This window comes from Pristiophorus japonicus, chromosome 9 (genome assembly GCF_044704955.1).
Source record: "Pristiophorus japonicus isolate sPriJap1 chromosome 9, sPriJap1.hap1, whole genome shotgun sequence".
Classification (NCBI taxonomy): Eukaryota; Metazoa; Chordata; class Chondrichthyes; family Pristiophoridae; genus Pristiophorus; species Pristiophorus japonicus.
In genome coordinates, this window is record NC_091985.1 from 134974853 (window position 1) to 135046941 (window position 72089).

Genomic DNA, 72089 nt, shown 5'->3' on the forward strand with positions numbered 1-72089 from the left:
CATGGCCCGTTCAACACAAGGCCCGAGCAGTCCCATATATGATGCGAGAGAATGTCAAGATCGAGCTGGACAGACTTCAATGAGAGGGAATCATATCGCCAGTCGAGTTCAATGAGTGGGCCAGTCCAATCGTACCAGTACTTAAGAGCGATGGGACAGTCAGAATCTGCGGGGACTACAAGGTAACGATCAACCGAGTCTCGTTACAGGACCAGTACACACAACCTAAAGCGGAGGACCTGTTTGCAATGCTAGCAGGGGGAAAGTCATTCAGCAAGCTGGATCTAACCACTGCTTACATGACACAGGAGCTGGCTGAACCATCAAAGAAATTGACGTGCATCAACACGCACAAAAGTGTACCACAGATGCCCCTTTTGGGATTCGCTCGGCTGTGGCCATCTTCCAGAGGAATATGAAGTGTCTGCGGAAATCAGTTCCATGCACCGTGGTGTTCAAAGACGACATCTTGATCACTGGTTGCAACACCACCGAACATTTGCACAACCTGGAAGAGGATCTAAAGCGACTGGACAGAGTGAGACTCAGGCTGAAATGCTCCAAGTGTGTTTTCCTGGTGCCAGAGGTCAAATTTCTGGGGAGAAAGATTGCAGCAGACGGCATCAGACCCATGGACTCCAAGACGGAGGCCATCAAGAATGCACCCAGACCACAGAATGTGATGGAGCTGCGTTCGTTCCTGGGACTCCACAGCTATTTTGGTAACTTTCTACCGGGGTTGAGCACTTTGCTGGAACCCTTGCATTTATTGCTACGCAAGGGTGATGACTGAGTTTGGGGTAAATCTCAAGAGACAGCCTTTAAGAAACCTGCTATGCTCAAACAAGTTACTTGAATTGTATGACCCATGTAAACGTTTAGTACTAGATTGTGATGCGTCGTCGTACGGGATCGGTTGTGTGTTACAGCAAGCAAATGTGTCAGGCAAACTGCAACTGGTTGCATATGCGTCCAGAAGTTTATTCAAGGCTGAAAGAGCCTACAGTATGGTTGAGAAAGAAGCATTAGCATGCGTATACTGGGTTAAGAAAATGCACCAATATCTATTTGGTCTCCGGTTCGAGCTCGAAACTGACCACAAACCGCTTACTTCAATCCTCTCAGAATGCAAAGGGACCAACACCAAAGCTTCGTCCCACATCCAGAGATGGGCACTAACATGACTATGTAATCCACCACAGACCAGGCACTGAGAACTGTGCTGATGCCCTCAGTCGGCTACCATTGCCCACCACCGGGGTGGAACTGGCACAACCCGCTGACTTGCTTCTGGTAATGGATGATTTTGAGAGCGAGGGGTCAGGATCGCCAGATCAGGACCTGGACTACCCAAGACCCTATGCTATCACTAGTAAAAAGCTGCATCCTTAATGGGAGCTGATCGGCAGTTCCTGGGGAAATGCAAGATGAACTTAAGCCGTTCCACCGATGTAAGGATGAATTGTCCATCCAATCGGATTGTCTCCTATGGGGTAATCACATCGTTTTCTCAAAAAAAGGTAGGGAAATGTTTATACGCAACCTACACAGTACCCACCCAGGCATAGTCATGATGAAGGCCCGGCATTGACTCTGAAGTGGAGTCATGTGTACACCAATGCAACACTTGCTCACAGATGAGCAATGCACCCAGGGAGGCCCCACTGAGCATGTGGTCATGGCCCTCCAAACCGTGGTCCAGGGTCTACATAGATTTTGCTGGCCCTTTTCTAGGAAAGATGTTTCTAGTAGCAGTGGACGCTTACTCTAAATGCATTGAATGTATAATAATGTCATCATGTACGTCCACTGCCACCATTGAAAGCCTCCGGGCCATGTTCGCCACCCATGGTTTGCCCGACGTCCTTGTTAGTGACAATGGACCGTGTTTCACCAGCTCGGAATTCAATGAGTTCATGACCCACAATGGCATTAAGCATGTCAGGTCTGCCCCATTTAAGCCCGCATCCATTGGTCAAGCGGAACAGGCAGTCCAAACAATCAAGCAGAGCTTGAAACGCGTAACGGACGGCTCCCTGCAGATCCGGTTATCTCGGGTCCTGCTCAGCTACCGGACGGCCCCCACTTGCTCACCGGGCTTCCCCCTGCAGAATTGTTAATGAAGAGAGCTCTCAAAACCAGGCTCTCCTTAGTCCACCTGGATCTCAATGATCACGTAGAAATCTGGCAGCACCGGCATAACGTGTACCACGATCACGCAACGACATTGCGTGACATTGAGGTTAAAGATCCTGTGTTTGTTCTCAACTACGGTCATGGTCCCAAATGGATTGCTGGCACTGTTTTAGTCAAGGAGAGGAATAGAGTGTTTGTCGTTAAACTGTTAAATGGGAAAACATGCAGAAAGCACTTGGATCAGACCAAACTGCGATTCACTAACAACCAAGAACAGTTTGAAGAAGACTTTACCTTCTATGAGCCACCAACACACACCCAGCCAGCAATCGACCTCACTGTCAACCACGAGGATGAACCCACCATGCCCGATAGTCTGATCAGACCAGCAACGCTGCTGTGCAGCAATGATCCGACCAACTCACCCATGCCAGGACTTCAACCTGTAAATAACTTGTACATAAGACTTTGGGGGGGGGAGTGATGTTATGTATGCAAACCTCAGCAATGAGTAAGACTTGCCACCAGGGGGCACGCCTGTGGGAGACCTAAGGGTCACCTGTGCACCCTGGGCAAGCAGGTATAAAAGGCAATCCACCATGCTGCTTCCTCACTTTGGAGTTACATTAAAGAGACCAAGGTCACAATGGTTTGAGCTTACAACACAGTCTCGTGGAGTTATTCTGAACTTAACAGTAACCATTCTATGATTCTATGATTCTAACCTTATTTGTGTGCCCATGTTACAATTCGGATGAGCTGTTTTTGGAATTCTTGCTCTACTCCTTGTAATGAAGAGTCACATTTAAGGGGGGCAATTTAGGGTTAAAATAATGTATTTGGCAAATTGGATACAAATGAGAGTCATGGGCAAAGTTGAATCCTTGTAAACAGAAATATCTGGCTTTACCTGCAGGCACATGTAGTAATTATAAACAAAAAGGCACCAACATTTCAAATGTAAAGTTAATGAGTCACGCAATATTCTAAAAATATCCATAAGCTATATACCTGTAGTTGTGACTAAGCGAAGTGATTACACAAACTGTGCCAAAATCTCCAGGCAAAATACTGTAAGGAGCTTTAACTTTATTTACCAATTTTGTGAACTCAATTGAATGAGATCATCTTCACTATCACTTTGTTATTAATCTAGAATGTGGGTATAAGCAATTAAATACTGCACCCCCATCATACTCAGTGCAGCAAATGAAAGATATTAACTGACTAAATCAGTGATTGTCAAGTGGATGATTAAAAAGTCTCAGAGAAATTAGAAACGGATTAAAGGCGGCCTAAAAGCTTTCAGATAATTCGACAATCTTGCTTCACAAAGTTTTTTTTTCCTTTCGATCTTAAATTTTCTACCTAACTTAAAGGCGCCGGCTCTTGCAAGGGTAAGGTTCCACAGTTGCTAATGGTCCTCTGCAGCCTTGGTCATGTTGCTGTTCTTCAAGTGCGAGCATAGACGGTGAGTTTTAGGCCTGGCTTTTTCACTGTGGGGAGGCATCACAGCTGGATTTGACCTGTCATTACACGCTAGCCACATGCACACATTTACCAGCAGGAGTCACTAGATAGTAATCAGGAGCAGAATCTTTCTCTTTCCCCGCGCCCCCCCCACCCTCCCTAGCCTAGAGGTATTGAGTACAAATGTAGCACTCTAATTGCTACCCTGCCTGAGATCTGATAGCTCATCACAGACCATGAATCAAAGCTACTCTGGGTGGCTTAGCACCACACCATGTGATGCACTTACCCACTGAATCGATTGCAGGGGCCATGAAGGAAGCTTAACTTGTTTTGCAGAAATACAACCAAACAGCAATCACTTCATAAACTATCCGTGCTTCATTTTATGGTAATAACCACCAATTGTGCAACTTGTGAGATCAGTGAAGTTTCACTAAGGGTCCTGTTCTTTTTTTGCAGTGAGGACTGACAAAAATTATTTTTTATCGCCAATAGCAAAAATTAAATAATTGTACCTCGTTGAATTGGCAAGGAGAGGTACTTGTTAGAGGTCTTTTTTGTAAGAGCTGTAATAAGGCCAAACTTTGGGGAATGAATTTATGGGCAATCAAACTCTTCTACTGTGACCAGCATGGAATGCAATTGCTTTAAGGTGATTCCAGAACCCAGTTCTCCCAGCGATTGCTGGTATGTGCCCCCTGTGAGCACTACTTCCTGCTCAGAATGCTAGATTGCAAAAACCACCCCTGTACTTACAGTTTATAGACTATCTCATTACATCCCGCAATTAACAGTAATCTAAAATAAGAGGAGGAATGCATCACAAAGCTCTTCTATGACAATAGTTGGCAACATAGGCAGAGAACTTGGGCAGTTCTTGATTTATATTTATCTTACCAGTTGGATGCTGATTCCATAATTGTTCTCATCTGTACAACGGGTTATGGAACCCCCCTAAACCCATCTGCCAACCACCCACTGGGAATACGGTCTAACCGGAAGGACCAACAACTGGTTTCAATGGCTGTGAATCAATCCATACAGATTACTATGGATGCATGAGCCCATGGGCTGGATCTACGGCACGCAAACTCGGATACGGATTGGCACAAGGAATATTCAGATGCTCTGCCATGCAGGATCAGCGATCCTTCTGCCATGGGAACTGGCAGGTCCCGAAGTCAGGATAGCAGACCGTACTGAGGTTAGATGGACTGGGACTGGGCTAGTCAGAAACAGGCATAATAGACAACATCTCCAAGGTGTAGCTCTTGTCAAGGGCAATCAGAGAACTAAAGTCCTCTGCAGTTGGAAATCGATAAATGAAAGCCTTCTTACAGCTCTTTTGGTTCATAATTATCAGTACTAGTAGCTTATGCACTATGACAAAGATGAGCTCTACAAATGACGTAAAACACCCCCATGGATTTATCATTTGCCATGATTAGAATATCACAGATAGAATTCACCTCATGCCTTGCCAACAACTTATCAATGAATTTCACATTAGTCAACATAACATATCTGAAATACGTTTACCATTTAATTTGTCATTTACTTTAATATGCTTGTTTCTGTTTTTACATTTTTTCCAATGTTGGGTGCTAATGGTATTATTGATGGCTATTATTGAATGTTATAGTAATCTAAACAGTGATATTTCTGTGTAAGTATTTTTTTTAAGAAAGGAACAATATTGACGGTGGGTTCAATAAGGAACTGGTAACATCTTTTCAGTCTTAGTTAAACTGGTGAAAGAGCAGCCCAGTCATTTGCCATCCCATTCAGCTCTGTCTAACTGTGGAAAGCTGCTGGCATCAGGAATGGCACATGCAAACCACTGATGTAATTGTGGACAATAACTTCCTGTTCTAAGTACTTCCTACGGGCAGAAATTTCCCATTCCAAATATTAGCTCCACGGTTTTTGTTGGCTAGGCATATAGTAAAGCAACGGCTTGCAAAAGGAAATTCCTTCTCACATATGTGTGAAGAAACCAAACTGACTGTGCCACAGTCTTCAAAGATAGCTTGAGTGTTAATGGATTCCTGGCACCGACAAAGCAATTCTGGTCTTTGTATCAGATCTGAATGTGAGTTATTCCCCAAAATATCGATCACTTACTAATTAAAATTGATGACTTCAGACTAAGACAATACTCAGAGTTTTGCTGTGCTCTTCTGTACCACAAGATTAGCATGGAATGCTTCGTTGGCTGTGGTGTCAACCGTGGCTCAGTTGGTAGCACTCTTGTCTCTGAGTTCGAAGGCTCGAATGATTCAAGCCCTGTTCCAGAGACTTGAACACACCATTTAGACTGATACTTGAGTGCAATACTGAGGGAACGCTACAGATTTGGGGGGTTGTCTTTCTGATCAGACATTAAACCGAGACCCCATCTGCCCTCTCGGGGGGGGTGTAAAAGATCCCAAAGCACTAGCCGAAGGAGGGCAAGGGAGTTCTCTTGGTGTCCTGGCCAACATTTATCGCTCAACCAATACCTAAAATAGTTGGTCAGGTCATTTAGTTCATTGGTGTTTGCGGGACCTTGCTGTGCGCATAATTGGCTACCGCATTTCCCTCAGTATAACAGTAACTCCACTTCAAAAGTACTTAATTGGCTGTAAAGCACTTTTGGATGTCCTGAGGTCGTGAAAGGTGCTATATAAATGGAAGTTCTTTCTTTCTTCCTTTGATTGATGTGTGTAGAATTAGCTACATACCTACTCTTTACTTTGGCAAACTGTTAATGATTTACTTCCAGTCAGACAGGTAAAGTCCCTGTTGAATTAAAATTGTTAAGACCTCAGGATGGAATGGATATATCAAATATCAATTAAATCAATACCAATTTTTAAGCACTATTTTTGACATGAGCATTTGAACAGGCCAAGTGTCAAGACTTGTAGCATCACATTAGGAAATATTGCAGACAACAAATATTATGACATTTATTTTTTGGGGTCTGCCAAGTCCAACTTGGTAGTGTACTGTGCCATAGCCTGGAAGACCTGGTTTTGAATCTCAGTCTTGCCTGATGGATGTTTGCTCTGGGCTTCCCCCAGATGTTAAATTTGCTGATCTTGGCTGGATCGTCAAGAACAGTGCCAGATGGCTTCCTTTCTGAAGGGAGGGCATGAGGGAGAGAGCATTAATGGAACTCCAGCTTAAAAATGCACTTTGTAGCAAAATATAGAATTGATGAAGGGCATAAAAATGGTTGCGGCCATCCACTCATGCCTGTCAGTCAGAGTCCAGGATGTTTAGCGCAGGAGGCCACAATTGCCGATGAAATAAGGGAAGATAAAAGTAAAGATAAATCGATTGTATTTTGCTGATAGCTTTAATTGTACAAAGAAAGGACAGACAGTTGGCATTGCAGACAATCGCAGTTAGAGAGTTTTGACAGCAAATTCAAATCTGTCCCAAAAAGTTTACAGTAGGAATGTCATTTTGGGACAGATTTGGGTATATTTTTAATCATACAAACATTCAAAAATACACAAACAAACACATTAACTCCAGGTGGATTCCACGCTCAGGCCTATGCTATGCATCAGGTCTTAATGATGTCATCGGGCCGCAACATGCACATGTGTAAAGAAGGACCCTGTTGGCTCCGGCCGAGTGTCCTTGCTGCCTGCTCAGGGGAGCAGGTTAAAATTGCAGATGTTGCGATCATGGCAGCTTTTGGGCAGGTAAGAACTAGGGTGGTTTTAACTGCCCACCCGCCAGGTTTCTGCTGAACGAGTAGGATTAAAATCACCCCCACTGAGATAGATCGTGGCTTTGCGCGGTGGTGTGAAAAGCATGATAGTGAGTCAACTTCCATTTGACTTCAATGGAAATAAAAATCGGGAGAGACGTAAAATGGGCTGCCAACTCACTATGACCAGTTTTATAGTATCATACTAAGTCAAGATCTACCCCATCGAATTACATCTGGTTTGAACAGTATTATACTTACATTAAATAGTTTAACTGCCTCTTATGAGTAGCATTGATGGTACTAACTGAAGAAGTACACAGCTCAGAGCCTCTTAAAGTATCAACTGAAAAGGACGCGTTATGGAAGGAGGCAGCAATGGGGTGATGCCAGAGGGAAGGAGTAAGAATGTGAGAGATTCTAATCAAACAAACTAAACTTTAAAACTGAATGACAGCAACATCTTTTTAGCTGTATCATCGGAAAGCTTATCAACCAATCAAGTACTAGCAATTTCAATAATACATTATGATCATTTATAAATGCATTATCAAGACCACAGATAACATTGGTCACGCAAATGGTTGTATCTCACAAATTGCGGTAACCTGTTTTTTTTGTGAAATCATGATGGCCATTCCCACCCTTGACAAGTAATTACAAGCAATGCTAAAAGTGAGTCATGCTGGTTGGTTTGGCATACATACGCTATCCAATTTCCTTCTGCTTTCTTGCTAACATGGATAAACGAACTAATGAAATAATTTGCACATTGGGTTTAGGGTGCTGATCACGCAATGGGTCTGCTGTATTCTAATTGGATCTTGAACATGCAGGTTGCACACAGGAGTTCAGGTGCGAGCTGATCAGTAACTATGATATTTTTGGGGGAAAGATGAATTATTAAACTTTCATGAGTAACCATGATTTTTAATATGTTGACATTTTCTCTTGTTGAATTGTGTTATTTATAGGCTTATTTATATTAAGTAATTTTAGAAGTTTTCAAATGTGCAATGTTTTATACTGTTGCCATATCTGACATAAGGCAGAATTATGTTCCTTTCACAGTGGACTTACTAGTGCTGTTTTTGGCCCAAGCTCCTGGCAATTCTGGACAGAACATGATGATACTGAATGTGTCAGAACTTCATACAAGTCACAAATTACAACTACACAGGACAGCACTGTTCCTTGCATTGTACAGTTTAATAGACTATATAATGCACTGGTTTGGGATCAGAGTTCCCTGCAAAATCTTCACTCTCAAATCTGAAAAACCACTGACTGATTCACTTAATAGGATTTGGTGTTGCCCATCTTAGCACTTCCCGGAAAATCGTTTCAACGACACTCCTGTGAATGACTCTTCTTGAAAAATGTCCTCCTTCCTAATTGACATTTTGGTTGTTGACCGAGTACAAGGATAGAAATCATGGACCAGCATCAAACAGAAATTCAAACACCAAGAATTTATCCCAGTATGGTCAATTTGGGTTCAATAATGGTGCACGTCCAAAAGGACAGAATGTCCCTTGGAACATGCAGACTGCCATTTACCCTTTCCCAACATTTATTTTCCACAGTTATGGCAGAGGTTGATAGAATTGCTGTTGTTACTGTAGTCACAAGGGAAATGGTGGGTTATTTGTTCTGAACTAATTTATTTCATTTTTAAAAGAAAAATTACAAGGTGAGATGAGTCTTAGTGCACAGATGGTGCACCAAATGGGAGTTACAAGGTTTGCCTCATTTGTACCGCCATAGGAATGAACAGATTTACTCTGTGCGCTTTTTAGAAACTGGAGTGCATCAGGGTGCACTAAAAGTAATGCGCAACTGGGCAGCGAATTGGAAAAGAACTACAGGAATGCAGCTAGATGAAAAGCCACTGGACTGGTAGGAATCACGATTCCAACACTCTCCTGGCCGGCCTCCCATCTTCCACCCTCCATAAACTTGAGCTCATCCAAAACTCATAGATTTAAAGTAATTGGGGGGAGGTTTAGAGGGGAGTTGAGGGGAATTGTTTTCACCCAGAGGGTGATGGGGGTCTGGAACTCACTGCCTGAAAAGGATGGTAGAGGCAGAAACCCTCACCACATTTAAAAAGTACTTGGGTGTGCACTTGAAGTGCCATAACCTACAAGAGCTGGAAAGTGGGATTAGCCTGGATAGCTCTTTGTCGGCCGGTACAGATATAATGGGCTGAAATGGCCTTCTTCTGTGCTGTATATTTCTATGATTCTATGATTCCAACTCTGCTGCCCGTATTCTAACTCATACCAAGTCCCATTCACCCATCACCCCTGTGCTTGCTGATCGCCATTGGCTCACTGTCCACCAATACCTTGATTTTAAAATTCTCATCCTCATCCTTAACTCCCTCCATGGCTTCGCCCCTTCCTATCTTTGTAGCTTCCTCTCGCCCTATAACACTCTGAGAACTCTGCCATCCTCCAAACCTGGCCTCTCATTCTCACGAAGCAGCTTTACATTCAGCTAAGGCCATAACATTGCGATGCTGTATGACACCCACAGTGCAAGATGTTTGTTCATTCAGTGCACGTTTATCTTTTCCTGTTAGGGAAAATGAAAAGAGAAGCCCCTCAAAGCAAGCAACCCCCTGCAGCCAAAAAAAGCACAGGCTATTCCTAGCACACAGGCAGGACTGTCTAGGTCTGGCACATATTGAGGTAAGTGGTCAGCTAAACCCCAAGCACATCTGAAGCAGACCCCTCATGCTATCTCCGTGTTTATCCTTTCCAATAGTACATCACCTAGGAGTAGCAGAGCAGAAATACCATGGTGTACTAAAACGTGTACCACAAGGGGATAAAGCACATCACGTTAAACATACTCCACCCTAACTGTTAGTCTTAATCAAAACACAACACATTGCCTTCAACTTTATAGTCATTGCTTACTTCTGAAATCGAGTGCTTCCATACAATCAGAACCTCAGAAGAATTGTTGTATATATATATATATATATATAAACAAACACAAAGGCAGGCTCGAAGAAAAACCCTCACAGCCCCTCGTGAATCTATGTTACCTCATGCAATGGCTGCTGAATTTCTGTCTGCTTGTCATCATAATCCTCCTCCTGTGCTCCAGCTTCACAAAGATCACAAGGCCATTTGGGCCACCCGTTCATCATTCCATAAAGACCAATAGTTCCTCCTGCTCCCACCCACAACAACCCCCCACCCTCCCCACCATCCCCCTTATCACAACATCCAGCTGAATCTTGAAGGACTCCAGAACATTTACCTTCTTATCCCACCCAGAAGGTTATTCAGGTATTGATCACTCTTTGTGTGTAGAAATGCTTCCTGACATCACCCCTAACTTGCCTTTTATCATTTTATACTCGTGTCCCCTTGTGCAGCAATTTAACTTGAAACAGTGCTCAGGATTACTTATTCTGTTTGTTAGAGTATATTATATACCTCTGTAAGGTCCTCTTGCATTTGTTTCCCCTGAAGGTTGAAGAGATCACATTTCTTAACCTTTTCTCACGGCCCAGTACCCTGACACAAGCATCACCTCACTGTGGTCCTTCTCTGTACTGTTTGCAGGGTGCGGAGTATTCCCTTGTGCCTCCACGCCCAGAATTAGATGCTATGTGCCCAAGTTTCGGATCCCCGGTAGAACGGCGCACCTCGGAGAGGCCCGCCTAATTCTACAACTCAAAAAGCAACAAATACTTGCCTCGCGATTCTCCGATATCTGTAGGCCCGTTTGCAGCTCAGCGCGGTGCAGCAGGAGCTGCTGGGGGCGGAGCAAACGTGTTCTGACCAAACACTGGGGCTAGGGCCCAGAGTCAGTTTGAATGCCGGCAGTGTTGCGCATGCGCGTTGGAGCGTGCGCGCATGCACAATGGCACACAAACATTGCCAATCAGCCATCTATAAAGGGACATGCAGAAAAGTGATTTTTGGGTATGTGGATCTGTGCAAAACCTTCTGACTGATTTTTTGTGCCTGAAGGAGTGCTGTTAGCCGTACTGTTGAAGAAATCAGCTGCTGGAATCAATGAGTGCTGTTTGTTGCTGCTAAACTTCTAGAACAGGTGCTGCATAGGTGCATGCAAAATAATGACTGTGTGTTTTGAAAAATCAGAGTGTCAATTCAATACAGCAATGGAACAACATCCACCAAGAACAAAGAATTTCTTGCATGAGAAAGTGGAGACACTAGTTAATGTCACTGAGCAGAGATGGCAGGAGCTGGATACCAGCAACAGAGGTCGCACAGAAGTGCCACCCAAAGAAATGAAGAAATGCTGGAACCAAGTTGCAGAAGATTACTGCGCAGTGGTACATACCAGAAGATCTGGAAGCCAGTGTAAAAAGAAATGGCATGACCTTGGTCAAGTAGTCAGTGTAACTAATATTTTCATTTTTCAATGGAATCTCAATTGTAAATGTGACCATCTGTATATGTCCCATCCTGCAGAAAGACGCACTCTGTAAAAAGTTATATTTTAATCTTTGCAGAAGAAATTGGCCCACAACAAAAGGGAAAGAACTCGAACAGGAGGAGGTGTGCCAACTCTTCATCCACTGACACCCTTGGAACAGAGGGTCGCTGCTTTGATGAGTTGTACATGGAGAAAAGCAATCAGTACAGCACAAGCTGGGCCCACACGCGAGGGAGAGGGTAAGTCCTGAAAATGCCTTGTGGCCCTTCAAATCAACCTGCTGCCTGGCCTGCTATGTGTGAGAGTACTCATGCCACCCATCCTGCCCCTCCTGTGCTGCTAACCATTTGACTGTTCTGTTATATTTTGCAGAAGATGATGCCAATCCTGAAGATCCTGAAGATACAGAAGAAGAACCAGAAGAACCAGATGTGGACGATCCAGACCAAGGGTGGCTGCATGCGTATAAGGCGGCCAAGGTTAGTGGGAAACTAGAAGATCGGGAAAATTTTAAATGGCAGCAAAGAATGACTAAGAAAGCAATAAAGAAAGGAAAGATAGATTACGAAAGTAAACTTGCGCAAAACATAAAAACAGATAGTAAAAGCTTTTACCGATATATAAAACGGAAGAGAGTGACTAAAGTAAATGTTGGTCCCTTAGAAGATGAGAAGGGGCATTTAATAATGGGAAATGTGGAAATGGCTGAGACCTTCAACAATTATTTTGCTTCAATCTTCACAGTGGAAGACACAAAAACCATGCCAAAAATTGCTGGTCATGGGAATGTGGGAAGGGAGGACCTTGAGACAATCACTATCACTAGGGAGGTAGTGATGGACAGGCTAATGGGACTCAAGGTAGACAAGTCCGCTGGTCTTGATGAAATGCATCCCAGGGTATTAAAATGGATGGCGGAAGTTATAGCAGATGCATTCGTTATAATCTACCAAAATTCTCTGGACTCTGGGGAGGTACCGGTGGATTGGAAAGCAGCTAATGTAACGCCTCTGTTTAAAAAAGGGGGCAGACAAAAGGCAGGTAACTATAGGCCGGTTAGTTTAACATCTGTAGTGGGGAAAATGCTTGAAACTATCATTAAGGAAGAAATAGCGGGACATCTAGATAGGAATAGTGCAATCAAGCTGACGCAACATGGATTCATGAAGGGGAAATCATGATTAACTAATTTACTGAAATTCTTTGAGGATATAACGAGCATAGTGGATAGAGGTGTACCGATGGATGTGGTGTATTTAGATTTCCAAAAGGCAGTCGATAAGGTGCCACACAAAAGGTTACTGCAGAAGATAGAGGTACGCGGAGTCAGAGGAAAAGCAGGAATGGGGTACTGAAGTTGAATGTTCAGCCATGAACTCATTGAATGGCGGTGCAGGCAAGAAGGGCCGAATGGCCTACTCCTGCACCTATTTTCTATGTTTCTATGTTTCTATTAGCATGGATCGAGAATTGGCTGGCTAACAGAAAGCAGAGAGTCGGGATAAATGGGTCCTTTTCGGGTTGGAAATCGGTGGTTAGTGGTGTGCCACAGGGATCGGTGCTGGGACTACAACTGTTTACAATATACATAGATGACCTGGAAGAGGGGACAGAGTGTAGTGCAACAAAATTTGCAGATGACACAAAGATTAGTGGGAAAGCGGGTTGTGTAGAGGACACAGAGAGGCTGCAAAGAGATTTAGATAGGTTAAGCGAATGGGCTAAGGTTTGGCAGATGGAATACAATGTCGGAAAGTGTGAGGTCATCCACCTTGGGAAAAAAACAGTAAAAGGGAATATTATTTGAATGGGGAGAAATTACAACATGCTGCGGTGCAGAGGGACCTGGGGGTCCTTGTACATGAAACTCTTTTTGGAGTTCACCTGCAAAACATAAAACATTAAACGATGCCACCCGACCTGGGTGACACTCCAGACATTTAAAAGGCCCTTTTTTTTTTCCCCCCTTTTTTTTGTTTTTTTTTGTGTTTTTCTTTTTTTGGTTTTTTTTTGGGTCCTTGTACATGAATCCCAAAAAGTTAGTTTGCAGGTGCAGCAGGTAATTAGGAAGGCGGATGCAATGTTGGCCTTCATTGCGAGAGGGATGGAGTACAAAAGCAGGGAGGTCCTGCTGCAACTGTACAGGGTATTGGTGAGGCCGCACCTGGAGTACTGCGTGCAGTTTTGGTAACCTTACTTAAGATAGGATACACTAGCTTTGGAGGGGGTACAGAGACAATTCACTCAGCTGATTCCAGAGATGAGGGGGTTACCTTATGATGATAGATTGAGTAGACTGGGTCTTTACTCGTTGGAGTTCAGAAGGATGAGGGGTGATCTTATAGAAACATTTAAAATAATGAAAGGGATAGACAAGATAGAGGCAGAGAGGTTGTTTCCACTGGTTGGGGAGACTAGAACTAGGGGGCACAGCCTCAAAATACGGGGGGAGCCAATTTAAAACCGAGTTGAGAAGGAATTTCTTCTCCCAGAAGGTTGTGAATCTGTGGAATTCTCTGCCCAAGGAAGCAGTTGAGGCTAACTCATTGAATGTATTCAAATCACAGATAGATAGATTTTTAACCAATAAGGGAATTAAGGGTTATGGGGAGCGGGCGGGTAAGTGGAGTTGAGTCCACGGCCAGATCAGCCATGATCTTTTTGAATGGCGGAGCAGGCTCGAGGGGCTAGATGGCCTACTCCTGTTCCTAATTCTTATGTTCTTTTGTTCTTATGTTGACAAATGTATTCAGGGGAGACTTTTGAACTTAATATGTATCAGTCCACATTAACGAACATCAATCTTTCAAACACTTGCATTGGTTCTGGTCTGACATTCTATGGTTTCACAGATTCTCACGTTGCGGGTCCCAGTGGTGCTAGTGGTGGTGTAATGCAGCATTTTACACCCACTGCCCCACCATCCCCACCTGCGCCTCCCACTGGAGTGGTGTCGCATGCAAGACCCAGGGCCCCACCCTCCCAGCCTGCACCTCCCACTGGAGTGGTGCCGCGAGGCAGACCCAGGCAGAGGAGGAGGAGATTGGAAACACACTCTCCTGAGATGCAGCGTGCAACAGATGCGGCTCAGGTTGTGGCATTGGGTGTGGAGAGCAATGACCTTACCCGATCACTCGTGGGCAGCATCAGTGCAGTGGGTGAAGAGGTAACGGTACTGACGGGAGAAATAGCAGCAATGACATGGGAAATGAGGGAGGGAGTGTCAGAGGGAGTGCAAGCTACAGCACAGGCCATCAGGGAAGGCCTGGGTGAGGTAGCTGATGCAATAAGGGCACACAGCCCGGCCAATCAAATGACACCCCCATGAAGAAGTGAACATTCAGTGAGATGTGGATGAGAGATGGTTGCAGCCTTTCTTTGCTGCTTTTGTTCTTGTTCTTGATTTAACTGTAGTAACTTTGTTCAAATTGAAATTGTTTTGTAAGTTTTGTAACTTTACAACTTATAAGTGATCTAAAGGTTTATAAGTGATCTCAGAGTGTAAATGTTCTCACATTTTGTAAGTTATTTAATTTTGCACCAAAAAGTGATCTTGAAGTTTCAGTGATCTTAAGAGTAAGATTTTTCACATTGAAATTGTTTTTTAACTTTACAAGTTTATAAGTGATCTTAAAGTTTTAAAGTGATCTTAAAGAGTCATATTAAAGTAAAGTTTGATACAACAAATATTTTATTACACCAACGTGCAGTACATTGTGAATTTTTCAATAAAATATTTTTACATTAAAACTGAATCATGTTCCGTTAACACAACACAACATAAGAACAACTTCAAAAAATAAACATGTCCAGGTGGAATAGTTGTCGCTGAGCCCTCAGGCATCAGTAATTGAAGCGTTCACGGATGAGCTGCTGGCGCAGGCTCGAGCAATCATTAAAGGAGCACGATGGACCGCCCTCCTCCAATGTCATGCTCCGGCCTCAGGCACTTGCATGCTTTCCTGATCGTCATCATCATCCTCATCCCGCTCTTTCAAATTACTATTATCAAGCATTCTCCCCTCATGTGGGTCTTCTGGTTCCACTACCAGCTCCTGCTGCCTCATGATGGCTAAGTTATGCAGCATGCAGCATACAACAGTGCCGTGACCGATAATCTCAGGGGAGTACAGCAAGTAGCCTCTGGAATGGTCCAGGCATCGGAAATACTGTTTCAAGATGCCAATAGTCCTCTCTATGATGCTGCGCGTTGCAATGTGCGACATGTTGTATTGATGGTCAGCTTCCATCCGTGTTACGCATAGGGGCGTCATGAGCCAGGTGGCGAGGCCGTACCCTTTGTTTCCCAGTAGCCAGCTCTGCCCTTCTGGCTGCTGAAACATGTCAGATATAAAGCTGTCGCGTAGGATGAACACATCATGGGTGCTGCCAGGGTATCTCGCATCGATTGACATGATGCACTGCTTGTTGTCACACACGAGCTGCACATTAATGGAGTGGAAACCTTTTCTATTCCTGTACTGCTCGGAATCACAGGTGCTCGCAAGGCGATGTGGGTACAATCAATGCAGCCCTATACCTTTGGAAAGCCAGCAATCTTTGAGAATCCCACAGCCCTGTAATGCATTGCTTGGCCGGTCATTGGGAAATTGATGAAGTCATTCCTCCGCGCATACAGTGCAGCCGTGACCTGGTAAATGCAGGCATTTATTGCACATTGAGAGATGATGCACACATCTCCAGTTGTAGCTTGAAACGATCCCGAGGCATAGAAGGAAAGTACAGCTGTAACCTTCACTTCAACAGACAAGGCAGTCGGCGTTCTGCTTCTCGGCTGTAAATCTGCTCTCAGCATATCACAGATCTCAGCGACAATTTCTCTGTGGAAATGCAGCCTTTTGACACAATCAGCCTCACTCATGTCCAGGTACGAGTGCCTGGCTCGATATTGCCGACGTGGGTAAGGTCTCCTGCCCATCAGCCTACGGGCTATGACGTTCCTGGTGCAGTGAGCTCTAAATAATTCTCTCCTATGTAGAAAATTGATGGAGAACCATTGCATAATCCGTGGCATTGATAATGCAGCACCCATACTTGAAGTAAAAATTAAACTTTCAAAGGTGCATGCTGGCTGGCTGGCTGGCTGGCTCTCTCTCCCAGTGTTTTTCAGGCCTCCCCTAACCCCTGGCCGAACGGCCGAAAGATCGCAGCTCGGTGCCTGCTGCCTGTATGTGTGCTCGCCCTCCCGGTGCTTTCAAGGCCGCCCCTATCCTCTGGCCGAATGGCTGAAAGATCGCAGTTCGGTGCCTGCTGCCGCTGCTTCGATGGAGAGGTAGGAACATTTATTTTTTTATTTATTGATTTATTTATCATTTATTATTGATGATGGCTCCTTATAAAAGTGAAGTGTTTAATGCTTTGTAAAATCCCCCAACTTCCCTCTAACTTCCTTTCCCCCCATCTCTCGATCCCTAGGCCTAATTTCTAAATGTAGGCAAGGTTTTTTCTGAGCGTACAAAAATCGACACTTATTCCATTCTAAGTTAGTTTGGAGTAACTTTTCACTGCCTAAACTTGCAAAACAGGCGTAAGTGGCTGGTAAAACCCCTTTTGAAAAAAAACTGTACTAAAACGAAATTATTCTAACTAATTAAAATTGGAGCAAACTAAATGCTGAGAATTGCAATTTCTAAGATACTTCATACAAAACTAGTTGCTCCAAAAAAATAGGAGTAACTCAAGCCGAAACTTGGGCCCATATTCCAGGCCCAGACTGTCCGCAGTGCTGTACTAAGCAGCTTCAGTGTGACAGCCTCAGTTTTTATTATTTTTTTTAAATGTATTCACGGGATGTGAGCATCACTGGCAAGGCCAGCATTTATTGCCCATCCCTAATTGCCCCTTGAGAAGCTTGAACTGCTGCAGTCCATCATAGCAGTTTCTTCTGATATGACAGAGTGGCTTGCTAGTGGTTGCTTCAGAGGGTAGTTCAGAGTCAACCACATTGCTGCGGATCTGGAATCACATACAGGCCAAACCAGGTCTCCTTCCCGAAAGGATTTTAGTGAACCAGATGGATTTTTACAACAATCCAGTAGATTCATGGTCAGCTTTACTGATACTAGCTTTTTATTCCACATTTACTTAATCAGCTGAATTTAAATTCCCCACCTGGCGTGGTGGAATTTGAACTCACATTTCCGGATTACTAGTCCAGTAACATAACCACTAGGCTACTGTCATGTATTCAACCAGCATTGTAACCCATGTATAAACTGACCTAAGTTGTACACCGTGAGAACACTGACCACTAGGTGGGAGACACTCCTAACCTGGACCTTCAGGTATAAAAGGGGAAGCTCCACCCACCTTCATCACTTGAGTGCTAAAGAATAAAGGACAGGTCACAGACTGACCTTCCCTCAAGCATGGGCCTCGTGTGCATTTATACTGTGTAGTAAGGACGTATCAATGGCGACAAGAAACTGGGATTTAAACCACGCGAGCATGGCCACGAGCAGAACAGACGAGAGGTACTGTGTTAAGGAATGGTTGGGACAGAGATTCAACATTGTTAAAGCAGCACACAGTTCTCCAGGCAGACAAGGGCAGTCAGGCATGCCCCAACATGTAGTCGAACCCAGAGGGGGAGTTCGACAGAGACAATGGCAAGCTGAACAGCGATTCACGCCATTGCAAGGGACAATGCGGCCAGTAATGGGGCTATCAACACCTGTTAATGCTGCACTCAAGGACAATAACAGGGGCAGTCAGCGACGATCGACTGGCAAGGGACCTTTTGTTTCAAACCGCAACTCATGCTAGAGGCGTGGAGGCATACATTCAGCCGGAGTTTGCAGAGATGAGCAAAATACCTGCAGAAATTGCAGAAATGGACACTGGGGGAAATCGCTGGAAGCTGAAGTTCAGCGAGTTCATGTGGAGCACGTATACAGTTCATACACCAGGACGCCACCGATAATGATGAAAGTGCTCCTCAATGGCATCCCAGTATCAATGGAGTTAGACACGGGTGCCAGCCAGTCCCTGATGGGTATCAAACAGTTCAAAAAGTTGTGGGCATCCAAGGCCAGGAGGCCAAAATTATCGCCGATTGACGCACAGCTACGGACATACACAAAGCAGATCATTCCGGTGCTAGGCAGCGCCACGGTAGTCGTAACCCACAAAGATTCAGAGAACAGGTTGCCACTCTGGATTGTCCCAGGGGACGGTCCCGCACTATTGGGGAGGAGTTGGCTTGCTGTCATAAACTGGAAATGGGGCGATGTCAATGCAATTTCCTCTGTGGAGCGAGTATCATGCTCACAGGTCCTGGACAAATTTGACTCATTATTTCAACCCGGCATTGGCACTTTCATGGGGGCCAAGGTAGTGATTCACATAAACCCGGATGCCAGACCAGTACACCACAAGGCCAGAGCGGTACCGTACGTGATGCGGGAAAAGATAGAAGGCGAATTGGACCGTCTGTTGAGGGAAGGCATCATCTCGCCAGTCGAATTCAGTGACTGGGTGAGCCCAATTGTGCCGGTGCTCAAGGCGGATGGGTCGGTCAGGATATGTGGCGATTACAAGGCCACCATCAATTGGGTGTCACTCCAAGACCAGTACCCGCTACTGAGAGCGGAGGACCTCTTTGCGGCGCTATCCGGTGGCAAACTTTTTTCAAAATTGGACCTGACCTCAGCTTACATGACCCAGGAATTGGCGAGTGAGTCGAAGAAGCTGACCACCATCACGACACACAAGGGGTTGTTTGAGTACAACAGATGTCCGTTCGGGATTCGCTCGGTTGCCGTGATCTTCCAACGAAATATGGAAAGCCTCCTCAAGTCGATTCCAGGGACGGTGGTTTTTCAGGACGACATCCTCATTACGGGTTACGATACTGAAGAACACCTCCACAACCTGGAGGAGGTGCTACGCAGACTGGACCGGGTAAGTCTGCGACTGAAAAAGGCGAAGTGTGTCTTCCTAGCTCCAGAGGTAGAATTCCTGGGGATGAGGGTAGCAGCAGATGGGATCAGCCCTACTACATCCAAGACGGAAGCGATCCAGAGAGCACCCAGACCCCGTAACACGACGGAGCTGCGTTCGTTCCTGGGGCTCCTGAACTATTTTGGTAACTTTCTTCCCAAATTGAGCATGCTGCTAGAGCCGCTACACGTGCTCCTACGCAAAGGTCGCGATTGGGTCTGGGGGGACAGCCAGGAAAAGGCTTTTAATAGAGCACGCAATTTGTTATGTTCCAACAATCTGTTAATGCTGTATGACCCATGTAAGAAACTTGTGTTAACGTGCAATGCGTCGTCCTATGGTGTCGGGTGTGTGTTGCAGCATGTCAATGCCAAGGGTCAGTTACAGCCGGTAGCTTATGCCTCCAGGAGTCTGTCCCAGGCAGAAAGGGGCTACGGGATGGTAGAAAAGGAGGCGCTCGCATGTGTATATGTGGTAAAGAAAATGCACCAGTACCTGTTTGGCAGGAAATTTGAGCTGGAGACAGATCACAAACCCCTAACGTCCCTTTTGGCCGACAACAAGGCCATAAATGCAAACGCATCGGTCCGCATACAGAGGTGGGCACTCACGTTAGCTGCCTATGACTACACAATTCGGCACAGACCGGGCACCGAAAACTACGCCGATGCACTCAGCAGGCTCCCACTAGCCACCACTGAGGGGGCTACCGAGCATGGTGCTGAGATGGTCATGGCTGTTGAAGCTTTCAGAAGCGAAGGCTCACCCGTAACAACCCGTCAGATTAAGGTCTGGACAAATAGAGAGCCGCTATTGTCTCTAGTCAAGAAATGTGTCCTGAATGGGGACTGGGCAGCCACGTACAGGGCATGCCCTGAGAAATTTAAACCATTTCACAGGCGCAAGGATGAACTCTTGATTCAGGCCGATTGCCTACTGTGGGGAAACCGCGTAGTCATGCCCCAGATGGGCAGAGAGGTGTTCATCAGAGAACTCCACAATGGGCACCCGGGCATTGTCACGATGAAGGCAATTGCCAGGTCACACGTTTGGTGGCCAGGGATAGACGCAGATCTGGAACTTTGTGTTCGCAGGTGCAACACGTGTGCCCAGCTGGGCCATGCGCCCAAGGAAGCCACCCTTAGCCCTTGGCCATGGCCCGCCAAGCCTTGGTCACGCATCCATGTGGACTACGCAGGTCCTTTCATGGGGAAAATGTTTTTGGTTGTAGTAGACGCCTACTCCAAATGGATCGAGTGTGACATTTTAAATTCAAGCACATCCTCTGCCACGGTAGAAAGTCTACGGGCAATGTTCGCCGCCCACGGTCTACTGGACATCTTGGTCAGCGACAATGGCCCGTGCTTCACAAGCACTGAATTCCAGGACTTCATGGCAGGCAATGGAATTAACCATGTTAGAACGGCACCGTTCAAGCCGGCCTCAAACGGCCAGGCAGAACAAGCAGTGCAGATAATCAAACAGGGGATGCTCAGATTCCAAGGGGGTTCCCTACAAACCCGCTTATCACGCCTCCTGTTGGCCTATAGATCCCGACCACACTCGCTCACAGGGGTTCCACCCGCAGAGCTACGAATGAAAAGGACGCTCAAAACCCGATTATCCCTTATACACCCCACCATGAAAGAAATTGTCGAGAGCAGGCGCCAGTCACAATATCACTACCATGACAGGAATGCGAGGGCGCGATGTATTGATGTAAATGATCCTGTTTTTGTCCTCAACTACGCTGCAGGGCCCAAATGGCTCGCAGGCACTGTGGTTGCCAAAGAGGGAAATAGGATTCTGGTAGTTAAACTTACCAATGGACAAATCTGCCGCAAACATGTGGATCAAACAAAAAGGAGGTTCAGCAACCCCATAGAAGAAGCAGAGGAAGAACACGATATAGAGTTCACTCCACCACAGGTGACCGAACACCGGAACCAAAGGGGGAGAGCCCAGTCACTGTGGGCAGTCCGGACAGGCCTGAGGCACTGCAAACAGCAGACACTCAGGCCAACGCCCAACAACCGGAGCCCCAACTCAGGCGCTCTACAAGGGAGCGTAAACCACCAGAGAGGCTCAACCTGTGATCCCAATAAGACTTTGGGGGGGGGGAGGTGATGTCATGTATTCAACCAGCATTGTAACCCATGTATAAACTGACCTAAGTTGTGCACCGTGAGAACACTGACCACTAGGTGGAAGACACTCCTAACCTGGACCTTCAGGTATAAAAGGGGAAGCTCCACCCACCTTCATCACTTGAGTGCTAAGGAATAAAGGACAGGTCACAGACTGACCTCTCAAGCATGGGCCTCGTGTGCATTTATACTGTGTAGTAAGGACGTATCAGCTACCGTTTAAACTCCATTAATTGAGCAAAATGAAATTACTGAAAGGAAAATTCTGGGGATCATGTGCCTGAATTCCTAATATGTGGCCCTGGTGGATGAAGCTCTCACCAGGAGTATGGTTTCATAAAATTATCTCAAATAGCTAAACATTCTGTTTGTGTCGGTAATTGCTGCTCTTCATTGACTGGACTTGTTTAGAGTAAAATGCTGGGATGTGCCTCCTGGGACCTACTGCACTGATTTCACTTGTGTTTGCAGGGTCCTGGGCAGGTCCTTGATTTATAAGGGGGCTGGAATAATCCTACCTGTTTAATAAATCTTCAAGGGCTCCCAGCAGTGTCCCAGACCTTATTCTTCAGGGTGCACTGGCGCTGATCTCCTGATTGACATTTCCCAGGCTAGGGACATGTGGCAGTGAGTCAACCTCCCCCCTGCCACAGACCCCTCTCCCACATGTGTTGCCCCACAACAAGACAAGCAGGAACTTCAAAGTTAAGCTGCGACCCAGCTTATCCAGGTCCCGGCCTACTTTGCAGCCTTTCCAATGTACTCCCACTGGGATTAAGGCTGGACTGTGCCAGAAGAGCTGTGGATTTTTGACACCTGTGCTTTTGGAACCAGATCATTTCGAGAGGTGGGAAATAGTAAGGCTCCAGATGCTGATCCCTGGGGCACTTTACTCAGTACATCTCCCTGCTTCAGCTTCAGCTCTTTATTCTAATGCCTCATCCACTTCCAAGTTTTATCGAGGATGCCCACTACAATAGCTTTATAGTATCCTTTCAAGTGGAACTTTATGAAAGCTTTCTGGAAGTCTAGATACACTTTATGATAAGGTTCTCCAATATCCACTTTGGATATCACTTCCTGGTCAGGTGGAATCTGTCTGTTGTGCAAACCACTTACTACATTATTTTCATGCAGGCAATCCTCAATTTTATTTTGAATGATTGATTCCATTGTTTAGCAAGTTACTGATATAATAATTTAATATGTAAATTATTTTTAGTTCCACCTCAGTTTGTATAATGATCTCACTTTTTTTGATAGCCCTCTTGCTTTATAATTATGGAAGAATGTCTTACTGTTGCGATTGCATTTTACACAGCACCCATTTTTAGTTCCATCTCTTCTACATTTTTTGGAAGTCCTATGGCTAGAAATTCGATATCGCCCGCTTTGAGGCAGTGATGGCGCTGGAGTGCTACTTTAGCGCCAGTCGATGTCTATCACCTCAAAGTGCGACATTCAGTTGTATCGCCCTCAAGAGGAGAGTGGAACGCTAAGAGAAGATTTCCACACTCCTCTTGGGCCGCTAATGGAGTGATATGACAGGAAGACTACTACATTTTTGGGCGCTAGGATGCCAGCATCCTTACGCCAGAATATGGGAAAAAAATCCTTATGACAACTTCAATAAACTTCACCCACACTTCCCCACTACTGCAACAAATAAATAGAAGTTGAAAAATTGAAATTTCAGCACTTACCTTGCACTCCAGATGATATCGCCCCGGGGTCGTCGCTGGACTGACTGCTTTCCCCTGCCAGTGTCAGCGCCAGGCGCTACCGCAGGCAAAAAGGTACATTTTTCAAACGCATGGCATTGCACACTCGGTGATGTCACTGAGTGGGCGGCGCTAGCGACCGCAGCGCAAACTGTCAGCACCCCTGCTAAACCTTCACTGAAGTTCGCAGCAGGAGCTGACATCACGGCGCTCAGGCGGTAGGTGATTAGTGGTCCCTTAGCGACCCTCTCTGGCGCTAAAGGTGGCACTAAACTACCGAATTTCTAGCCCCTGGTGTGTGTTCCAGTACTTTCCCTCATCTTTCTGCCTCAGACTATGTAGTGTTTTTTAATGTTCCTAGTCATTGCTATGTTCTTATTCTGCATGCTCATTAGTATGTCTTTAAGCTATTTCATTTGCCCTCAATTAAGTTTTCCTAAATATTACCCTGCAGTTGATTGGTTTAAGCTTTATTACTTTAAATTTGCCCAATTAAAGTTGTATACCTAAGTTTTGGTTTGTGGTATTGGTTTATCCCAGATCAAAAGCCTTGGGACATTTTACTATGTTAAAGGCGCTATATAAATACATTTTGTTGTTGTTATTGTTCATGTCAAATTTAACCATACTTTGTTTACTGTCACCCATTTTCAATTAGTTATCTGAGTAATTTACTATAACTAGGACAAGATGTAAATTGCCTCTCATGGCATCCCTAATGCACTGAATGAGAAAGCAGTAATGAATTATATTCACTTTCTTAGATTCTCGACGACTTGAGCATTTCCAGTTTCCATTAGCTTGGCTAATGTTCCACTTTAGCATGACCTTTCTGTTTGCAGATGATCTCCATTGCAAATTTGGGGTCTTGCCTTAGATAGGTCATCATTATAGGCAGTCCCTCGGGGTCAAGGATGACTTGTTTCCGCACTAAAAATGAGTACTCAGGTGACTGATTAACTCATTTTAAACAGTGGAAGATGCCTGTGCGTGAATTCTTTTAACGTCGGGTGGCCGTTGTACATCAGCCACCACACCGGCTTGACGGATCAAGATCTTGGTCCAGTAGCAAGGGGATCCAAGACGACTGGAGACCAGGCTCCGCCACATGTGCCGATACATACACACAAACTCAAACATACTCCAACTGTCCTCCTTCCTTCCCACAGGACCTCTCTCTATGTGGAATCTTAGGTAGAGTGGTGGTGGACTCTCCCATAAGCAGTCTGAGTGTCTGAGGGCCCGAAAGTGGTCGAAGCCAAGGCCCGCCCAGGTGCCAACCAAAGTACCGCCAATAGCCGCTGAGAGACTGGGCGATACTTTGCCAAGAAGATCCCTCTAAAAGAGGAGGCAGTACCATCATCACCATCATAGGCAGTCCCTTGAAATCGAGGAAGACTTGCTTCCACTCTTAAAATGAGTCCTTAGGTGGCTGAACAGTCCAATACGAGAACCACAGTCCCTGTCACAGGTGGGACAGATTGTCATTGAGGGAAAATGTGAGTGGGACAGGTTTGCCGCACGCTCTTTCTGCTACCTGCGCTTGATTTCTGTATGCTCTCGGCGATGAGACTCGAGATTCTCAGCGCTCTCCCAGATGCACTTCCCCCACTTAGGGCGATCTTTGGCCAGGGACTCCCAGGTGTCAGAGGGGATGTTGCACTTTTTCACGGAGGCTTTGAGGGTGTCCTTGTAATGTTTCCGCTGCCACCTTTGGCTCATTTGCCATGAAGGAGTTCCGAGTAGAGCGCTTGCTTTGGGAGTCTCGTGTCGGGCATGCGAATGATATGGCCTGCTCAGCGGAGCTGATCAAATGTGGTCAGTGCTTCAATGCTGGGGATGTTGGCCTGGTCGAGGACGCTAATGTTGGTGCAGCTGTCCTCCCAGGGGATTTTTAGGATATTGCGGAGGCATCGTTAATGGTATTTCTCCAGTGACTTAAGGTGTCTACTGTACATGGTCCATGTCTTTGAGCCATACTGGAGGGTGGGTATTACTACAGCCCTGTAGACCATGAATTTGGTGACAGTTTTGAGGGCCTGGTCTTCAAACATTCTTTTCCTCAGGTGGCCGAAGGCAGCATTGGAGCACTGGAGGTGGTGTTGAATCTCTTCGTCAATGTCTGCTCTTATTGATAAGAGGCTCCCAAGATATGGGAAATGGCCCACATTGTCCAGTGCCGCGCCATGGATCTTGATGACTGGGGGACAGTGCTGTGCGGTGAGGACAGGCTGGTGGAGGACCGTTCGCTTGCTGATGTCTAGCATAAGGCCCATGCTTTTGTACGCCTTAGTAAATACGTCGACTATGTCCTGGAGTTCAGCCTCTGTATGTGCACAGACGCAGGCGTCATCCGCGTACTGTAGCTCGATGACAGAGGTTGGGGTGGTCTTGGACCTGGCCTGGAGACGACGAAGGTTGAACAGGTTCCCACTGGTTCTGTAGTTTAGTTCCACTCCAGCAGGGAGCTTGTTGACTGTGAGGTGGAGCATGGCAGCGAGGAAGATTGAGAAGAGGTTTGGGGCATTGACGCAGCCCTGCTTGACACCGGTCCGGATATGGATTGGGTCTGTAATGGATCCGTTGGTAAGGATCACGGCCTGCATGTCATCGTGGAGCAGGCGGAGGATGGTGAAGAACTTTTGGGGGCATCCGAAACAGAGGAGGACGCTCCATAGACCCTCGCGGTTGACAGTGTCAAAGGCCTTTGTAAGGTCGAAGAAGGCCATGTATAAGGGCTGGCGCTGTCCCCTGTATTTCTCCTGCAGCTGTCATGCTGCAAAAATCATGTCCGTTGTGCCCTGTAGGGGACAAAATCTGCACTGTGACTCTGGGAGGAGCTCCTCAGCCACAGGGAGAAGACAGTTGAGGAGGACTCTAGCGACAACTTTCCCAGTGGCTGATAACAGGGAGATTCCTCTGTAGTTGCTGCAGTCAGACTTGTCCCCTTTTTTAAAGATGCATCTCTCAGATCTCCCGGCATGCTCTCCTTCCTCCAGCTGAGAGAAATGAGGTCATGTATTCACGTCAGCAGTGCCTCTCCACCATACATCAGTGCCTCAGCAGGGATTCCATCCGCTCCCGTTTCCTTGTTGCTCTTAAGCTGTGTTATGGTTTTTTCTACCTCGTGCAGTGTTGGGATTTTATTGAGGTGGTGGCAGGTCGAATGCTGCGGGATGGAGTCGAGAACACTTGAGTCAAAGGTAGAGTCTCGATTGAGGAGATCTTCAAAGTGCTCCTTCCAGTGGGCCCTGACTGCCTCGGTGTCCTTGATAAGTCTTTCCCCGTTCTTGGCCAGCAGTGGAGTGGGGCCTTGGGTGTTTGGACCGTAGGTGGCCTTGACTGCGATGAAGAATCCTCGCACATCATGACTGTCGGCCAGCTGCTGTATCTCCTGTGCTTTCTCCATCCACCACCTGTTCTTTAGGTCCTGGGTTTTTTGTTGGACCTCAGCCTTTAACCGTCTGTAATGCTACTTTGCTGCTCCTGAGTTGTGTTGTTGTTTAAGGCTTAGAAATGCCCGGCGCTTATGATCTATTAGCTCTTGGATCTCCTGATCATTCTCATCAAACCAATTCTGGTGTTTCCTGGTTGAGTGACCGAGTGTCTCTTTGCAGGCACTGGAGGCCTGGAGGGCAGACCAAGCGCTGTGGGCATTCTGCGTCTCGGGATCATCAAGGCACATCAGGTTAGCTATGAGGCACTGACTGTATAGGGCTCTCTTAGCTGGGTCCTAAAGTGCTCCAGCCTTGACTTTTTTGCAGCACTGCTTCTGCTGCCCCCTCCGCTTAGGGGCTATGTTGATGTCAATGACGCATCGGATTAGGTGGTGGTCCGTCCAGCAGTCGTCAACTCCTGTCATGGCGTGGGTGATGCGCACAACCTTGCGATTCCTGGCTCGGACGATGACATAGTTAAGCAGATGCCAGTGTTTGGAGCGAGGGTGTTGCCACGATGCCTTGTATTTGTCCCTCTGGAGGAACAAGGTGTTGGTAATGACAAGTTCATGTTCTAGAAATGTTGTCAGGAGTAGGGTACCGCTGGAGTTGGCTTTCCCTATCCCCTCTCTGCCAATCACGCCTCCCCAGAGGGCTGTGTCCTTGCTGACCCTGAAGTCACCGATGAGGATCAGTTTGTTGTCCACGGGGACGCGGGACAGGGATTTTTCGCGGTTGGAGTAAAAACCCTCTTTGGACTCATCTGTTGCATCGAGTGTTGGGGCTTACACACTGATGACTGTGGCGCATTGATTCCGGGATAGGGTGAGTCGAAGAGTCATGAGGCGTTCGTTACCCCGCAGGGGAAGTCTTTGAGGCGATCGACCAACTCGTTTTTGATGGCGAAGCCGACTCCGTGGAGGCGCCGTTCTTCCTCTGGTTTCCCTTTCCAGAAGAAGGTGTAACCTACACCTTGTTCCTTGAGCTGGCCTTCCCCTGCCCGTCAGGTCTCATTTAGGGCGGCGATGTCGATATCAAAATGTCTAAGTTCCCGGGCAACTACGGCAGTGTAGCATTCCGGTCTGTCGCTGTTGGAGTTGTCTATGAAGGTCCTGATGTTCCAGGTCCCGAACTTTATGTTAGAGGAGTGGAAGATGCCCCTCTCTCTCAGTACCACCCAGTGGGAAAATAACAGCTTAGTTGTCAATCTGGGCGCTCAATCTCGGCGGCAAATGTGTTTGCCGCCCAAGTGCCGCCGGGGATGGAGTCAGGCCTAGGGAGGGTGGAGGAGCTGAAAATAAAAACCTTTGCCAAAAAAATAAACTTTCTGGGGACCCCATCCAGGTAAGATGCTGTAAAAAAATGTTCTAAAAATGTTCACTAACCTTTTTTTTGCAGGTCTTCATATTTACCATCGGGGTTAGACCTGCCTCCACGCAGTGGTCCTTCCCCCTGCTGGGGCCGACTCCCACCGACTCCTGCCTGCACCAATCTGGCAGCTCGGCGGGCAGGAGCATACTTGCGCTACTTGGCCACCAACAGCCACCAGCGGGCAGTTCCCGGCGATATTCCCCTCCCGCCTGCTGCAGCCCGAGTGGAAACTGGCACAGGGGGAGACTGGCGGCAAAACTTGGCAGCAGTCGGGGGCAGTGGGCGGTAAGGCCACCAATATCGGGGCTTAAGTGTGCCTGTAGTATCCAACCTCTAACTATACAATAGCGTAACCCAGGGGTATAACAGTAAGAACCTGCCCCCTTTTGATCTGAACTAGGCTGACACTCCAGTACAGTACTGAAGGAGTGCTGCACCATCGGAGGTGCCGTCTTTCGGATGAGATGTTAAACCAAGGTCCCTCTCTCTCAGTACTTAATTGTCTGTAAGGTGCTTTGGGACATCCGATGGTTATGAAAAGCACTATATAAATGCAAGTCTTTTTTGCTCCATAGCAAACCTCAGACAGTTGTGCTTTCACGCCACGGTTGCAGCAGGTGCCATTAAAACAGTTTTGTTTGGAAAGAAAGTAAGTATAAATTTGCATACCCCTCTTTAATTAATGCTGAACAAATGCTCAACAAGCCAGAAAGAAAAGGTTGGCTTCAGATGGGAAGCTTCCTGACTTCACACTCCTGGCAGGGAGCTTCAACTGTCGGTAGCACCTTGCCCAGGTTCAGGGCTGGCCCGTGCATGATTTTCCGATGTACGCTACCAGCAGGTGAGACACACTGTCAGAATCGAAAAATCAGTAAACTATCCCTCAGGTTTGTTTTTCCAGTTTGGCTGCGCCTGGCCTTTTGGCTCAGGCCAAGCACCAATCGGAGAGAAGAAATCTGCATGTCAACCGACCAATGGGCGGACCAGGAGGTCCGCCCATCTGCCAGACTGGCGGCACAAAAGACTGAAGGCTTCAGTCAAAACACAAGTCGAAAGGAGGAATCTGCAAACCGGATGGCGGCCAACCGAGCGGCGAACCAGGGTGTCCGAAACACTATCCGAGTGACTGTAGAGAAAGTGGAAGGACAGACGACGATCAACCGGGACATCTTTGGGAAGAAAATCCTGCTTGAAAGCTGTGGCATGAAAATCGCGGATGTCTTCGCCTTGCAGGACATCCCGAAGAGAGGTTACTTTGATGTAACATTCAGAAACGTCACCCAATGCCTGAAATTGCTGAAGGGATTGAAGGAGGCGAGTGAACCAATGCGGTCAATGCTGACTTCGGAACCACTGTTCACCCTCCCATCGCAGAGGAAGCGCACTATCACAGTGCACGTGTACAACCCCCACATCCCAGTCATTGATGTGCTGACATTCCTCGCCAGGTATGTCGATGGGGCAGGAAACAGCATCGACCTGAAGGACTTCCATAGGATTTCGACTAGCAATCGCCAAGTTCAGGTCACCTTGAAAGTGGACACCAGCGGAACCATCCAGCACCTCCCCCTCCAGCTTCGCCATCGGAGGAAGTTGGGGCTACATGGTGTACGCCGGACAACCCAATGTGTGCCGAACCTGCGAGAAAGCAGGCCATGTGGCGGCAAGCTGCAAAGCAATCATTTGCCGCAACTGCAAGAAGGAAGGACACCAGACAAAGGACTGTAAAGAGAGCAAGTTCTGTAACCTTTGTGGTCAGGCTGGACATCTGTACAAGGCCTACCCCAAGCAGAATTTCAGCTATGCGCAGGCGGCAATGAACATAGTGACATGTGAGGAGAAAGCTGAGGAGTGCAATGCCCCAGAGGAGACCGACACCTCCCTCCCCACCAAGACACCGTGCGAACAAACCACTGCCCTAGTCGACACTGACCGAGAGGAGGAAGGAAAGTCTGCCACGGAAAGCCGCTAGACACTAACACCCAGCAGTGAAACTCCCCCCCGAGACACCGAGTCCATGGGAGAGGAGGGAGCAGAAGCAGAAGAGGAACAGGAATGGCAGCGTATCACCAAGGAGAAGAAGGCCCGCAAGTCAAAGGAAAAGAGGCCTCCTGCAGAAACGAGAGGCAAAAGACGGCTACCATCCACGATGGACAGCAGTGGCTGCAGCTCTTCTGATGACGAAGGGCGAGGCAAAAGCCCCCACTACCACCAGCAGAAGAAGAGGCAAAACACCAATGTGACCAGTGCAGCCCAGCTCCGGGACCCGGGAGCAATGATGTCACTGATGCACACCTGCTCCGGATTTCCGGGAATGACGAAGCAACGGATGAAACCCAGCTGCGGATTTCCAGGAGCGAAGAAGCAACCAATAAACCCCCGCTCCAGATCTCCGGGAGCAACAAAACGACAGATGCACCCCAGCTCCAGAACACTGTGAGCAACGACACTACAGGGGATGCACACAAGGAACAAGCAACACCAGGCGTGAGCAGCCCAGTTGGCATGGAGGACCCCCGTCCACACTGCTGGCGTCCCCTGGTCGAACCATTCCCAAGGCAGAGGACAATCCATATCTCAGCCAAGGTGCAGTAGAAGAGTTTAAAGCTAATCTATGTATACGGGAACAGGCCACAGGGCCAAAGGACTGCGTGTTCGAAATGTAATGTTTGGATTGTAATCACCAACTTAAAAATGGGTTCAAAGATTGCATCCATTAACGTGCATAGCATTAAGTCGACTACGCGATGTGTTTTCATCTTGGGGTACCTCGCCAAGGTCAAGGCAGGCCTGCTGTTCTTGCAGGAGTGCGGCCACTTCAGCAGTTACCGGCAATGGTGGTCCCACGAACCATCCGTCTGGTCAGGAGGCAACGATTGCCGTTCCTCTGGCCTGGGCATTCTGCTACGGTGAGGCCACTTCACCATCATCGAAGTTAAGGAGGTGGTGGGCAGCCGCCTCCTCGTAGCAGATGTATTGTGCGTGTATTAAGGCTAATTAACGTGTATGCCTCGCCTCTCAGAAGCGAATGGCTGGCCCTCCTCCAGCAGCTCCCACTGCTGCTGGTGACATCCAGACCGGTCATTCTGGGCGATGATTTCAACTGCATCATCAATGTGACTGGAAGATCCAGCAGAGCTGACCGCAAACTGGACACCACATCCAAACTCCTGATGGACATGATAAAAGATGCCAAGCTGTGCGACGTCTTCAGCAACCCTGCAGATGGAGCACCGCGCAGGTACACCTGGTCGAGACCAGACGGGTCCATCCGTTCCAGAATAGACTTCCTGTTTGTGTCCCACATGCTCAAGGTCAGATCCACCGACGTCATGCCGATATTCTTCTCTGATCACTGCCTCCTACTGGCCGACTACCGCCCACAGGAAGACCAGAAAGTTGGCAGGGGGATATGGAAGCTCAACGTGAAACTGTTGACCCCGGAAAACGTTGAGGAACTCAAGAGGGATTATAAAGGTTGGAGAACCATAAAACCCCTCTGTGATTCCCCAATGCACTGGTGGGAAACAATCAAGACAAACATCAAAAGGTTCTTCATCCTCAAAGGTGTTCAGGAGGCGAGAGGGAGACAGCAGGAATTGTCCCAACTCCAGAAGAGTATGCAAAACCCGCTCCTGCTGCAGTTGATGGGGGTCGATGTCGTGGAGGAACTCGAAGAGGTGAAGGGCCAGCAAGCCTCGCTCTTTGCCTCAGAGTCCTCCAAAATCATCTTCCGCTCCAGAGTCCGCTCCGTCGAGCAGGATGAGATGTGCTCGCGTTTCTTCTTCCAAAAGATACATGGGGGAGCTCTGTGATCACCAGCCTAAAGGAAGAAGATGGTTCTTTGATGCCTTCGCAGCCTGACATGCTGAGGATCAGCAATTCCTTCTATGCCGGGCTGTACGACGTCAAGCCCACAGTCCGCGCAGTCTCCCAGTCTTTCCTGTTGTCTATCTCAGAGATCTTAGACGACAGCGAACGGGAGAGTCTGGACCACCCGCTAACTCTGGATGAGCTGACAAAGGCCGTCCGGTCCCTGGAGACGAGTAAAACTCCCGGAAGCGACGGCTTACCGGTCGAGTTGTATTCGGCTCTGTGGGACTGGATGGGCCCAGACCTGCTGGAAGTGTACAGGGGTATGCTTCTGGCTGGCAGCATGTCAGAATCAATGAGGAAAAGCATCATCACCCTCATCTACAAGCAGAAGGGGGAGAGGGAGGAAATCAAAAACTGGCGGTCCATTTCGTTGCTCAATGTGGACTACAAGATCCTGTCGAGGGTCATCGCAAGCAGGGTCAAGTCTGCTCTGGAGCTGGTGATCCACCCGGACCAGACTTGCGCTGTCCCCGGCAGGAAGATCTCTGATAGTCTCACGCTACTCAGGGATACGATCGCCTACGTGCGGGACAGGAGGGTGGACATCTGTTTAATTAGCTTGGACCAGGAGAAGGTCTTTGACAGGATATCACACATGTACCTGATGGACGTGCTCTCCAAGATGGGGTTTGGGGAGGGTATCCATAATTGGATCCAACTGCTCTTCACAGACATCAGTAGCACAGTTCTAATCAACGGGTGGGAAACTGAAAGCTTTCCGATCAGGTCTGGAGTCAGGCAAGGCTGTCCCCTCTGCTCTGTCTTGCTTGTGTGCTGTATCAAGCCCTTTGCTGAGTCCATCAGGAAGGATGCGGGCATTAGGGGGGGTGACAATCCCAGACAGCGGAGGCGCTCAGGTCAAGATCTCCCTGTACATGGATGATGTCACCGTCTTTTGCTCGGATCCGCAGTCAGTCCGCGGATTGCTCACAATCTGTGACTAGTTTGAACTGGCCTTGGGAGCGAAATCGAGGCCATGTTCTTTGGAAGCTGGTCCTACCGATCCTTTATTCCCTTCACCATGAAGTCAGATTACCTGAAGGTCTTGGGAATATGGTTCGGAGCAGACGGGGCGTGCATCAAAAACTGGAAGGAGCGTATCGCTAAAGCGAAACATGAACTGGGATGGTGGAAGCTGCGCTCACTCTCCATTGCAGGAAAGAACCTGGTCATCAGAAGTGAGGTGCTCTCGGTGTTGTTGTACGTGGTGCAGATCTGGCCCATACCCCGCTCCTGTGCCGTGGTAGTCACCCGGGCCGTCTTCCATTTCGTCTGGAGATCGAAAATGGACCGAGTCCGCAGAGACACGATGTACAAATCTCTGGACAAGGGGGGAACGGACGTTCCAAATGTGGCCCTTATCCTGATGGCCACCTTTGTGTGCGGCTGCATCAAGCTTTGCATAGACCCTTCGTACGCAAACACCAAGTGTCAGTACGTGCTGAGATTCTATCTGTCCCCGGTGTTGCGAAGGATGGGTCTGGCCAGGCTGCAGCGGAACGCTCTGAGCAGTTGGACCATGCCTCAGCACCTGTCCTTCGTGGAAAAGTTTTTCAAGAAAAACACTTTTGACCACAAGGCCATAAAGCAGTGGTCTGCACGTAAGGTCCTGGATGCCCTACAAAAGAAGGAGATGATGGATCCTGTCGGACGGTTCCCCGAGCAGACCGTCAAACTCATTTGGCAGAATGTCTCATCGCCAGAGCTTTCACACAAGCACCAAGACGTAGCTTGGTTGGCGGTAAGAAGGGCCCTACCCGTCAGATCCTTCATGCACAGCCGGAGTTTCAGAGACACGGCACTCTGCCCCTGAGTTGGCTGTGATGCGGACAAGACTGTCATCCTTCTCCTTCGGGGCTGCCCCTTTGCAAGGCAGGTCTGGAAGGAGATGCTGTGGTTGCTGTCGAGGTTCATCCCAAGCAGCTCCGTAACACAGGATTCTATGCTCTACGGACTGTTCCCAGGGACACATGCTGAGACAGACATCATCTGCTGCTGGAGGGCCATCAATTCGGTGAAAGACGCACTTTGGTCTTCCTGAAATTTGCTGGTCTTCCAGAGCATGCAGATGTCCACGGTCGAGTGTTGCAGACTGGCGCAATCCAAGGTCCAGGAGTACGTGCTGAGGGACCTTGGATTGCACTAAAAATTGGTGCAGTCACCGCAAAGGCATGATGGGGAAGAGCCACAGTTTAAGGCCCTTCCGCCATGGTAAACCCAGGGAATGGAACCAGACCCCCCTCGGGCTGTACTTGTTAATCTGCTTGTATACATAGAGCACCATGTACTGAAAAATACCTGTGTTGTGCCATGTATAATGAAAGTCTCTGCACTGTTTAGTAACTTGTACAGAAATGTAAATGTACGCCCATCCGGTCCGTGTACTGCATTCATCTGCACAGTGCTACATGTAACATGGTTCGTGATTGGTATTCCAATGTATCCTGGAATCTAATGTAAACCTGTTCTCATCTGCTCCATGTAATACCCTCATTTGCACATGAAACGTGATTTACGGATTGTACTAAACTGTACATTGAAATGAAATGCACGCTAATGCATTGTATGGAACTGCTGTCAGCATCCAAACGAATTGTATGGAATGGCTGACCACAAAGTACTGAGCTATTTTCCAGTGTATTGTGAAAATTTTATATGAATAAAGTATATATTTGAAAAAAAAAAGTGTTAAAGACCAACTCACTCCTGGGCGGAACATTTGGAGGACGGGCATAAACCTGCTACTGCTGCCTTAGAAAGGACTCACATTTCTATAGCGCCTTTCATGACCTCAGGACGTCCCAAAGCACTTTACAACCAATGAAGTACTTTTGAAATGCACTCACTGTTGCAATGTAGGAAACGCGGCAGCCAAAATTGTGCACAGTAAGCTCCTGCAAACAGTAATGTGATAATGACCAGATAATCTGATTTAGTAACGTTGGTTGATGCTAATGTGCCACATTGCATTAAATTGAAGTGTGTTCACTAGCTGTAATGCATAGAGCAATTCCATTCCTACTTTATGAGATAATGTGAGGGATTAATCTAGTAAGATCCTTGTTTGTAGTGGGGTGAATAGACACCTATAGTTCTGATGGTATTGTGTGTGTTTGTTAATGGGTGGAACTTGCCTGTGGTAACTTAAACTGTGATTATTTCAAGCTGTTTTCCACACTGATTAGGATTTCTTTTCATCTTTATAAATATCTGCTGTCAAACCCAGCTCCACTCGTCTCCATTAAAAAGAAATTGTTTCACAGAGTGTGAACTCCTTCACTGGTTCAGCCTACGAAACGTGAGGGTGGATTTCCGTGTTCCTGCTCCTGGGCATATTGGATCACCTAGGTGCAGCGAATACAGGAAATTCTGAGAGGGTGCAGGGCACATTCCTGACAGAGCCCACCTGATTTTCCATTAATGGCTGGAAAATTGGGCAGGCTCTAATAGGAATGTTAGCTCCTCCACCCACCCAATCTTCCTGCATCTGTTGCATGCCCGGGCTATCATATAGCCTCAGGCAGAGGAACAGGGAAATCTGCTGCTCAACACTCAACCTTTGATAGTCAACTTTTGTCCACATACCACCAACGATGTCTCCGCAAGGTCCTACAAATCCCCTGGGAGGTCGCACCAATATTAGCGTCCTCGACCAGGTCAACATCCCCAGCATTGAAGCACTGACCACACTTGATCAACTCCGCTGGGTAGGCCACATTGTCCGCATGTCAGACACGAGACTCCCAAGGCAAACGCTCTACTCAGAACTCCTTCATGGTAAACGAGCCAAAGGCGGGCAGCAGAAACTTTACAAGGATACCCTCAAAGCCTCCCTGATAAAGTGCAACATTCCCACTGACACCTGGGAGTCCCTGGCCAAAGACTGCCCTAAGTGAAGGAAGTGCATCTGGGTGGGCGCTGAGTTCCTCGAGTCTCATCGCCGAGAGCATGCAGAAATCAAGCGCAGTCAGCGGAAAGAGCGTGCGGCAAATCTGTCCCACCCACCCTTACCCTCAACGACTATCTGTCCCACCTGTGACAGGGACTGTGGCTCTCGTATTGGACTGTTCAGCCACCTAAGGACTCATTTTAAGAGTGGAAGCAAGTCTTCCTCGATTCCGAGGGACTGCCTATGATGACAGATGTGAAGACCAGAAAAACTCTGTGCTTTCCAGTCACTGAAGTTTCTCTTCCACCTCACTGAAAACCAGCCTCTGTTAGGTGGTCAGACAGAGAGCAAAGTTTGGAAGCGCTTCCTCAGGACTGTGCTAGCTCGGCCTTTAGGTGAGCCATGAAGTCTGGTTAATCACTAGCCCAAGCAACTTTAGACAAGAACAATTTCTATCTTCACACTCGTACCTGGCTAAAAAACATATGACATTTATTGTTGATAAATGTCAACAAAACCAAATGAAGAGGGCATTGTTAATTATTATATAAATGACTTGGAATTCTTTTTAAAGAGACTGTAATTAACCATGCAATATACTTACAGGTCTACCCAAAATGGATATTACTGGCAGCAGCTTCCACCCATCAGGTGTTCGGAACTGCTCCTGTACTGATTATACGCCAAAAACCACAGGCTGAGGGCTTACTAATTAAATCGCAGAAGCCATTTATTAGTGAGATACTGCTGACAAAGCAAGGCTATCGCTTTTTTACTTAATTTAGGGAATTACAGATTTACCTTTAAATACCTGAATAATTGAGCAAGCTTTACAATGAAGTCTGTTGGTGGTGATTATAATGTTGTAGCGAGGCAGTGCTTTGTGGTAATGCAATTTAAAGTTATGCTGTTTGTAGTAATTATCTTCATGTGTCATCCTGCATTCACGAATATGTTGATTTTATTTATCTACTAGTTAACCCAGTCAGAAGAAAGCTAAAGTATGCATCACTTCAGTTCTACAAACCAAAAAGTTCATTTAACGGAGGGCGGACAATTTCCTCTTGTGCAATAAGTATGATTAAATCATAAACAGGTTTATATAAGGAAGATTCAAAATATGTAGGCCAAAATATCTGGTCGGAGACTTCCCACAGGCGGATGCCACCGACCTGCAAAAAATCTACAAATTTACCTGGTGGTCCAAGAGATTCGTAGATTCACGCTCCTGGGCCTCTCGGGGTACTCGTGGGTAGAGGGCTACATACACAAGGGGCACATGTGGCTCGCAAGCGCCCTGAGATCACGTGAGTCGGCCCAACCAATAAAAGAAGGCGGATCCCCATTCATCATTATGGTGATTCCGTTTGTATGGAACTTCCATAAGTATGAATGGGGATCACTTAAAAAATATACGAACACATGAAATACATTTTTAGAGAAACATTACATATTTAAAATTAATTAAAATGACATTTAATTAAATATTTTAAACAAAAATTTAATTTTTTGAATTTTTTTTCATATGTTTTAACGGGGCTAAAAATAAACATACCTTATTGGACAGGGTTTTTAATGTATAAATGAGTGATAACATTTTATTTTTCTATTTTTTTCAATTCTTGTGCTGGTAAAAACAGACCTTACTCCTGCTTTTACCAGGTGTAAGAAATTCAAGGGCATTCACTGGGCAGAAGGTGGGCAAATAGCCCAAAATTCCACCCGTGGATGACTATTTCTTTCAGATTGGTACTATCTGTCAAGGGCCGCAAATTATGCCCCAGTGCTACAACTAGCACACATAAAAATCCAACCTGCAGCAAATAAATATTTAATTCAGTTATTTTTTTTAAATAATTAATTTATCTGATTTAACATTTTATGACAATAATTATATATTTTTAAACTAGAACCTTTTATTTTGTCTGCTCTTGAACAAACAGAAGAAAGCATGGAATAAAGGGCTGCCAGCCCACGAAACTACAGACTGTTTACAGTGCACTCCAAGTTGAATGCTGCTCTGCCCATTTCTTCTCTTGTGGGGTTGGGGATAATTCTGCATAAATGTCCCTTGTCCTCAAACAAAGACCACCATGTTCTGATAGGGTTAGATGAGTAGGGTGGGAGGAGGCTCTTTTGGAACATAAACACCGGCACAGGCCATTTAAGAACATAAGAACATAAGAAATAGGAGCAGGAGTAGGCCATTTGACCCCTCAAGCCTGCTCTGCCATTTAATAAGATCATGGCTGATCTGATCATGGATTCAGCTCCACTTCCCTACCCGCTCCCCATAACCCTTTACTCTCTTATTACTCAAAAATCTGTCTATCCCCACCTTAAATATAATCAATGACCCAGCCTCCTCTGCTCTCTGGGGCAGAGAATTCCATAAATTTACAAACCTCAGAGAAGAAATTCCTTCTCATCTCAGTTTTAAATGGGCGGCCACTTATTCTGGGACTATAGGCTCAATCTTCTCCAAAGCTTTTTTTTGGCGTACTTGAAGAGTTACGCCTGTTTTGTTGGGGCCCAAGTACGCCAAAAAAAAATGTTCTAAGTTTCCCTGTTTGATTTCTTCATTTTGGCACAGCCTAACCTATCCTTTAATTTTAGGGGTGGAGTCTTGATCTGCACCAAAAAGATCGGATTGCCACTGTAACCAGGGACACAATGCGGGCTGAGGCTGCAAAGTGACACTTATAGCCAGCTCGCAACACAATAAAATACATTGCAGCAACTTAAAAACACATTAAAATACATTGCAGTAACTTACCTCTAATTATTAAAGTCCCCTCCCCCCTCCCGATGCCAGTGCCGATCCCCACCCCTATCCCAGGCCGAAGGACCTCTTGGTCCGCTCCCCTGCCCCTAGCCTTGGCCGAGTGACCTGCCCCTCCGTTCCCCGAACCAAGCGACCTGCCGGTCCGCTCCCCCAACCAAGTGACCTGCCGGTCTACTCCGTTGCCCCTAGTCTTGACCAAAGGGCTTGCCGGTCCACTCCCCTGCCTGCCCCTAACCCCGCGTGTCTTGCTGGTCCTGCTCCCCTGCCCCTAGCCCAGGCCGAATGGCCTCCAGGTCCGTTCCTCTGCCCCTATCGCTGGCCGAACGGCCTCCCAGTCCGCTCCTCTGCCCCTAGCCCTGGCCGAAGCGCCTCCCGGTCCGCTCCCCCACCCCTAGCCCTGAGTGACTTGCCAGTCGCGCTCCCTCGCCCCTAGCCCAGGCTGAACGGCCTCCCAGTCCGCTCCCCTGCCTCTATCACAGGCCAAATGGCCTCCTCCCTCCTGATCCCCGCACCTAACTAACTATACCCAAAATGCTCCCCCCCCCAGCTCCCCACTCCCCCGCCTCCGCAGTCTCTCTCCCCCTCTCTCTTACCTCTCCTGCTGCTACAGTCCAGGTATCTGCTACACTTACCTGCGCCAATTTCCTTAACTCTCCAGAGGTTTTTCTGCAGAGGCCACATACACTGGCCTAAGAAGAACTGGAGTAACTCTCAGCTGGTCAAACTTCCCAAAATGGCCAGAATTGGCGTGGATGGCAGGTTATGCTGAAAAAAAAACCTATCTAAAAACATCGTAACTAACTGATTTACGCTGCTGCAAATTGTTTGGGGAAACTGTTTTTTTTAACTTAGGCCAAAAAAAGCGGCCTGCTCCAAAAGAACGGAGCAAATCACTGGGGAAAATTGAGCCCATATGTCCCCTAGTTTAACTTTCCCCTATGAGTGGAAATATGGAATGGCCTGTTTCTGTGCTGTAAATTTTGTGTAGTGTTATGTAATATCAATCGTTATTACCTTCAATTCCACTTTCAATCAGATAATTCTGCACTTTCTCTTTAGAGCTATTAATCCTTGCAGCCTCAACTACTTCTTCTAACAGTGATGTCTCAAATGGATGGAATGTCGGCTGGGCTGTGTGACACCTTCTCGCCTGATTTTCCTGTATCCACTCTGCCCAGGTGATCCAATAGCCACAGGCATAGGAACAGGATAACCTGCTTCTGCTGTTAATTATGTTCTGGATGCTGTACAAGGCGCTGGTTAGGCCACAGTTACAGCAGTGTGTGCAGTTTTGGATCTTGCATGATATTCGAGCTTTGAAAAAGTTGCAATGCAGAATCAGTAAGATGCTATCAGGGATGAAAGGATATCATACTGATTAGAGGCTTAAAAAACTATGGTAGTACTCACTGAAGCAGATGAAGTTAAATGGAGATCTAATAGAAGTGTTCAAAGTTATGAAAAGGTTAGAGAGAGTAAATAGTGAAAAATTATTTTTACTGGTTAGTACCAAAGGGAGAATACATTTAGGACTGGTACTAGAAGCATAAAAGGGAGGTTAGTCTTTTTTAATGTGAAAGATTATTAGAATAAGGAATATGTTACCACTAGTGGCTATTGAGGCCAGTTCAGTCACAACACTTGAGGCGGAGTTGGATAATCAAGTGAATAGGAAAAATATTGAAGGTTATGGGAGAAAGAACAGAAAAATAAGATTCTGGTGGTGAGCTAGCAGTGACACTGGCTGGATGAATGAGGGACAGCCGCATTTTAAGCGTGCGTTTCATGAGGAGTTCCGCTGGCGGGACTCCCGTGAACGAGTGCGGGCGGGACCTGTAGGCCACCAGGAGGCACGATAGGCAGTACTGAAGGGAGGGTCCTTGGATGCATAGCATGTCCTGTTTTATCACTTGAACCGCACGTTCCGCCTGGCCATTGGAAGCCGGCTTGAACGGTGCTGTCCGGACGTGCTTGACACCATTGCCCGACATAAACTCCTGGAATTCATGGCTGGTGAAACACGAGCCATTGTCGCTGACCAGGATGTCCGGCAAGCCATGGGTCGCGAAAACCGTACGCAGGCTCTCCACATTGATGGATGTCGTGCACAAGTTTAATATGATGCACTCGATCCATTTCGAGTATGCATCGACAACGATCAGGAACATTTTCCCCATGAACGGGCCTGCATAGTCTACGTGAATACGTGACCATGGCCTGGTGGGCCAGGGCCACGGGCTGAGTGGGGCCTCCCTGGGGACATTGCCCAGCTGGGCACACTTTATGCACCTGCGAACCCAGGTCTGAGTCAACCCCTGGCCACCATACATGTGATCGGGCAATGGCCTTCATTAACGATGCCAGGGTGCTCGCTGTGAGTTCCCTGATGAACGCTTCCCTTTCTTTCTGGGGCATGACTACCCGGCTGCCCCATAACAGGCAGTCGGCTTGGATGGAGAGCTCATCCATCCGTCTCTGAAATGGTCTGACCTCTTCGGGGCACGCCCCGTGTGCGGGCGCCCAATCCCCAGTTAGAACACATTTCTTTATCATGGATAGGAGGCGGTCTCTGTTGGTCCAGAGTTTGTTCTGGTAGGCTGTGATGGGGGAGCCTGCAGTATCAAAAGCCTCAATGGTCAAGACCATCTCAGCGCTTTGCTCCGACGCCCCCTCAGTGGTGGCCAGTGGGAGCCCGCTGAGTGTGTCAGTGCAATTTTCGGTGCATGGCCGGTGCCATATGGTGTAGTCATACGCAGCCAGCGTGAGAGCCCATCACTCTATGCGAGGTGACGCATTGGCATTGACAGCCTTGCTGTCGGACAACAGGGACGTTAACGGTTTGTGGTCCATTTCTAGCTCGAACCATCTACCGAAAAGGTACTGGTGCATCTTTTTCCACACCATAAGCACAAGCGAGTGCTTCCTTTTTGACCATGCCGTATCCACGCTCTGCCTGGGAGAGTGACCTGGAGGCATAAGCCGCCGGTTGGAGTTGGCCGTCATCATTACCCTGCTGCAACACACACCCAACCCCATAGGATGATGCATCGCACGTTAAAACCAGTTTTTTACAGGGGTCATACAAAGTCAACAGTTTGTTAGAACACAGCAGGTTCTTAGCCTTATTGAAAGTCCGTTCTTGACAGTCCCCCCAAAGCCATTCACAACCTTTACGCAGGAGCATGTGTAACGGCTCCAACAATGTGCTTAAGTTCGGCAGAAAGTTCCCGAAATAGTTCAAAAGTCTCAGGAATGATCGCAACTCCGATGTGTTGCCGGGCCTGGGCGCCCGGCGGATCGCCTCCATTTTTGATTCAGTGGGCCGGATCCCGTCTGCGGCAACTCTCCTGTCCAAAAACTCGACCTCTGGGGCCAAAAACACACACTTGGCCTTTTTCAGCCGCAAGCCTACCCGGTCCAGTCGGCGTAGCACCTCCTCCAGGTTGTGGGGGTGTTCCTCGGTGTCTCGACCCGTTATAAGGATGTCGTCTTGGAATACGATTGTTCTAGGAATGGATTTGAGCAAACTTTCCATGTTTCTCTGAAAGATAGCTGTCGCCGAACGAATGCCAAACGGACACCTGTTGTAGATAAATAATCCCTTGTGCGTCGTGATGGTGGTCAGAAGCTTGGATTCTTTAGCCAGTTCCTGAGTCATGTAGGCCGAAGTGAGGTCCAGCTTTGTGAACAGCTTGTCACCTGCCAGCGTGGCAAAAAGGTCCTCCGCTCTTGGGAGTGGGTATTGGTCTTGCAGCGACACTCGGTTGATGGTGGCTTTGCAGTCGCCACAAATCCTGACCGAGCCATCTGCTTTAAGGACAGGAACGATGGGACTTGCCCAGTCGCTGAATTCAATGGCTGAAATTATGCCCTCTCTGAGCAGCCTGTCCAATTCACTTTCAATTTCTCATACGGCACCGCTCTGGCTTTGTGATGCACTGGTCTGGCGTCCGGAGTGATGCGTATCACTACTTTAGTGCCCTTGAACGTTCCGACACCGGGTTGAAACAGTGACCCGAATTTTTGTAGGACCTATGAGCATGAACTTCGCTCCACAGATGAAATGGCGTGCACATCCCCCCATTTCCAATTCATCTCGGCTAGCCAACTCCTCCCAAAGAGTGCGGGGCCATTTCCCGGGACGATCCAGAGTGGCAGCCGGTTCTGTGATCCATTATGTGTTACCACCAAGTTTGCACTGCCCAGCACTGGGATGATCTCTTTTGTGTACGTCCGTAGCTGCGTCTCAATGAATTCCAGTTTGGGCCTGCTAGGTCTGTGTGGCCATAGTCTCTCAAATTGTTGGGCACTCATAAGTGACTGGCTAGCTCCCGTATCCAGCTCCATGTGCACCGGGATGCCATTCAATAAAACTTTCATCATCATGAGTGGCATTTTAGTGTATGAGCTGTGGACGTCAGCCACATGAACCCGCTGAACTTTAGCATCCATGGCTTTTTCCCAGGCATCATCCTGCATTACAGAGCCCTCGTCTGGTTCCTCTGTCTCGCAGATTAGCCTCGCTACAGCCTTTTTGCACATCCTGGCCAAGTGTCCACTTACGTTACAAATCCTACAGGTATATTGCTAAAACCTGCAACTTTTCGCAGTATGTCTACCCCCGCATCTCCAGCATTAGCTGAGATTGTTGTTAACAAAGGGACTGTTACCAGGCATTCCTCTCTGATTGTCCATTTGTTTGTTTCTAAGCACTCTGATGGTGGGTGTTAATGGTCCCATCGCGGAATGCATTGTTCCTCGTGATGGCATGAATTGCTGAACCCCTTTCCATTGTCCCTGTTGCGGGCGCACCCTAGAGTCTGTTGCTGCCTGAGCGGTTTCGAAATGCCCTAGCCTGCCTGCGGGGTCCCGAGCCGCATTCACCATGTAACTCCATGGTCCATCGCCACGTTGGGACCAGGTCTGCGTGCGTAAATTAGCTTGGTCTCCTCTTCCCCTGCCATGAAGGTCTGAGCTATCAACGCCGCCCCTTCTAAAGTCAAGTCCTTGGTCTCTATGAGCTCCCTGAAAATCCTGGCATGATTAATGCCCTCAATGAAGAAATCCCTTAACATCTCCCGCCTGCAGGCGTCTGTGAACTTCCAGAGACTGGCCAAGCGCTGCAGGTCTGCAACGAAGTCCGAGATTTATTGTCTCTCCCGACGCCGGTGTGTGTAGAACCAGTGCCGGGCCATGTGTACGCTACTTGCTGGCTTGAGATGCTCACTGATCAGCTGGCTGAGCTCTTCAAAGGACTTGTCCGCTGGCTTTTGGGGTGTGAGCAGGTCTTTCATCAGCGCATACGTCTGTGGTCTGCAGCTGGTCAGTAGATGCGCCCTGCGCTTGTCAGCCGCTGCCGCTCCCAGCCAGTCCATCGTGACAAAGCTCTGCTGGAGTCTCTCCACGAAGTCGTCCCAGTCCTCACCCACACAGTAGTGTTCCTCTGTGCTACCGGTGGCCATCCTTGTGGTTCGGTGATTCCCGTTTCTCGTCGCCAAATGTAGTGTCCCTGCACCTTGCTACAAATTCACACGAGGCATGAACTGCAGACACAGTCATTACGTGACCTTAACCTTTATTCCCAGGACCAAGTAGTGCTGACCCTGGGTGGGACCTCCCCTTTTATACCTGGAAACCCAGGTGAGGAGTGTCTCCCACAAGTTCACCCCCTGTGGTCAGGGTGTGCATTTCTAGGGGAAAAAGTACAGTGTACAGGAGTTGCATGAAGGTAACAGTTACATGAAGATTACCTTTGCATGATGGTTACATACATGACACAAACCTGGCCCTGATCCCTGACCCAACCCCCAACCCCGATCCTGGAACCCCGATCCTGGAACCGTGGCCCCAAACCCCCGGCCCAGATCTTGCCCCCACCCCAATTCCCGACTAGGGATTTTTGATAAGCTAATAATGTGTATTCGCATGAACTTCATATCAACACTGGTAGTCAAGAAGTCATTGGCCCTGAAATTCCATATGAGGCTTCTTTCAGAGATTTTTTCCGGAATTACCTGGTGGTCCCGGAGGAGCGTGGAATTCCAGTGGAGAGGCCTTCTCTTCCCGCGCTGTGAAGCACGCTCCCGTTCTCCAGGTTCCCACACAGAAGATGCAGTCACATGTGACTGCTCAACCAATCAGGTAATGTATTCTCAATAAAAAGCAATGGGAACTCTGTATCTATGATTGGGGAACAAAACAAACACAACACCAAATAAAAAATAAAAAATTCACCTCACATAATTAAAATCAATTGAAATTAAAGTTAATAAATATCTTAGAGAACATTTTTTTCCCGAGTTTTTAAAAAGTTGTTAAAATTATGGTTTAAAATAAATTTAACGTAGGCTTTTTATAATAAATTGCGTTTTTTACATTTTATTTTTTGTGCTTTAAGACTCTTACGCCTGTAAAGGTAGGCTATGCGCCTGCTTTTATCAGACGCAAGAATTTTGAGGACATTTGCTGGGCAAGATATGGGTAAAACCCGCAATCTTGCTCTTGCGAATATCCTCGCTCCCGAGATGTGGAGAATCTATCAAGCTGGAGCTTGACAGATCAGAAATGCCGGCTTTCAGCGTATGCGCATTGTGCGCTGAAAACCGGCTGTTGCAATGCCTTCCTGGGTCCGTATACACTGCATACGGACCCGGGAGGCTGGAATTTCTGGGTCATTATTTGATCTGACTCTGTCACAAATAATTACATTAGAGAAGCCTTTCAGGAGGTCCTTATATTTTTTTTTAGCAGGGGTATAATTAATTGGAACATTGTGTAAAACAAGGAAAAAGGCTATAATTAATAAGAACATTGCGCAAATAAAGGAAAAACAGGGCTATTATTAATTGGAACTTTGTGTACCAAAAGCAAATAACTTATTTTCTTAGGAGAGCAGCTATTACTAACTTGTCAAACTGCAGTAAAGGATACCTGCAACACCATTTTTTTTTTAATGTATTTTTAGAATTGTTATTACCTGAAGCAGCAATCACAGGGCATCTATGGACAGCGAGTGGAGGCGCCCTTTTACTTAGATTCTATATCTTTGACTGTTCACTCATGGTCAAAACCACCAGCGTGCTGTTTTCATTGAAAAACTAGCAAACATCCTGAAAATAGCAAAATACTGCGAACGCTGGAAATCTGAAATCAGAACAGAAAACGGCATGAACACTCAACAGGCCAGGCAGCATCTGTGGAGAGAGGAAAGTTCGGGTTAAAGGTTCAGTGTTCTGATGAAGGTTCATCGACCTGAAACTTTAACCCTACCATCCTCTCTCCACAGATGTTGCCTGATCTGCCCAGTGTTTCCAGCGTTTTCTGTTTCTTTTTATTTAAAATCCTACAACTTGATTTGCTCAGTAAACCTGTGATCAGACTCAGTGCTCTTTTGACATCTTTTAAAGCTGAAAGCAATATTGCCCTGTCATTCCTGTCATATGCAGGCACTGTTCAACAATGAAGATTGTTGATTGCAAATACAAACCGATTCTGGTTGTTATTTAGGACCTCTTCGTTGTTTAGGACCTCTTCGCTGCAATGTTGGTAGAAAGCACTGTTGGATTAATTATCAGTGCTCAGTGCTGTTCTGTGGATTTGTACCCTTCCAAAAAGAGATTGATGAACTGCGTATTGCAGCTTTGTTAAAGCCATTGGTGGTAAACCTATTCATCTTTTCACAGCTGTGCGGTTAAACTGCAAAGTAAGTATTTAACTCAGGGCCAAACCTGGCTCGAGTGAGATTTGGAAGCATTAAAGGAAGGGAATAGTACAGAGGAGTTTTCTGCACAATAACATGCGAGTTTCGGCAGGCCTATTGCATTAGGAGAAGTAGGTCTGAGAAAATAGAGGTGCAAGATGCAGGTACTACACCAACTGTACGGGCACCCCGTACTGCAACCGAGTTTCCTACCTGTGCATGATGGAGTAGTGGTGCACGAGGAGGCTCAGACTGAGGAGTGCTGCCTGTTTCATGAACACCTGCAGGTGCAGCCAACAATGCAATATCAGTTATAGTGAAGGTTGTCAACTTGACAACTTCCAGGCAGCTAAAAGGATACATCTCAGGAATAAACCACTTGGCTGGAAACATGTTGCTTCCTTTTCTGCATATTGAAAGACTGAGGGCTTCAAGATATGCTGAAAGTGAATTCATATTATTATGTCATGCAGTGCTTGAGGTGTGTGAATGTGTTTTGCTCCTACATTTGTCCTTGTGTGTTGCAAACTGTCTTGTAGCTCAGACTATACAGAGGCACAGAACTGCCATTGACATATTAAGCAACTGACAGGTACTAATGCCCCTTCTAAAGGACATCTCTTCAGGATTGTCTGAGTGTGGAAGAGTCAGCATCTATCAGGTCTCCGAATTCTCCCTTAGGGCAGCCTGTAACCATTCTATTACAAAGTACTACAAAGTATTTGCAGCACAGAAAGAGGTCATTCAGCCCAACAAGTCCATGCCTGCACGTGCCTGCTCCCACCCCTCTTCATCTAACCCCATCAACATCTCCTTCTACTCCTTTTTCCTTCAAGTGTTTATCTAGCTTCCCCTTGAATGCTATGCTGTTTGCCTCAACTATTCCATGTGCTGGCCAGTTCTATGTTCTCACCGCTCTCTGGGTAAAGAAGTTTCTCCTGAACTCCCTATTGGATTAATTTCATTGGATTAAAATTGAAAATAGGGTTATGTAAATTGCTGGTATTGGATTCATTCTGAAAGTGAATTGAAGTCAGCCTTGATTGTATCTTGGAGCTTGCATGACAAAGCTTGTGGCACTGCGACAACTGACTGACCTCTTATCAAACCCCACCACTGGTACAAAAGCAAAATACTGCGGATGCTGGAACCTGAAATAAAAACAAATACCAGAAGTATCCCTCCATCACTAGTTTCCAGATGCCCCCCCTGTATCTCCTCCTCAACATCGCTATAATCTTCTTCCTGCTGCGCATGTGTATGCTTTCAGTTGTGGGATGGGGGTGGCGGGGATGTGGCGGTGGTGAATGGTGCTCTTCAGGTGTGCCTAGTTCACCATCCAGTTCTCCACCTGAAGAGAAGCAGGTAGCACATGACAGGGGCAGCTTGGTGTTGCCGGTGGGCCGACTCGCCTCCACTAGCCCACCTCGAAAATTTCGGCTTGTGCTGTGCTTGATTTTCCCACCATTTTAATTAATGACAGCAAATCGCCTACAGCAGGTGGCCAACAATGCGGGGTGGACAAAGCTCCCTTATGAGTCTGTAAGCACACGTATCCATTCGGGCACTGTCGGGTAAATGTTTCACCTCTGCATTAACGAGGGGTGGGAGTGGGGAGCGGGGGGGGGGGGGGGGGTCTAGCACAGCAACAACAACTTGCATTTATATAGCTCCTGTAACATAGTAAAACGTCCCAAGGCGTTCACCCATAGTGTTATCAAGCAAATTTTGACACCGAGCTGCAGAAAGAGATATTAGGACAGATTAACCAACAGCTTGGTCAAATCAAAGAGATAGGTTTTAAGGAGTGTGTTGAAAGAGGAGAAAGAGGTAGAGAGGTTTAGGGAGGGAATTCCAGTGCTTAGGCCTCGGCAGCTGAAGGCACGGCCGCTGATGGTGGAGCGATTAAATCAGAAATGCGCAAGAGGCCAGAATTGGAGGAGCGCAGAGATCTCGGGGGGCTTGCAGGGCTGGAAGAGTGTCCAGAGATATGGGAGGGACAAGGTCATGGTGGAATTTGAAAACAAGGATGAGAATTTTTTAAATCAGGTGTTGCCAGACTGTGATTGCTTATTGTGAACGAAATGTCACCAACTAAAGATGTGCCCTGGTGGCCCAGTGGAGGCCATCAGAGGCCTTGCAGAGTATGCAGCGGCCCTCTCCTTTAAGCGAAGGGGAGGGGCATTGAAGCACGTCAGCACTACACGGAGCATCCACATAGTGCTTCCTTCACCGCCCCAGTAGCGCTCTGGTTACTGCCCCCAAAGGAAGTGGAGTATGGGAGATTGCGCTCAGCTTCCTCGGTGGGGGCGAGATGTGCGCGCCGGGCGTTAAAAGTCCAAGCCCCAGAAGGTTACTGCACCCAAAATCAACAGGGATTTGGATGAGTTGATTTAGCTCACGGAGGTTTCTTCTTGCAGTACATAAGAACATAAGAAATAGGAGCTGGACTGGCCATATAGCCCCTCGTACCTGCTCCGTCATTTAATAAGATCAATGCTGGTCTTCTACATCAACTCCACTTTCCCCTTTTTCCTTCCCCTCATGAAATGTGTAAAGTAATTTGCATAACCCTATTTTCAATTTTAACAGCTCGCTTATATTCTTACTAACATTTCTCTCTGTCAGCAGTGAATTTGTATATATCTCCACCCACTCTTACTTTCCTTTATTTCTGTATATGTCTTGTGCTTCTACTTCACAGCAATATTCATGCACCTTACCTTTGTGCTCTAACTCCTACGATTTTTTCAGGACCTGTTGCCAGATCCATTCAATAGTTGTCAGGGAGTTCACTCTTTCAATGACAAATTGTTACAGATGTTGCCTCCTTAGTAGATCCGCAGACCGACCTCCTCAGCGGAACTTTTGCTTGTGGCTCTGGGCAGTATGTGGTAAATTGCACGCTCCTCAATTGTTCTCCACAAAATTTGCGTTTTCCACAACTCCTTTAACGACATTTGTACAGTGATTTGAAACGCATTAAAGCCTCATTATTGCAAGTGCTCACGAACTGGCTTCTTTTATTGGTAACAAAAACCGTGTTCTCAGGAAACATATGTTTTAAAACCATGTGTTCTTGTACTTTCATTAGTGGCTTCGAAATTCCGACAACAAAACAATTGGACGTCTCAGCTCTTTTTTCACAAAAGTCAATTCTAGCTCTAATGCCATTTCAAAAAGAAACTACTGACTTGATAAAGGGTAGGCCCTGTGACTTCTTTAATGTACGCAATAAATCTAATTTGCATCAGCAGCGTCCATCAATTCAGAACTGAGATCACCTGGTACATAAGAACATAAGAAATAGGAGCAGGATAAGGCCATTTGACCCCTCGATCCTGCTCCGCCATTTAATAAGATCATGGTTGATCTAATCATGGACTCAGCTCCACTTCCCTGCCCACTCAAAAATCTGACTATCTCTGCCTTAAATATATGCAATGACCCAGCCTCGACAGCTCTCTGGGGCAGCAAATTCCACAGATTTACAACCCTTTGAAAGAAGAAAATCCTCCTCATCTCAGTTTTAAATGAACGGCTCCTTATTCTAAGACTATGCCCCCTAGTTTTAGTTTCCCCCATCAGTGAAAATATCCTCTTTGCATCCACCTTGTCGAGCGCTCTCATTATCTTATATGTTTCGATAAGCTCACCTCTCATTCTTTTGAACTCCAATGAGTATAGGCCAAAACTACTGAACCTATCCATAAGTCAACCCCCTCATCTCCGGAATTAACCTAGTGAACCTTCTCTGTAATAAGTTCACAATAAAGGATGAAACTGAGTACTGTGTACAATGAGTAAATGTGACCTTAGCTCCTTTAATGAGACTCCAGAGTGCAGGTACCTCGTGGGTGGCCTGCTTATATACCTTGCTCCCAAGGGATGCTGGGATCTCTTGGGACTCCAACAGGTAGTGTTGTGTATCTGTAAAGCATGCACTCCCATGTTCCACCACCAGGGAGCTCATCCCCTGAAGTCCCAAGGGATCCCAGAGTGACTAAAGTAAATGTTTGTCCCTTAGAAGATGAAAAGGGGGATTTAATAATGGGAAATGTGGAAATGGCTGAGACCTTAAACAATTATTTTGCTTCCGTCTTCACAGTGGAAGACACAAAAACCATGCCAAAAATTGCTGGTCATAGGAATGTGGGAAGGGAGGACCTTGAGATGATCACTATCACTAGGGAGGTAGTGCTGGACAGACTAATGGGACTGAAGGTAGACAAGTCTCCTGGTCCTGATGAAATGCATCCCAGGGTATTAAAAGAGATGGCGGAAGTTATAGCAGATGCATTCGTTATAATCTACCAAATTCTCTGGACTCTGGGGAGGTACCAGCGGATTGGAGAGCAGCTAATGTAACGCCTCTGTTTAAAAAAGGGGGCAGACAAAAGGCACGTAACTATAGGCCGGTTAGTTTAACATCTGTAGTGGGGAAAATGCTTGAAACTATCATTAAGGAAGAAATAGCAGGACATCTGGATAGCAATAGTGCAATCAAGCATACGCAGCATGGATTCATGAAAGGGAAATCATGTTTAACTAATTTACTGGAATTCTTTGAGGATATAACGAGCATGGTGGATAGAGTTGTACCGATGGATGTGGTGTATTTAGATTTCCAAAAGGCATTCGATAAGGTGCCACACAAAAGGTTACTGCAGAAGATAAAGGTACGCGGAGTCAGAGGAAATGTATTAGCATGGATAGAGAATTGGATGGCGAACAGAAAGCAGAGAGTCGGGATAAATGGGTCCTTTTCCGGTTGGAAATCAGTGGTTAGTGGTGTGCCACAGGGATCAGTACTGGGACCACAACTGTTTACAATATACATAGATGACCTAGAAGAGGGGACAGAGTGTAGTGCTACAAAATTTGCAGATGACACTAAGATTAGTGGGAAAGCGGGTTGTGTAGAGGACTCAGAGAGGCTGCAAGGAGATTTGGATAGGTTAAGCGAATGGGCTAAGGTTTGGCAGATGGAATACAATGTCGGAAAGTGTGAGGTCATCCACCTTGGGAAAAAAAACAGTAAAAGGGAATATTATTTGAATGGGGAGAAATTACAACATGCTGTGGTGCAGAGGGACCTGGGGGTCCTTGTGCATGAATCCCAAAAGGTTAGTTTGCAGGTGCAGCAGGTAATCAGGAAGGCAAATGGAATGTTGGCCTTCATTGCGAAAGGGATGGAGTACAAAAGCAGGGAGGTGTTGCTTCAACTGTATAAGGTATTGGTAAGGCCGCACCTGGAGTACTGCGTGCAGTTTTGGTCACCTTACTTTTGGAAGGATATACTGGCTTTGGAAGGGGTACAGAGACGATTCACTAGGCTGATTCGAGAAATGAGGGGGTTACGTTATGATGATAGATTGAGTAGACTGGGTCTTTACTCCTTGGAGTTCAGAAGGATGAGGGGTGATCTTATAGAAACATTTAAAATCATGAAAGGGATAGACAAGATAGAGGCAGAGAGGTTGTTTCCATTGGTGTGGGAGACTAGAACTAGGGGGCACAGCCTCAAAATACGGAGGAGCCAATTTAAAACCGAGTTGAGAAAGAATTTCTTCTCCCAGAGGGTTGTGAATCTGTGGAATTCTCTGCCCAAGGAAGCAGTTGAGGCTAGCTCATTGAATGTTTTCAAGTCAAAGATAGATAGATTTTTAAGCAATAAGGGAATTAAGGGTTACGGGGAGAGGGCGGGTAAGTGGAGCTGAGTCCACGACCAGATCAGCCATGATCTTATTGAATGGCGGAGCAGGCTCGAGGGGCTAGATGGCCTACTCCTGTTCCTAATTCTTATGTTCTTATTCTTATATAAGCCGGCCCCGAAGGCCTGTTCCTCACTCTGGAGTGTCTTATTAAAGACTGAGGTCACTGTTACTTTAACCTCCCTGTGTGCAGCCTCATCTGTGTTAGGAACACAATAATTGGCGACGAGAATACGAATCCAAGCAAAGATGCAGCAAACTATGAGCATCCTGGAGAAGTTCTCAGAGGGTGAGGACTGGGAAGCCTATGTTGAATGGCTAGACCAGTACTTTGTAGCCAACGAGCTGCAAAAAGGAGAGCGGCCCTCCTCACAGTCTGCGGGGCACCAGCCTACAGCCTCATGAAGAATCTTCTGGCTCTGATGAAACCCACAGATAAGTCGTATGAGGAGCTGTGTACACTGGTTCGGGAGCATCTTAACCTGAGGGAGAGTGTACTGATGGCAAGGTATCGATTCTACATGTGCCAGCAATCTGAAGGTCAGGAAGTGGCGAGCTACGTCGCCGAGCTAAGGCGACTTGCAGGACAATGTGAGTTTGATGGCTACCTGGAGCAAATGCTCAGAGACTTTTTTGTACTGGGCATTGGCCACGAGACCATCCTACGAAAACTTTTGAATGTAGAGACACCGACCCTCATTAAGGCCATTGCAATAGCACAGGCGTTTATGTCCACCAGTGATAACACCAAACAAATCTCTCAGCACACAAGTGCTAGCAAGGTTCACAAATTAACTGGAACTGTGTTAGCGAGCAGAAATGTACAGGGCAGAACCCACGAGCCTGCAACTGCCAGCAGGCCTCAGGTGACCCAGATGACTCAGAGTCCCCAACAAAGGATGAATGCAAGGCAATTCACACCTTTTTGGCGTTGTGGAGGCTTCCATTCAGCCTATTCATGCTGCTTCAAAGGGTATGTTTGCAAGAGCTGTGGAACAATGGGGCACCTCCAATGAGCTTGCAAATGAGCTGCAAGCTCTACAAAACCTGCTAACCACCACGTGGCAGAGGAAGATCAGTCCATGGTGGATCAAAGCAATTTCGAGCATCAGAGAGAGGAGGCAGATGCTGAAGTACACGGGGTGCACACATTTTCGACAAAATGTCCACCTATAATGCTAAACATAAAATTGAATGGCTTACCCGTAGCCATGGAACTGGACTCTGGCGGTAGCCAATCCATCATGAGTAAAAAGATACTTGAGAGACTGTGGTGCAACAAGGCATTCAGACCAGCCCTGAGCCCCATCCACACGAAACTGAGAACGTACACCAAAGAGCTTATCACTGTCCGGGGCAGCACCATGGTCAAGGTCACTTACGAGGGCACGGTGCACGAACTGCCACTCTGGATTGTCCCAGGCGATGGCCCCACACTGCTTGGAAGGAGCTGGCTGGGCAAAATCCGCTGGAACTGGGATGACATCCGAGCACTATCACATGTCGATGAGGCCTCATGTACCCAGGTTCTTAACAAATTTCTTTCCCTTTTTGAGCCAGGCATTGGAAACTTTTCCGGGGCGAAGGTGCGGATCCACTTGGTCCCAGAGGCACGACCCATTCACCACAATGCACGAGCGGTACCTCACATGATGAGGGAGAGAGTGGAAATCGAGCTGGACAGGCTGCAATGCGAGGGCATCATCTCCCCAGTGGAATTCAACGAGTGGGTCAGCCTGATTGTTCCAGTACTCAAAAGTGATGGCATGGTCAGGATTTGCAGCGATTATAAAGTAACTATTAACCGTTTCACACTACAGGACCAATACCTGCTACCGAAGGTAGATGACCTATTTGTGACGCTGGCAGGAGGCAAAGACGTTCACCAAGCTCGACCTGACTTTGGCCTAAATGACGCAGGAGCTGTCTTCGAAGGACCTCACCTGCATCAACAGCCACAAGGGGCTGTTCATCTACAACAGATGCCCGTTTGGAATTTGTTCGGCTGCAGCGACCTTCCAGAGAAAAACGAAGAGCCTACTCAAGTCGGTACCACACACGGTGGTCTTTCAGGACGACATATTGGTCACGGGTCAGGACACCGCCGAGCGCCTACAAAACCTGGAGGAGGTCCTCCAGCGACTGGATCGCATAGGGTTGCGGCTGAAGAGGTCGAAATGCATCTTCATGGCAACAGAAGTGGAGTTTTTGGGGAGAAAGATCGCGGCGGACGACATTCGGCCCACAGACGCCAAGACAGAGGCTATCAGAAATGCGGTCAGGCCACAGAACGTCACGGAACTGCGGTCATTCCTGGGACTCCTCAACTATTTTGGTAACTTCCTACCGGGGTTAAGCACCCTTTTAAAGCCCCTACATTTGTTATTGTGCCAAGGTAGAACTGGGTATGGGGAAAAAAAAACAAGTAATTGCTTTTGAGAAAGCCAGAAACATTTTATGCTCCAACAAGCTGCTTGTATTGTATAACCAGTGTAAAAGACTTGTGCTAGCATGTGACGCGTCATCGTACAGAGTCGGGTGTGTATTACAACAAGCTAACGTTGTGGGGAAGTTGCAACCTGTCGCCTATGCTTCCGGGAGCTTGTCTAAGGCCGAGAGGGCCTACAGCATGATTGAGAAAGAGGCATTTGCGTGTGTGTTCGGGTTAAAGAAAATGCATCAGTTTGGCCTCAAATTTGAGCTGGAAACCGATCACAAGCCCCTCATATCTCTGTTTGCTGAAAACAAGGGGATAAATACTAATATCTCAGCCCGCATACAAAGGTGGGCACTTGCGCTATCAGCGTATAACTATACCATCCGCCACAGGCCAGACACCGAGAACTGTGCGGATGCTCTCAGTCAGCTACCATTGCCCACCACGGGAGTGGAAATGGCGCAGCCTGCAAACTTGTTGATGGTGGCGCAGCCCGCAGACTTTTTGATGGTCATGGAAGCATTTGAAAATGATAAATCACCTGTCACGGCCCGCCAGATTAGGACTTGGACCAGCCAAGATCCTCTACTGTCCCGAGTAAAAAACTGTGTACTGCATGGGAGCTGGGCCAGCATCCCCATTGAAACGCAAGAGCTAATCAAGCCATTCCAGCGGCAAAAGGACAAGCTGTCCATTCAGGCAGATTGCGTGTTGTGGGGTAACCACGTAGTGCTACCAAAAAAGGGCAGGGAGACGTTCATCTCGGATCTCCACAGCACACATCCAGGTATAGTAATGATGAAAGCGATAGCCAGATCCCACGTGTGGTGGCCCGGTATCGACTCTGACTTGTGTACGGCAATGCAGTGCGTGTGCTCAGTTGAGCAACGCGCCCAGAAAGGCACCACTAAGTTTGTGGTCCTGGCCCTCCAGACCATGGTCAAGGATCCATGTCGACTATGCGGGCCCGTTTCTCGGTAAAATGTTCCTGGTGGTGGTGGATGCTTTTTCAAAATGGATTGAATGTGAAATAATGTCGGGAAGCACCACCACCGCCACCATTGAAAGCCTGAGGGCCATGTTTGCCACCCACGGCCTGCCTGACATACTGGTCAGTGACAACGGGCCATGTTTCACCAGTGCCGAATTTAAAGAATTCATGACCCGCAATGGGATCAAACATGTCACCTCGGCCCTGTTTAAACCAGCCTCCAATGGGCAGGCAGAGCAGGCAGTACAAACATCAAACAGAGCCTTAAACGATTTCACAGAAGGCTCACTGCAAACCCGCCTGTCCCGAGTACTGCTCAGCTACCGCACGAGACCCCACTTGCTCACAGGGGTGCCCCCGGCTGATCTACTCATGAAAAGGATCCTTAAAACCAGAATCTCGCTGGTTCACCCCAACCTGCATGATCAGGTAGAGAGCAGGCGGCAGCAACAAAATGTAAACGATGATCGCGCCACTGTGTCACGGGAAATTGATATGAATGACCCTGTGTATGTGCTAAACTATGGACATAGTCCCAAGCGGATCGCGGGCACGATGATAGCTAAAGAAGGGAATAAGGTGTTTGTAGTCAAACTAGACAATGGACAAATTTGCAGAAAGCACCTGGACCAAACGAGGCTGAGGTTCACAGACTGCCCTGAACAACCCACAGCAGACACCACCTTTTTCGAGCCCACAACACACACCCAAAGGATCAACGACACCACGCCGGACCAGGGAATCGAACCCATCATGCCCAACAGCCCAGCAAGGCCAGGCTCACCCAGCAGCCCTGCAGGTCCAACAACACGCCAGCCCAGCGAGGGCACAGCCAACACACCAGAACAGACATTTGTACTGAGGTGGTCCACCAGGGAAAGAAAGGCTCCCGACCTCCTCACCTTGTAAATAGTTTTCACTTTGACTTTGCGGAGGGAGTGATGTTGTGCATCTGTAAAGCATGCACTCCCATGTTCCGCCACCAGGGAGCTCATCCCCTGAAGTCCCAAGGGATCCCAGCACCCCTTGGGAGCACTGTATATAAGCCAGCCCCTAAGGCCTGTTCTTCATTCTGGAGTGTCTTATTAAAGACTGAGGTCACTGTTACTTTAACCTCCCTGTGTGCAGTCTCATCTGTGTTAGGAACACAATAGTGTGGCCCTCTGGTGGTAGTGTCATACAGGTTGCAAGGGGTTAAATACATAACATCACTCCCCCATGAAGTCAATAGTACACTTATTTACAAGGTGAGACAATCTGGGGCTTTTCGCTCTCTTGTCGATCGTCTCGGTACAAATGCAGGTGTGGGTGAGTTGGTTAGTTCTTCGCTGGGCTGCTGGGCAGCTGGCCTTGCCGGGCTGCTGGGGATGGTGAGTTCGGCTTCGTGGTCAACCATGATGTCAGTTGCCACTTGTGTGTGTTGGAGGGTCAAAGTTGGTGGTGTCCTCTTCAGGTTGTTCGTAGTTGTTGATGAACCGCAATTTGATTTGGTCCAAATGTTTTCTGTACATTAGTCCATTGGCCAATTTGACCTGAAACACCCTATTCCCCTCTTTGGCTGTGATCGTGCCAGCGAGCCACTTGGGACCATTTCCATAATTGAGTACAAGCACAGTATCATTGATCTCAATATCGCGTGACAAATTTGCGTGGTCATGGTACACACTTTGTTGATGCTGCCTGCCCTCCACATGAGCATGGAGATCAGGGTGGACAAGAGAGAGCCTTGTTTTGAATGCCCTTTTCATGAGCAGCTCGGCTGGGGAATTTCCGGTGAGTGAGTGGGGTCTGGTGCGGTAGCTGAGCAGCACTTGGGACAGCCGGGTCAGCAGGGAGTCTTCCGACACACATTTCAAGCTTTGCTTGATGGTCTGAACTGCCCGTTCTGCCTGGCCATTGGATGCGGGCTTGAACGGGGCAGATGTGATGTGCTTGATCCCATTGCGAGTCATGAAGTCCTTGATTCAGCACTGGTGAAACACGGCCCATTCTCGCTAACCAGGACATCAGGCAGGCCGTGCGTGGCAAACATGTTCGTAGGCTTTCAATAGTGGCTGTGGACGTGCTTACAGACATTATCGCACATTGAATCCATTTTGAGTAAGCGTCCACGACAACCAAAAAAATGTTGCCGAGAAATGGGCCCGCATAGTCCACGTGGATCTTCGACCACCATTTGGAGGGCCACGACCACAAACTTAGCGGTGCCTCTCTGGGTGCATTGCTCAGTTGAGAGCAAGTGTTGCACTGGCGCACACATGACTCTAAATCACCATACATGGGATCTGGCTATGGCTTTCATCATTACAATGCCTGGGTAGGTGCTGTGCAGTTCAAAAATTAACGTATCTTTGCCTTTCGTGGGCAAGACCACGCGATTGCCCCACAACAGACAGTCCGCCTACAGGGATGTTTCATCTTTGCGCCTGTGGAACGGCTTAATCGCCTCCTGCATCTCCGCTGGGACGCTGGAGCAGCTCCTATGGAGGACACAGTTTTTTTTACTAAGAACAGTAAAGGATCCTGGCTGGTCCAGGTCCTGATCTGGCGGGCCGTGATGGGGGACTTTTCCACCCCGGTGGTAGGCAATGGAAGCCGATTGAGAGCAGTTGCGCAGTTCTCTGTGCCCGGTCTGTGGCAGATTATATAGTTGTATGCCAACAGCGTGAGTGCCCATCTTTGGATGCGGGCAGAAGCATTGGTGTTAATCCCTTTGCTCTCAGAGAACAGCGATATGAGCGGTTTGTGGTCAGTTTCAAGCTCAAACTTGAGGCAAATAAGTACTGGTGCATTTTTTTTACCCTGTAAACGCATGCCAAAGACTCTTTTTCAATCATGCTGTCGGCCCTTTTGGCCGTGGACAAACTCCTGGATGCATAAGCGCCCGGTTGTAAAATCCCCAATTCATTAGCCTATTGTAACACACACCCAACCCAGTATGACGACGCATCGCAAGCCAACACGAATCTTTTACAAGGGTTATAAAGGACAAGCAGTTTGTTCGGACACAACAGATTTCTGGCTTTCTTAAAGACTGCCTCTTGTGAATTCCCCCATTCCCAGTTGTCTCCCTTGTGCAGTAGTGCAAGTAGGGGCTCTAGCAGGATGCTTAACCCACGTAGGAAATTATCAAAATAGTTAAGGAGTCCCAGGAACGACCGCAGCCCCATCATGTTCTGTGGTCTCGGCGCATTCTTGATGGCCTCCGTCTTGGCGTCGGTGGGTCTGATGCTGTCTGCTGCGATTCTTCTTCCCAAGAACTCGACCTCCTGCGCCAGGAAAACACACTTCGAGCGTTTCAACCTGAGCCTCACGCGATCCAACTCTTCCAGGTTCTCCAAGTGTTCAATGGTGTCTCGACCTGTAACTAGTATGTCGTCCTGGAAAACCACGGTGCAAGGAACCGACTTTAGCAGGATCTCCATGTTCCATTGGAAGATTGCCACGGCCGACCAAATCCCGAACGGGCATCTGTTATAGATGAACAGACCTTTGTGCGTGTTGATGCAGGTGAGACCTTTCGAAGACTCCTCGAGCTCCTGTGTCATGTAGGCCGAGGTCAGGTCCAGCTTGGTGAATGTCTTTCTTCCAGCCAGGGTCGCAAATAGGTCGTCTGCCTTGGGTAGCGGGTACTGGTCCTGTAGAGAAAAACGGTTAATCGTTACTTTGTAGTCCCCACAAATTCTGACCGTGCTGTCCTCTTTAATTACCAGGACAATCAGACTGGCCCATTCATTGAATTCCACCGGCGCGATGATGCCTTCTCACTGCAGCCTGTCCAGCTCAATTTCCACTTTCTCATGCAACATTTCCCGTACCGCCTGTACCTTGTGGTGGATGGGCCGTGTACCGGGAACCAAATGGATCTGCACTTTTGCCCCCGAGAAGCTTCCAATGCCTGGCTCAAACAATGATGGAAACTTGGACACATGAGGCGTCGTCGACGGACGAGAGCAATTGGATGTCGTCCCAGTTCCAGCGGATTTTTCCCAGCCAGCTTCTGCCAAGCAATGTGGGGCCATCCCCTGGCACAATCCACAGCGGGAGTTCGTGTACTGCTCTATCATAGAAGACTTTGACTTCTGCACTGCCAATTACAGGGATTAGTTTCTTGGTGTAAGTCCTTAGTTTGGTGTGAATGGGGTTGAGCTTGGGCCTGTGTACCTTCTTGCACCACAGCCTGTCAAAGGCCTTTTTACTCATCATGGACTGACTCGCACCCTTGTCCAGTTCCATTGATACTGGAATTCCATTCAGTTCAACTTTCAACATTATTGGTGGACATTTCGTGGTGAATGTGTGTACCCTGTACACTTCTGCCTCCTTGGTTCGAGTCTCCGATTCAGTCTGATCTACCATGGATTGATCTTCCTCTGCAATGTGGTAGTTTGCAGGGTTTATAGCTCGCCTTCACATTCGCTGGAGGTGTCCCATTGTTCTACAACTGTTGCACGCATAATGCTTGAAGCGGCATTGATGGGGCCGATGATCACCTCCACAATGCCAACAAGGTGTTAACTGCCTCGCATTAACGATTGATGGCGGACTCTGGTCATCTGAGGTTGGGCAGCAGCAGTCAGCATGTACGTTCTGCCACGTATATTCCTGCTTGAAAACGACGTTACTTTGTTCACAGTACTGGCCGAAACTTCTTTACTCTGTGAAATCTGTTTGGTGTTGTCGCTGGTGGACATAAATGCGTGAGCTATCGTTATGGCTTTACTTAGATTCAGAGTTTCAATGGTTAACAGTTTGTGAAGGATTGCCTCATGGCCAATGCCCAGTACAAAAAAGTCTCTTAGCATTTGTTCTAGGAATCTCTCAAATTCACAATGTCCTGCAAAGCGCCTTAGTTCAGCGATATAATTCGCCACTTCCTGGCCCTCCGACTGTGACACGTGTAGAACAGATATCACGCCATCAAAATGCTTTCCTTAGGATTTAGGTGCTCCCGGACCAGCGTACACAATTCTTCATAGGATTTAGCTGTTGGTTTTGCCGGAGCCAGGACATTCTTCATGAGGCCATAGGTTGTTGTCCCACAGACAGTTAGGAGGATCGCCCTTTGTTTGGCAGCGTTCTCATCCCCTTCCAGCTCGTTGGCCACAAAGTACTGATCGAGTCTCTCCACGAAGGCCTCCCAATTGTCCCCTTCTGAGAACTTCTCCAGGATACCAACTGTTCTTTGCATTTTCACACAGTTGTTCGTTACCTCATCACCAATTAATAAGCTCTTAATAAAGGATGAATCTGAGTACTGTGTACAATGAGCAAGTGTGACCTTAGTTCCTTTAATGAGACTCCAGAGTGCAGGTATCTCGTGGTGGCCTGTTCATACACCGTGCTCCCAAGGGATGCTGGGATCCCTTGGGACTCCAACAGGTGGGCCCTCTGGTGGTAGTGTAATACAGGTTACAAGGGGTTAAATACATAACACCGAACATCCTCCAATGCAAGTATATCCTTCCTTAAATACGGAGACCAAAACTGTACGCGGTATCTAGATGTGGCCTCACCAATACCCTGTACAGTTGTAGCAGGACTTCTCTGCTTTTATACTCTATCCCTCTTGCAATAAAGGTCAACATTCCATTTGCCTTCCTGATTACTGCTGTACCTGCATACTAACCTTTTGTGTTTCATGCACAAGGAGCCCCCAGGTCTTTCTGTACTGCAGCACTTTGCAATTCTTCTCTATTTAAATTATAATTTGCTTTTCTATTTTTTCCACCAAAGTGGATAACCTCACATTTTCCCACATTATACTCCATCTGCCAAATTTTTGCCCACTCATTTAGTCTATCCATATCCCTTTGCAGATTTCTTGTGTCCTCCTCACAATTTACTCTCCCACCCATCTTTGTATCATCAGCAAACTTGGCTGCATTACACTCGGTCCCTTCATCCAAGTCATTAATATCGATTGCAAATAGTAGAGGCCCCAGCATCAATTCCTGGGCACCCCACAAGTTACTGTTTGCCAACCGGAAATTGACCCATTTATCCCGACTCTCTGTTTTCTGTTAGTTAGCCAATCCTCTATCCATGCTAATATATTATCCCCAACCCCGTGAACTTTTATTTTGTGCAGTAACCTTTTATGAGGCACCTTATCGAATGCCTTCTGAAAATCCAAATACATCACATCCACTGGTTCTCCCTTATCGACCCTGCTCGTTATATCCTCAAAGAACTCCAGTAAATTTGTCAAACTTGATTTTCCTTTCATAAAACCATGTTGACTCTGCTTGATTGAATCATGCTTTTCCAAATGTCCTGCTATTGCTTCCTTTATAATGGACTCCAGCATTTTTACAATGACAGATGTTAGGCTAACTGATCTATGGTTTCCTGCTTTTTGTCTACCTCCTTTTTTACATAGGGGTGTTACATTTGCAATTTTCCAATCCATTAGGATCCCCAAAATCCAGGGAAATTTGGTAGATTACAACCAATGCATCCGCTCTCTCTGCAGCCACCCTAGGATGCAAGCCATCAGGTCCAGTGGACTTGTCAGCCTTTAGTCCCGTTATTTTACCGAGTACTACTTCTTTATTGATAGTGATTGTACTAAGTTCCTCCTGCCCTATTGCCCCTTGATTATTCACTATTGGGATATTTTTAATGTCTTCTACAGTGAAGATCTCAACATCAGGGACATCCATTTAGTAAGGGCTGAAATCAGGTGAGCGGCTTAAAGGATTTCCATAGCTGACCGAAGCTTTCGTTCGAATTGCATATTAAAAATGTAATGGAAAGAATATTAAAACATGTGGAAACCAAAACGATGCAATAAACTCATTAGAAACCTGCAGTTGGTGTATTTTGTCCCATTTTGGCAAATTATATTGAGGCTCTAGAGAAGGTTAAATGGAGAACAATCAGAGTATTACCAAGTCTAAAGGCTATTAGTTATGAACATAGACTCCAAGAGTTTGGGCTATTTGCTTTAGTAAAATAAAGACTTAAAGGGGACATGATTGACACTTTTAAAATGATGGTGGTATTAGGAACATAGGAATGGGGTAGGCCATTCAACCCCTCGAGCCTATTCCGCCATTCAATCAGATCATGGCTGATCTGTATCTTAACTCCATCTACCTGTCTTGGTTCTGTAACTCTTAATACCTTTGTTGAACAAAAATCTATCAATTTCAGTTTTGAAATTTCCAGTTGACCCCCAGCCTCAACAGCTTTTTGTGAGAGAGTTCCAGATTTCCACTGCCCTTTGTGTGAAGAAGTGCTTCCTGACACACCCCTGAATGGTCTAGCTCTAATTTTGCAGCTGATGCCCCCTTGATTATCCCACCAGAGGAAATAGTTTCTCCCTATCTACTCTATTAAATCATTTAATCATCTTAAACACTTCAATTAGATCATCCCTTAATCTCCTATATTCAAGGGAAATATTGGACATAGTCAGATTGATTAGGTTATTTGAGTTGGTTAAGAATGTAGAATGAGAGGTCATACATCTATAATACATTGGTAAAGAGCTAGGTTAGATGCCAGGAAGTAATTTTACAGAAAGTAATCTGGAACAGCCTTCCTAAATTAATAGTGGTTATGGAGTCATTACAAAGGGACAATGGCTGGCCCCACAAAATAGCTTAACTGCTCATTTATCTTATTGCTGTTTGTGGGACCTTGGTGTGTGCAAATTGGCTGCCGCATTTGCCTACATTACAACAGTGATTGCATTTCAAAAGTTTTTCTCTAGTTGTGAAACAATTTGGAACATCCTAGGGAAGGGAAGGGTGCTATATGAATGCAAGTTCTTTCTTTTATAAAGGAAATGTTGAATTATAGGGGGTGAATTCTTAGTTCATTGCGATTAGAAGTTATGGCAATTGCATTGTCCTGGGACTTTGCTTATCTTAGTGAGCCAAAGATGAATTTCTCAGAGTTTTTTCCTGAATTGATTGCGGTTTTCCACCCTTTTTTATGTCTCCAGCACATAACATGGTAAGGGAATGTGCCAGTGGCGTGTGTGGGTAGACCAAGACTGGGTGGTGTTACGTTTAGAATAAATCCACAAGACTGTACATCTTAAGCTCAAACTGTTGTGACCTTGGTTTCTTTAGTGTAACTCCAGAGTAAGGAGGAGACATGGTAGTCTGCCTTTTATACCTACTTGTCCAGGGTGTGCGGGTGACCCTTGGGTCTCCCACAGGTGCGCCCCCTGGTAGCAAGTCTTACACAGTGGTAGTGTTTACATACATAACATCATTCCCCCCCAAAGTCTTCTGTACAAGTTATTTACAAATTGAGGTGATCTGGTGCTCTGCGTTCCCGGGTTGATCGCCTGAGTTGAAGTCCTGGCATGGGTGAGTCGGTTGGATCATAGCCGCGCGGCTGGTCTGATCGGCCTGTCGAGCATGGTGGGTTCATCCTTGTGGTTGACAGCGAGGTCGATTGTGTTGGTGGGTCGCTGGGGACCAGGTCCTTTCCAGTAGTTCCTGATTTATCTGTAGTTCACAGTTTGATCTGGTCCAAAGGTTTTCTGCGTTTGCCCATTACATGGTTTCACAACAAACATTCCATTTTCATCACAAACACTCCATTCCCCTCTTTGGCTAATACAGTGCTAGCAGCCCATCTGGGGCCATGATCATGGTCTACATCATTTATTCTGATGTAGCACGGAGGAGCCGTACGATCATGGTGCATTCTCTGCTGATAGCATATGGAAGGCCCGGTTCTGAGTGATTCAGCCCGGTAACTGCATAGCACCCGGGATAGCCGGGTCTGTGGGGAGTCTACCGTGACACATGCGATGCTCGGCTTTATGATTTGGGCTGCCCGCTCCGGACTATTGTCACTGATCTTAAGGTCCGGCAAGCCAAGGTTGGCAGATATGGCCTTGAGACTTTCAGTAGTGGCGGGAGGCCACGTGGTTCCCATGGATCCTGGGCCATGGTATGGAGGCCCAGGACCACCGACTGTGTGTAGCCTCCCTGCCTTTCTTTGCAACATTGCAGAGTTGCCCCATAGAGGCCAATCTGATGGGATGAGCATTAAGTCTTTGCAACGGATAAGCTGCAACACCCCGTCCAGCAGTTCGTCGTTAGCAGGCGATAAAGTGGGATCCTGGCTGGTCTAGGTCTGGGGAGCTGTTATGGTTGACCCCTTGTTCTCTAGCCCTTCCATAACAACGAACAGGTCTGTGGGCTGCCCCGGTGGTGGACAACGGTAGCCAACTGAGGGCATCAGCGCCGTTCTCAGTGCCTGACCCATGGCAGATCATGTTACAGTGCACAGACAGTGTTAGACCTATTCGAGACAAAGCATTGATAATGGTGCCTCTGCTCTCCAAAAACTGAGATTGGCAGCTTGTCTGACGAGCAAATGTTGGGACGCACTTTGGTACGTCTCTTTTGTCCCGTGAATGCAGCCTACAGCCTCGGGTAACTTATTGGATACATGTACAACCGGTTGGGGTTCGCCTGCTACTTTGGCTTGCTGTACAACATGTCCGACCCCATGTGATAACACATCACTTGCTACAAGTACTTTGTTAGATACATATACGACCGGTTGGTGTTCGCCCACTACTTTGACTTGATGTAAAGTACCCTCGACCCCATATGATAGTACATCATTTGCCACGAATGGGCGCTCACATGGGTTACACAGTGCAAACAACTTATTGGAACCTAGTGGGTTCCTGGCCTTCTCAGCGGCTGCCCCTTTACCTGTGCCCCAAGCCCCATCGTCTTCCTTGTTGGGCAACACATACCTCTGTTTCGTTGCGGCAACATCCCGTGGTCTGGACGCACTCTCGTCCCGTGGTCTGGATGCACTTTCATTCCGTGGTCTGGACGCACTCTCTTCCGTGTCCATGATGCCGACTGCCGCGATCTTCCTCCACAGGGATTTTGTGTCTGGTGTCGGGAAGACACATTCGGATCATTTTGGCCGGAGTCCCACTCTGCTTGATCGACCTGGAGCCTCTTCCATCGTCACGAAGAGGTCGTCGGCTTCGGGTGGTGGGTACCGCGCCTGTACCACTGCTCGGTTGATCTTTACCTCCTCGTGGTCGTGATGAGCGGCCTGTGCCTCGGGGATCTGCAAATGGATCTGCACTTCGATGCCTGGTTCAGCTGAAGGTAGGGGCTTGCTCAGCCTTTGAGCAAGGGACACGCGTTCGCCGAAGAAGGTAAACAGAAGTCTTCCCAGTTCTACTGAATCTTCCCCATCTACCTTCTACCAAGCAGCGTTGGCCCATCACCTGAAACAATCCACAGTGGTAAATCGTGCACCGCTCCCTCATGGGATACTCTTATGTCCGCACTACCAATAACTGGTATCAGTTCCTTGGTGTAGGTGTGCAGCTTTGCCTGAATCGGGATCAGCTTGGGTCGTTGTTCTCTGTCGCCCCACAGCCTCTCAAATGTCTTCTGGCTCATAATTGATTGACTCGCCCCCATGTCCCATTCCATGGAGACTGGAGCGCCATTAAGTTTAACTTTTAACATTATCAGAGGGCTTTTGGTGGTGAAGGTGTGTATCCCATTCACTTCCTCTTCATCCTCGGGTTGAGTTGCCTCTCCTGCTCGTTCAGCGTGGTCCGCGCCGGATTGGTCATCTTCTGCCGACTCTGCCACGTGGTGAGCCGCAGCACGATTGCACATTCGCTGGTGGTGCCCCATTGTTCCACAGCCCTTGCACACGTAGTGCTTGATTACCCCCGTATCGCCAACATGGTGCTAATGGATTCGCATTCATGCCCCACGGCGGGCTCTGAGTCATCCTTGGTCCGGCCTCTGTGGGCGTGTAAGTCCTGCCATGTTCAGTTCTGCCTGCTGAAGGTGTTATTTTACACACAGTACTTGCCGGTGAGTTTCGATGCTGCAATGATATCTGTTTAGTGTTATCATTCATGGACATAAAAGCTTGGGATATCGTGATGGCCTTGCTCAGATCTAGGGATTCGGCAGACAGCAGTTTGTGAAGAATGACCTCATGGCCGATTCTAAGCATAACAAAGTCCCGCAACACTTCCCCCAAAAATCCAGCAAATTCGCACGGTCCCACAAGGCATCTTAGGACGGAGACATAGCTCGCCACGTCCTGGCCCGTGGAGCGGTGGTGTGTATAAAAGCGATACCTGGCCATCAAGATGCTTTCCTTCAGCTTGAGGTGTTCCCGAACCAGCATGCACAGCTCTTCATATGTCTTCTCCGTTGGTTTCGTCGGTGCTAGCAGATTTTTGATGAGGCCATATATCGTGGACCTGCAAACGGTGAGAATTGCCCTGCGCTTGACCGCAGTTTCTTCCTTTTCCAGCTCGTTGGCCACGAAGTACTGGTCAAGACGCTCAACGAAGGCCTCCCAACCATCATCCTCAACAAATCTCTCAAGAATACCAATGACAGCCATAACTGCGTGAAAGTTCATAATCTGTTACTCGTCGCCAATTGTTATGTTTAGAATAACTCCACAAGACTATACATCTTAAGCTCAAAGTGTTGTGACCTTGGTCTCTTTTTTGTAACTCCAGAGTGAGGAGGCAGCATGGTAGTCTGGCTTTTATACCTGCTTGCCCAGGGTGTGCAGGTGACCCTTGGGTCTCCCACAGGTGCGCCCCTTGGTGGCAAGTCTTACATATTGGTAGTGTTTACATACATAACAGGTGGGGTGAGCTTAATGGGCCAATCCAACCCTTTTTTATATGTTTGTATGTAATAAATGTTGCTTATTTATTTTGAGTATCCTTTCCATTAACTCTCCCAGCACAAAATTCCCACTGGTCTTCCCTCCAACACAGGAACAATAGGTAAGAATTTTTTGATTTCTCCTTATGTGTAATATTGTAAAACATAATAGGATATAATTTCCGATCAGCAAACTTTACATATACAGGTACTTACAAGTTTGCTCTTTTTAGGCAGGCATCAAACATTTATTTCAAAATATTTTAAAGCTGTTAACACACGCATAAGGGTAGTCCCCGTAGGAAAATCGTTACGTGCTCGTGTGTGAAATTCATCAATTGGAAAATATATTCCTGTGTTCCAAACAATATGATCAATTAAAATACTGTTAAAGGGGTAAAAGCTCTGGTGCACCTGCTCCTGGATACGTGCTGGGAGTGTGCATCGCATCATTTCCACTCTCAAACCACGACTGTCCATCCAAATGGATGAAAAATTGTGGGTTGTTAATTTTGCGATTATATGCTCTCAGTGTGCGGGTGCATCTGAATTCCCCTCCCCTCCGCCCCATAGGTTGTAGACTAAAGGATTGCTCAGTTTCAACGAACTAATTCCCATGGAGATAATCGCCTCCAGCGCTCCACCGTCAAACCCCCGTACTGATGTGGCAATAGCAGGCTGAGAAACTGCAGTGATGTTGTTAATATTTGAAAGAGGTGTCACCTTCATGATGGAGTGCTTCGTAAACATCCTTTCTGCTATTGCTAAAGACACAAATTGCATCAAAGCACACCATTGCTTCACTCGCAGGTAGCATCAGCATGCCAGAAAAAGCACAGCTTCCCCACTGCTTCAAACAGCAAAATGTTTGCTGTCAACTTTTTATTGTGACCGTGCCCTTTTAGATACTTAAGCAACATCATCATAATTTATAATCATCATCTACTTCAGAGTTCAGGAAGTTACTTGGCTTTAAATGGCTTCTGCTGCAATAACTGCTCAGGCCATATTTCTTCTTTATTTAATGTACTGGAGCCGATAATACCAAGTAACATCCTGTACTCCAGTACATACAGCTGAATTTGAGAGGCACAGCCCGTGGCTAGGGAATAATTAAAACCTTTCTCCTTTTAATTTGTTTTGTTGATATTGCTAAATCAAAGGCAACCCAAATTTTTACCAAGGAACTGAATGATATTAAAAAAAAAAAATTTGGAACTGGAGCAAAGCATCCTGCTGATGTTGGCAGTTGGAAAGGATGAAAACATAATGTTAGGGGCCATAAATATCACTAATAGTCACTAATAAATCCAAGAGGGAATTCAGGAGAAACTTCTTTACCCAGAGAGTGGTTAGAATGTGGAACTCGCTACCGCAAGGAGTAGTTGAGGTGAACAGCAAAGATGCATTTAAGCAGAAGCTAGATAAACGCATTAAGGAGAAAATAAAAGGAATAGAAGGTTATGCTGAAGGGCTTAGATGAAGTTGGGTGGGGAGGACACTTGTGTGGACCAGTTGGATTGAATGGCCTGTTTCCATGCTGTATATTCGATGTAATTCTATGTAAAGTGATATCAGTAAACAGTCCATGCAATGTCAGAGTAGTGAAGGGAAGGAAAGGACAGTGAATCAGCATTGTATCTGAAACTGCAGACTGTGTCATGTGGAATAGAAACATGCCAAGCCCTGTTTTGTAACAGAGAGCAGATTTTATGCTGTTTTGAAGTACAATTCAGATAGACTGTTCTAACGCAAAAATAGGCAATCCAACGCTGAAGCTGACCTTCATTCTCCCTTCCTCCATAATAACTTCCTGCTCATAGGTTTGCTCCACAGTTAAATTCCCCGCTTTCAAACCATCAACAAAACACCAGTTTAAAATTCTGTTGTTCGGGTGAAAGCTCATTGACCTGAAACATTAACTCTTATTTCTCTCTCCACAGATGTTGCCTGACCTACTCAGTGTTTGCAGAATTTTCTGATTTTATACCAGCTTGAAATGCACATGCCATCCTTATGGATACTGCTTAACCCTTAGACGGATGCACTCGGAAGTGCTAATTTGTTACCTGGTTGCACATTTTCATTCAGCTGACAGAGTACTAACTGTGGGAACCCCCATGAACACTGGTCCCAACCATTTGTAAGTGGGCAGGCAACAGGGAAAAGCAATGAAAGAAAACCATTTTGCTAAGTTTAGTGACTTTGTGATGAACTGTGTAAAGACATTTTTAAAATAATTTGGGTTTTGATAGCTCCTTGCTTCTCGTCAGGTGCTCCGCAACCAATGTATTACTTTTGAAGTGTAGACACTGTTGTTTTGAAGGTCAATGTTGTTATATATGCAATAAAGGTTCAAACTGAGTATTGTTTAACTAAGCAAGGTACAACCTTGGCTTTGCTTTATTTAGGCCCAAAGTGCCTGACTCTCAAAATGGCTGGCCTTTTATACATGAGCAGCACCATTGGCGTGTTGCTCAGTGGCCTCCAACAATGATGCCATCTGGTGGCTACAAGCAGAATGTACATAAATGACAATACCCCCCTCTGAGATCTTATCACAGTCTTTCACAGGTTGAGACGGTCTGGTGCTTTGCACTCCCGGGTTGACCATCTCAGTTCGATTCCAGCCTTGGGGAAGTGTGTGGGGTCGGTTGTGGCTGATGGCTGGATGACTGACTTGTTGGGGGTGGCAGTGGCCATGTCAGGAATTGCAAGTCCATTTTTATTGATCAGGTCCGTGATGGAAATTCTGGATTCACTGATGACCCTTGAGTCCTCTGAGACTGCTGGCAGATTGGTTGGTCGTCGATGGTTTCTTCGTCCAACTGTTCTGGCTCGTCTGTGTGCCTCAGCTTTGTCTGATCCATGTGTTTCCTGTCATGTATTCAACTGTCATTGTAACCCATGTATAAGCTGACCTAAGTTGTACACCTTGAGAACACTGACCACAGGGGGCGAACTTGTGGGAGACACTCCTAACCTGGACTTTTCCGATATAAAAGGGGAAGCTCCACCCACCGTCTGTTTCGTGAGTTCTTGACAATAAAGGTAACTGGTCACAGGGTGACCTTCTCTCAAGTATGGGCCTCGTGTGCATTTATACTGTATAGTAAGGACATATCATTTCCTGCAAGTTTGCCCATTCTTGAGCTTAATAACAAATACTCTGTTGCCCTCCTTGACCATGACCGTACCAACGATCCATTTGGGACCCTGACCATAGTTCAACACATATATAGGATCATTAACAGAATTCTCGCGTGACACAGTTGCGCGATCGTGGTACCCTTGTTGACTTTGTCCTCTGTATTCAACATGATTATTTAAATCCAGGTGTACCAGAGATAGCTTAAGACCTCTTTTCATCATGAGTTCAGCAGGCGAGACCCCTGTGAGTGTGTGGGGTCTTGTTCTGTAACTCAGCAGTATGCAGGACAAGCGGGTCTGCAGTGACCCTTGCGTTACCCTCCTCATGCTTTGCTTGATAATTTGTACTGCACGTTCAGCTTGCCTGTTGGACGCAGGCTTGAACGGTGCTGACCTTACATGTTTTATGCCATCAATTTTCACAAACTCCTGAAATTCCTGACTGGTGAAACATGATCCATTGTCGCTCACCACTATGTCAGGCAGACCATGTGTCGCGAACATTGAGATTCTCTATGGTTGCCGTGGACATGCTGGATGACATGATTATGCATTCTATCCACTTCTAATAAGCATCCACCACCACTAAAAACATCTTGCCCAGGAAGGGACCTGCAAAATCTACATGGATCCCGCACCAACGTTTGGCTGGCCACGACCACAGACTCAGTGACGATTTCGCTGGTGTTTTGCTGAGCTGCATGCAAGTGTTGCACTGATGCACGCGTGCTTCCAGCTCAGAATCAATTCCTGGCCACCATACATGGGACCTGGCAATGGCCTTCATCATCACTGTACCCAGATATTTGCTGTGTAACTGACACACGAACTTTTCTCTCCCTTTCTTGGGCATTACAACGCGATTGCCCCACAATATGCAATCTGCTTGAATAGACAGTTTGTCTTTGCAACGAATGTACGGTTTGGCCTCCTCGCACATTTACTTAGGTATGGCAGACCAATCCCCTTTGAGGATGCAACCCTTTACCACCGATAAAATCGGATCCTGGCTGGTCCAGGCCTTAACTTGTTGAGCCGTGACAAGGGTTCCTTCACTCTCAACAGTATAGTATTAGGCAGTCCCTCGTATCGAGGATGAGTTGCTTCCAAACCAAAAATAGATGAGTTCACAGGTGTTTCAATGAGGGACCTGACAACCTAGGTCCCGAACTACATACTGAAGGGTGGAAGATGCCTGTGCATGTATTCTTTTAACGTGCACACCAGCTACCACACGGGCTTGACAGAGCTAGGGCTTGATCCAGTGGCAAGGGTTAACCAAGACGACTGGAGACTAAGCTCTGCTGACTCTCAAAAGCATCCATGATTAATATTAGATCCGCTGGTTGTGACATTTCCACCTCCGGTGTGGGCAACGGCAACCTGCTCAAAGCATCGGCACAATTCTCTGTACCAGGTCTGTGGCGAATGACATAATCATAGGCAGATAATGTCAGCGCCCACCTTTGGATGCGGGATGAAGCGTTGACATTGATACCTTTGCTCTCGG